This window comes from Sturnira hondurensis, unplaced genomic scaffold (genome assembly GCF_014824575.4).
Source record: "Sturnira hondurensis isolate 20B ecotype Veracruz unplaced genomic scaffold, ASM1482457v3 Scaffold0016184, whole genome shotgun sequence".
NCBI classification, from domain to species: domain Eukaryota; kingdom Metazoa; phylum Chordata; class Mammalia; order Chiroptera; family Phyllostomidae; genus Sturnira; species Sturnira hondurensis.
Window position 1 is genome coordinate 1,155,630 of NW_028088815.1, and position 72,089 is coordinate 1,227,718.

The window sequence follows — 72,089 nt, forward strand, 5'->3', positions numbered from 1 at the left end:
AGACACAAAGTAGAATAGTGGTTGTCTGAGACTAAAGGAGAGGAAATAAAGTTTTGCAAGATGAAAAAGTTCTAGAGATGGATGATGTGATGTTTGGACAATAGTGTGAATGTGCCTAATGACATTTGAACTGTACACTTAAAAATGTTAAGGTGGTAAATTTTATATTTTGTATGTTTTTACCACAATTTAAAAACAAGTAAATGAGTATAAGAGCAAAAAGATACTACTTTACTCCATTTCTATTCTATAGTGACTGTTAAGTTAGTTGACCACAACAAATTATTGCAGGAAAGGGGAGGAAACCTATACAAAGGCAGCAACATGAGTGGACTGTGGTACAGAGTCAGGGTCCCAGGCTCCACTTGCATTAGTTTGGATGTTTTTGATCACACATTACAGAAACTCTGGATCAAGCTGGCTTTAACAAGAAGAACTTTTTTCCCGAACATTTTTTACTAAGTCCAAAGTAAATGCAGCCTACATGGATGACTTAGTCGTTCAACTATGTTGTCAAATTCCATCTTTCATATTTGGCCACATCCCTGTTCTGTCATTTGTGAAGTTGGTAGCAAAGTGCCTACAGCAGTTTCTGGCTCCATAAACAGAAGGAATATCCAGGGCGAGAAATGAGATTGTCTCTTCTTGGGACACTTAGAACCAGGCTCTCCAAAGTCCCCTGAGTATATTGGCCAGAACCATGGCTGATGTTAATTCTGTCACTTGTGAACTATGTTATTAACCTTTGATCAATTTAGTGGAGACTCATTTCTGAATTTGGGGAGTTTAGTCATTTCCTGAAGCACTTGGCTGCCTGAGCTAAGGATAGATACCTAAACAAAATAGGATTTGGTTTGGGAAAGAAGGAATTGTGGTTTGTAGAGAATGAGGTTTGCACACAGATACTAAATTAAATATATATATAATATAAATATATTATATATTGTATATAGTATATTATATATATATTTACTTTGGAGAGTAGAAGTTAACAATTTTAGGGATATATTATATGTCAAATATTATAAGAAAATTTGAACTCTTTATTTAATTCTGAGGAAAATTGTGTTTAAAGTAGAAATTCCTCACCCCCTCTTTCAATAAAAAAAATGGGCTTGCAGTGTTGGTATAAGAATGTATGCAACTTTGACTCCAAACCCTCTTCTGTTTTTACTCTATGGCACTATCTTTGAAAATATAGATAGCTTTTCAATTGAAAAGCATACAGTTTTTTTCACATCCATAATTGTCAGGTATTTTTAATGACCTTTAACGGAGGAGACTGTTAGTTTCAGGGAGTTTAAGCAAATGGTTCATTCATACTACTGGTAAGTGGCAGAGGTAAGATTCAAACCCAGCTTCTCTTACTCTAGGGTAGTTTTTAACTTTGGTACTATTGACATTTTGAACAGGGCAATTTTTTATGTGGGGAGCTTTCCTGAGCATTATATCCATAGATGTGTAGCAGCATCTCTAGCTTTTATCCACTAAGATCTCAGAAGCACCTCTCTCTCCATTGTAACAACCACTAATGTCTCCAGATGTCCTTTAGAGGTAGCAAATGACCCACAGTTGAGAACCACTGGCCTTTCCACTGAGCTACTCTTATTTTCTATCCCTGATTCAAAATCTAGTCAATGGCAGTGGACATATGCAGATATTGTACTGAGAGTCAGGATGGAACCCAGAAAAGTAGAGTCTGGTAGTTTTAAGGGCATAGACCTTCCAGTTAAACTGCCTTGATTCATGAGTCAGATCCAGCAGTCACCCATGGACTAGATAGATATTGATCTTCTGTGCCTCAGTTTCCTATCTATAAAATTTGAATGATAATAATACACAGCACAATGTAATCTCTTAGTGCAAAGTAGACTCTCTGATGTGGCAAGATGCACTGCTTGCTACACAGGGTAGAAAATGGATAGGAAGTGGCTTTCTATTTTGAGCCCACTGCCTGATTTTTATTAGCTCTGCAGCTTTATTTCCATTATACTTGCCCCGAGGGACGGAGCTTATGTTTCTTGATTCATCACAAACAGGAATAGCTGTTTCATAAAGGCATTTTTTTTCTGGATGGAGATTAAACAAATACACCTATGTTGGATTATGCAAGGGTACCAAGGGCTTTTTGCTTTAGCTTGTCCTGAGAGAGTCAGAAAAGCACAGGCATCAGTGTAGGAGTTCGTCGCAATTGCTGATTCTGGTAGTTTCTTTATAGGCAGGAAATGACCAAGATCAGGGAGAATGATGATCTACCTAGGGTTGCAGAGCTAATTTGTAGGAACCCAGGATTGGGCCTGGGCTATTGATTATCAAGATAGTATATTTCTTACTAATTAATTTATTTCCAGGGCAGTATATTTCTTATACAAATTGTCAACGTTTCCTAGGAGAAAGGACTTTTATAGATACATAAGACACATTTGAGAGTGATGATTGGATATCCTGAAGCTAATCGCTATATTCCATATACTAAAAAAACAGCATCAAAGAAGAACCATATTTTTAATGTAACTGTTGATTTCTGAGTAGTTCTTGGATATCCAAGAATAACAATAATTTTTAACAAAAATCATTTTATTATTTTTCTAGAATAGTTACCAATGTTTCTGACTCCTACTCTATTTAAGGGAATAAAGAGCAGATATTCCCTGAGATATTGAGCAGGCTTTTCCTTAGTCACTGGATAGTGATAACTAGAGTAATACTGTCCACTGCTGGCAAATCGGATAATTACACATTCTTCACAACTGTGTGTGAGGAGTAACATTTTACCTTCAACAGGATGCTTTTTAAGGTATGGGTTTTAGGCATAAATCTTGAGAGGACAACACTGTGGTTTAAAAACATATGTCTTTTATTAGTTCAATAATCAGTTGATGATTTTCCTATGTAAATTAAAGAATACAGACAGTGACTAGTTTCAATTTGAGTTAAATTAGCTCTTCTACAGTAAGAGGATAGAAAATATATTTGTATACAAAGATATTTATATTTAGTGTTACCAAATAACAAAATTAATTATCATTTAACGGTGATCCAAATGATTTTTATGATCATTTAAAATAATATTTCACCAAAATAGTTGGGTTTATTCTTTTCAAGGCATTTATCATGAGTGTGGAAGGAGAAGAGTAGAAGACAATTGAAAATAAACATTTTTTCCTAATTTATATAAAATATTTAAAGACAATTCAGTTTGCTAAACCTCTAAAGAAATTTTTGTCATTTAATAATTGAATTTGTTTAACTGGGTAATTGGATAAAAGCCTAACTGGAAATGGCCTATTTTCATAGATTTCTATGTGCTTTAGAAAAGCTTTTGTGTTTCAATGCCAAAACCAGGCAGCAGAGGGCCCAGCAAATTTTAACTATCAGAAGACTTGTTGAAACTGAGGATACATTTTTGTTTTTCTTTAAATTTCTCCATAAATTTGTAGTTGTGGTAAAAGGTAGAGGACTTTTTATTTTTCTATTGGAAAAAATTAGGATGCATAGATAAAATGGTCTTATCATATTGGTATAATTTATGGAAATCAGCAAATAGTAATTTATTTTGGTTATGGAAATCTAGCTTGGATAGTTAAAAGCTAGTATAGAATCTGATTGCTTATTAGCTTTGAGATTGAGTAGTTACAACTATCACAAGGAGCATATGCCCTTGTGATATGTGAGACTATGCATATTGATAAACATTGTTCAATTATATGGAAATGTTGCCACCCTGTTTTTAGTTGTTTTATAATGAATTCCAGTTTTTGAGATTTGAAGCTGTTTATCCATAGCCACCAGGACTGGGTAGGATGATAATATGCATCTCTCCATAATGCTGTTGCTTTCAGTGAACAAAGTTATTTTTCAGGTCACTCTTTTTTAAAACATTTTATTAGATTTATTAACTTCATGTTGAATATGCATTGATGTCTTCACATTTTTAGTTTTGGCTTCTAGGAATATAATATTGTTACAAATATTTTGCAAAGACAACTGCATTACCATTACTTCTTATACTTTTCCTCTCTAATTTTTTCCTCTCTAATTCTTTTTTTCAAATAGTTTTTTAATTTAATTATTGTTCAAGTACAGCTTTCTGTCTTTTACTCCCATCCCAGTCCACCCTCCCAGTGCTCTCCACCTCCCTCCCATTTCCACCCACCTTAGTTTTTGTCCATGTGTCCTTTATACTTGTTCCTGTGAATTCTTCCCCTTTCCCTCTGTGATTCTCTCTCCTCTCCCCTCTGATCCCTGTCAGCCTGTTCTGTATTTCAGTGTATTTGGTCATATTTTGCTTGCTTGTTTGTTTTGTTGTTTAGCTTCCTGTTAAAGGTGAGATCATATGGTATTTGTCTTTCACTGCCTGGCTTATTTCACTCAGCATAATGCTTTCCAGTTCCATCCATGCTGTTACAAAGGGTACTAGCTCCTTCTTTCTTTCTGCTGCATAGAATTCCACTGTGTATATGTACCATAATTTTTTGATCCATTCATTTACTGATGGGCACCCAGGTTGCTTCAGTTTCATAATTTTCAGGTCACTCTTGATCGTGCAGGATCAAGCTCTGTCCCTTCTAGTCTTATAGGTGCCTCCCACTGGCAGCCTTAGATCCCTAAGACTTTATCTGTTCTCACCATAGTTTGTTTCCATTTCCTATCTTTTAGATCTTTCCAAATGAAAATTTCATTTGTTGCATTTCTTACTCATTTATTCATGTATTCATTCAACAAATATTTACTGAATTTGACTCTGTACCAGGGGCTAGGAACAAAGCAATGAATAAGACATATAAGGTCTCTGTTCTCTTTTAGGGAGAAATATCACAAATGCATAGAAACGAATATTAAGATGACCTATCTTACTGAGAAAAGATCTCAGCAGACAAAAAAAGGATGAGACCTAAAGGGTGAAAGTAGTTATTTTTGATTGGATGGACAGGGAAAGTCTCTGAGGCGGTGATACTGGAGTAGAAATGACATGAAAGAGCTGGCCCTACCATGTATTTCAGGTTTGTATAGAAGCCTTAAGGTGAGCATAAGCTTTGTTGGAGGAATAGAAAGTAGGAAACCTATCTCCCTCTACTGTTTTTCATTTAATCTTTGGGAAGAAGAAAGGAGAGGGTAACAGAGAAAATATTTGACTCATTCATCTCTCCCTGGAGAACTATGACTCCATTAAAAAGTTGTGCCTCCCTTCCTCTTTCCCTAACTGCTACCTCCATACATACTTCCAGATCAAGAGGTGATGTTGCTCCACCCTTTCAAACATTCTTTTAAACTATTCTTCTCAATTTAGCCTATACATGAAAGCCTGCTTTTTTAGATATGCTGATTTCTGTGTTTCTGGCTAGCCAACCCAAGGCACAGATAGAACTAGGTATTCACTGCCTAGGGGGATTTTAATCAAGATCATTCAAGGTAAGTCCTTTATTTTGCAGGTCTATTTTTCAGGTCTAGAGAGGTTAAGTGAATTTTTGCCAATTTAAAAAGGAGAAGAACCCAGGAATTCTACATCCCAACCAGAGCTCTTTGAATTACCTTGTTCTGTCTGCTATATTACATCCCCCTGCAATATTGCTTCTCTTTTCCACAATCTTTTCTCCCTCTTCACTTAGATCTTGTGGTTTTCACTTTCTGACACTTCTTTTCATACTATTTTCTTCCAAAGCATGCCAGTCTTTGCCGTATCTCTATTTAATAGGAGTTTTGGTGACCATTGTACCCAACAGCTTTTTTCTCCATGAAGTAGATTGAATACAAATAGTTGAGCCACATACACATTTAGATGTCCTCACATTGAGGCCATTTCAAATGAATAGTGCGATTGTATAAAATTTATTGGCATTGTAGTCTATGAATCAAGAACAAGGAAGAAGATGAAAGTGCATAGTGAGGAGAATTGTACACAGCTTTATTACTCAAGATCCAAATCTAACAGTGGCTAGTTGTGTACTTTAGGTCATGTGTTAACTCCCCAGGCCTTCCTGGACTAATTTTAACTTCTTCACTCATCTTTACTCAAAGTAAGCGTTAGCCCTACAGTCAGAAATAATGTACTGAAAGGAAATGCTTTCACTTTTGGAATCATGGGAATCAGACAAAAATAAAGGTGATGTAGTAAGTTTGTTTAGTAAGCCAGCTACCACTTCAAGATGTTTCTAGCCATCATTCAATATGTATATTGAGGTTGTTAATAACTTTAAAGCTATTTCCAGAAGGACTGGAGAAATTCTGCCACCAATAATTAGAGAAAAAGAGGCTAAAACCAAAATGTCTATGAAATAAACAAAAGTGTATTTCTCTAGAATTGGAGAGAAGGTGAAGGGACATGTATGAAGGACCCACAGACAAAGACAATGGGGGGAAGATTGAATGTGGGAGATGGGAGGTAGATAGGGCATTAGAAAGTAATAGAAGAAAATGGGGACAAATATAATTAAACAATAAAAATAATAATGAGAAAAATGGAAAAAATCAAGATTGATATAGAACCTGAAACTTATCAAACTTCATCCAACATTCATCAAACATTCATTGTTCAATCATTACTTTACTAAGCATTTCTAATACTGAAAATATCCTAGTTCTAAGGCAGGATTGTTCAACCTCAGCACTATTAACATTTTAAGTGCATAAATTGTTGCTGTGGGAAGTAATATGTTTGGCAGAATCCTTGGCCTCTATCTACTAGATGCCAATAGCATCCATCAACTCCCAATTGTAACAACTAAAAATGTCTCTAGACTTTGCCAAATATGTCCTGTGGTGGAGGGTTAAAATCATCCCTGTGGAGAAGAAATTTTCCTTTTTTAGAAGGATAATTCTTATTCATTATTCATGTCCTATCTAATTCCAGAAAAAAAGATTTGAAAAGCTCATGGGGAAAAATCATAGTTTGGCATACTTATTAGTTTTATGACTAAAGATTAAATGACATAAAGTCATTTAGGAAGAGAGATACACCAGAAATCTGGACCAAAGATACCAATTATATTTTAAGAATACATTTAGCTTTGAAATTCTAAGGGGACAAATTTAAAAGGAAAATACATTATATAATTCTTATTGACTGATAAAAAGTAAAGTTTTATTTGAGTAAGATTTTCTTTTTGGCTTTTCTAATTAGTTGAAACATTCCATGATGTTATTTTAGTAGTGATTTCTATTAGGAACTAAATAAATGTTTTTCCTGCGTTCACATCCAATATCAATCAGAGAGATAAGAGTAGAGGGAATAATTGTAAGCATCAATTTCATGAATGCATTCCTTACCAGATGTTCATGCTGACTAATTTTAACAGTTCTTAGTTAAAGAAAATCATTCCTACTAAATACACATGATGGGTCTCTCTCTATGCCCATGAATTTTATTGCTGTGCATTTGATAAGTAGCTGAAAGTGGTCTCTGGCTCGGGGGGGCTGGTGCTTTATGTTTGCAAATGAATGCATTTCCCAAGACCAGACTTTAAAGTCACAAATGAAAACCTATTGAGTTGATTATTCTTATACTCATCAATGTCGACACAGTAATACATTGCTGGCAGAGCCAGTGAAGGATCTGGCCTCAGTGGCACTTTGCAACAAAGTCTGCACAGAGCAATCTCTAGTCTAAGCAGTGTCACCAGTATGAAGGCTGGCCTTTTTGACTACAGAGATTTTTCTTTTAACAGAAGCATACATTTGTGTTCAATTAGTGTGTCAGTTGCCTAGGGTTGCCATACCAAAATAGCATGGACTGGATAGCTTAAACCACAGACAGGTGTCTTCCCATACTTCTGGAAGCCAGGAATCCAATATCAAGATATTAGCAGGTTTGATTTCTTCTGAGACCTCTCTTCTTGGCTTGCATATGTCCAACTTCTCAGTGCTCTCACATGGTCTCCCCTCTGGACAAGCATCACTGGTATCTTTCTGTGTTTCCAAATTTTCTCTCTTTACAAGAACACTGGTCATACTGGATTAAGGTACATGCTAAGAGGCTGATTTTAACATAATCATCTCTTTAAAGACCTAACTTCCAAATACAGTCACATTCTGAGGTACTATGGGTTATGGCTTCAACATATGGTTCTTGGGTGAGCATAATTTCAGTCCATAACAAAGAGTCTGCATGTAAATTACATATAAGTGAGGAATGACTCTAATACATTCATTATCCTCAGTTGGTTCCATCAATCCATTCAAGAAGGTAAGTGCAAAGAGGAAATTTTATCTACATTGACAGAGTTTCAGAGTTTCCCAAATGTCTTCCAGGGCTGAGGCAGGCTTGGAGGTGCTGTGACAAATTTGTTCCATCATTTGTAGCAAGGGAAACTTATATTTCAAATTGTATAAAACAGTCTTCATTCTGTTGGTGTTCAAGGAATCCTCATCTCCACTCTTTAATTTGGCCTTTCTGAGCTTATTAACTCCTCTATACTCACTAATTTTACCTGTCTAGAAAAAAAACATGTTTTTCAAACATCCCTTGGAGGGTAAATTTTGTAGTAACTGATTCAATCATGTGTTCTGGGCATACTCTCGCATTCAATCATCTATTTATTATTCCAACAAATATCATGGACAATTTACTATATATGATAAATAAAGGGAGACTATACTTAGTGGTAAACAAAGAACATGACTCTCTTTGCTCTGACAAATGGGAGAACTACAGGATGAGATAAGTTAAACTCCCCAAGAATAGATTTCCGGTGCTAACTTGGCATGGTGGCTCTGGATTCCTTTAGATCAGACACTCATTAAAACATTTTATTCCATGATTTCCACAAGTAGTTGAAATATACAAGAAATGCTTACATTTGTTATCCACAGTGGTCTGCTTCTTATATTTCCAAGGATGATATTTGGCTTCTGGAAATCATATGACTGCATTGCTCAATGCTTTGTCAGGACATGGCCTGAAACATGGACTTTAGAGATCCTGGAGGCATGTGGAAAGATCAGGGCATTCCTCAAAACTCAACTCTTCTCAGTAAATAACTCCTATAAGTATCCTTCCAAATAAATACACTGTGAAATTCTTTTCATTTCTTAACCACATAAATGCTCGTAGCCTTCATAGTTTGGACAGTTAGTAGCAGCTTTGATCTTGTTTCAGAAGACAACGGATGCTGTGACCCCATAGCACACTTGCTTTCCCCATCTGTTTAATTGAAAGGAATATCTCCTTTGTAAGGTTGTCTCAGGAATTAAAAGAGATAATGTCTGTTCAGGGTCTGATATTGTGGCACTCAGTAAATCTTAGTTTATATGAAATGTTTGAGACTCTGAGTGACCCTTTCCAGAACCACCATTCAGCCTTCAAAATCTCATACATTAACCTGCTACAGGTCTACCAATACCTTATTCTTTCAAGATTAAATATTATGTTTATAAAATGTTTATTAAGAATTAAGATATCTTATTCAAGAAAAAATATATTTAATGCATTTTCAGATTAACTGGTCACAATAGTTAGATTACTGATTAGAAGCCCTGTGGAGAAAAGAGACAATTTCTTGGACAGTCATCTGTTTACATTCTGGATTTTGTGTATGTTGTATGGGTATTGGGGTTCTAGTTGGAGCAGCTAGGGTATCAGGGCCAAAAAGCACACAGATGATCTGTTGGTATAGTATGAAGGTGCAGCTTTACTGATTAGTGCACTCTCAAAAGTGGATATCAGGAGCCCAAGAGGCTGCTGGATGCATTCGTAAAGAATTGGGTTTCACATCAACTCAGTCATAATTTGCCTAAGTCTAATTGTAGAAAGTGATGAGCTTCAGTTATCTTTTCAAGTTTAGTAGAAAATGTTTTATTACAATGTATTCTTTGGAATAACTGACTTTTCTTTTCTTCTCTTTGAGTCCAACATACCATATCTGTAGCTCCAAATACAGTTCTTTGTATGTTCACAAGTCTTAAACAAATCTAGTACTGAGTTTTTGTTGTAAACATTTTGGACTATGGAACTACCCAACCACGTGGCAGTATGTAGCAGAAAGACATCATATTCCTCAAATCTCCACCTACTATCAGAAAGTCTTTGTTGGAAACAATGCAGAAGTGAGGTGAAAATGACTTGGGATGCAATGAGAAAGTTCAGATTATGGGCTAGTATTCAGAAGACAATGTCCATGTACTATAATTGTGCACAGGGCTATAAGTTCATTTGAGTAGATGCTTTTGCTATTACTGTTTTATTCTAATAGTACTTTATTGAAGCATAATGTGTGTGTTATATGCAGTTGAGTCAGTTCTGACTCCTGGTGACCCTATGAGTGATGTCCACAATGTACTGTCCTCAGCTGCCCTGCTCAGCTGTAGACTCATGCTTATGCCTTCTTTTATGGAGTCAGTTGGGCCATATTTGGTCCGATTTTCTTTATGCCTTCTACTTTTCCAAGTATTGCTGTCTTCCAAAGAACTTTGCCTGCTCATGATGTGCCCAAAGTAGGACAGATTCAATTTTGTCATTTTTGCCTCCAGCAATGTTTCAGGCTTTATCTGCTCTAGGACTTGCTTTGTCATCTTTCTGGAAGAGTAAGGTATCTGTAGAGCTCTCCTCTGACACTATCTTTCAAATGAATCATTTTTTTCCTCTCAGCCTTCATCACTGTCTAACTTTCAACTTCATATATAGTAATTGGGAATATGAAGGTGTGGGTGATCTTGACCTTGGTGTCTAATGACACATCTATGCTCTTTGATGATCTTTCCTAATTCTATTGCTACCCTTCCCAATCTCAGCCTTTTGTGGATTCCTTGGTTGAAGTCTCCATTTGAATTAATGACTGAACCAAAGAAAGGACAGTCTTTGACAATTTTAGTGTCTTCATTGTTTGTATTAAAGTTTTGTATTTCTTCTGTTGTCATGTTTTTTGTCTTTTTGATGTTCAGATGAAGTCTTGCTTTGACACTTTCTTCTTTTACTTTCATCAGGTGTCATTTCTATGCATTGCTTCCTTCTTCCAATAAGATTATATAATCTGTCTATCTTCTTACTGATATTTATTCCACCAATTTTCTCTCCTTCTTCTGAGTCTAGCCCAGGTTTTCCATATGACGTGTTCTGTGCACAGATAAAATACACCTTTCTCTGACAATTTTGCTTATAGGAAACCATTCTGTTTCTTTATATTCTGTCCAGAAAGTGGCTTCTTGTCCACAATGCAGGTTATACACAGGAGAATCAAGTTCTGAGGCGCCCCCATTTCTTTTAGAACGATCCATAGTTTTTCATGATCCATGTACTTCAAGGCTTTACTGTAGTCTGTAAAACATAGATTATCCTTCTGAAATTCTTTGGAGAACTCCAGTATCCAGCAAAGGCTCTCAATTAGATCTTGAGTGCCTCTGCCTTTTCTGAACCTAGCTTTAGTAACTGGCTCTCCTTGCTCTATATAACCTAGAACCTTTGTTGCATGTGTGGGATATTAGATCAATGGTTCTATAGTTACTATTCTCCTTAGCATCACCTTTCTTGAAGATTGAAATATATATTGAACATTTCCAATATGTGTATCATTGACTTATTCAAGGCCTACTTCCTTTCCTTGGTAATGAAGCAAATTAAAAGTTTGAAACTAGCAAGTACTTAAAATATTTCTTATCTTTTTTTGGTTATTAGAAAAGTCAAGTTAGATATGAAAGTTTATAGTTTCACTCTTTGCTAGCAGTTATAATCCAAAGTAAATTAGTTGTGAAATTAAAATGTGATTTCCACTTTGAGTCTTACTTGTAAAAAATTAAATTATATATATATATATATATATATATACATATGCATATTTGAGTACATAGAAGCAATAAGAAGACTAATATTTAGTTACTTAAATTGCCAAGATTAGTATAATAATATGTAAAATTAGAATCACAATTCTGTTGTTACCTAAATTTTATTAAGTAAATATATTTGTAGGTAATAACATTAATTCCATCTAGTTCAACAAATATATTCACAAAGGAAACTCTTGTAGTGGACAATTTCTCATTTATTGCTATTATAGCATGGTTCTATGAACAATGGGAAGTTAAAGATAAGAAGATAGTGGGATCTGACAATAAACACATACAAATTGTGTTTTAAGAAAAAATTACTTCAGTAATTTTGGTTAGTTTTAATCTACTTCTTGAACATGTTTTAGGAAATAACACTAATTTAACTCTACTTTCAAAATGGTAATAAGGAAGTATAGAAAATATCACCAATGTTATTAGTTATCAGCCATTTGTATACTGTGAACAATTAGGACAGATAGGGATGAATAGAGTAAACAATTAAGACTAAAAAAGATTGTTTATAAAAAAGGAAAATAAACAGAGATGAGAGAAAAAAGACTTTATGTGTCAGTGTAGCTGATTAGCTGTTTCATCTTTCTCTCAGCCTCTATCTTCTACCTCACCAGAGTTGACCTCAAAGTCATTTTATTGGGGTTTCCATTTCCTCTAAATATGTCCCCTGTGTTAAATACTAAAGCAAAAAAAGTCTTGACTTGGAATTTTAAAACCGGCTTCTTGTCCTTAGAGTTCTTCTGAAGAGCTTTGTTAAAAAAATTAATTCACTATACTTAAAGAAAAAACGAGGCTTAGAAAAAGTAATGGCAACTGACTGACAAATAACTTCATGTATAAAAAATATTTTGAAAACTTATCTGCAGACTAATTCAACTCAACCAGTAGTCACAAGAGATCCAAGAACCAAAGCTTTCCAAAACTATTCTCATGAAATTTTGTAATGGTGTCTATTTTATGTATTTATAATTTTCTTTCCAAAATGTTGAAAAAAACAACACTTTTCTTTTTTTTCATTCTTATTTTGAATTAAATAAGGGCCAGACTAACTTCTATTAAAGGACTTTCTGTATGCTAAGAGAAAAATTACAAAGCAATGCTATGAGATGGCACATGAAAGAAATCATATGTGCCCACAATATCTTTGAATAGCCATACTCTTAATTATAATAGAATATTCTGATTAAGAAGCCAATTATTAGAATTCTGATCATTGACATATCCTAATATTTTGAACTGATCTTGGAGAAATTTTGGAGAAGGTTCTCATAATTAGAACATACCCATCCCAAGAAATTCTTTTTATAAATTGTACTTCTCATGAGCAGAAGCTGTGGAGCTCAACCAGAATAAAATAATAAACTAATCCGTAATAGAAAACGATGTGAAGAAGACAGCATCCAATGTGGAAGTTCAGGATGATTCAATCAAGTTCTTTAACCATTTAGCCCAGCAACAGGTACAAAATATACGCACCCATTGAGATATTTACCCTGTCTGCATCTGCAGTGTTAAATTCTGATCTGAAGGTTTAATATGGCCATCAGAACCCTGCCTGGCTTGCTCAGAGGAAATCAACCTTCCAAAGTCATGCAACAACCAAACAGTAAATCTCTTCTGGGATCAAGGGTGATGCTAAGTAGTGAACAAAATAGACAAGTTCCCTGATATAGTGAAGCTGAAAATCTCCCTTATCTTTCCAACAAGGCAGAGGAAGGTGAGCAGCCAGTCCAAAAGTTTTTAAAAAATTAAGATAAATTCAGCTTTATTTTGAGGTCTCAAAATTTTCATCTAAACAAAACATCAAAATGTGTAGCCTGAGACAACATGAGGGTGGGATGTAAAGATTTAGGAAGGCGAAAGAAGGGAAGAAGAGAAGTCAAGAGTTAAAGGATTCATTTGAATTCTAGAAATAAGCAGAAAATGTCCACAGACAAGCATGAAAAAAACCCTAGGTTTTGTGTGACTTTATTAATAGCTGTCATGGATGGGTCAATGTTATTTAAATGTATTAAAATTAGAGGGACATAAATAAACAGAAGGTGTGTGTTGTAACAAAATACTTAAATACTGTTGTGTGGAAGAGAGAAACATTTTGTTTTAGTGGGCAATGCAAAATCAGGCTTTGGACCCAATCCTGGGAAGAACCTTCTATAATTAGAGCCATCAGAAAAGGGAGAGGGTGACTCTGGACATGTTGGGTCCTGAACCATTGGAGAATTCAAGAGGAAATCAGACATCCTCTTAACATCATTGTTAGTACAAAATAGCACCAGATGAGTACAAAGCCCCTTTCTATGGAAATTCTGAGGAGAAGAGTAAATGTGAATCTAACAATTTAGACTCTGGAATTCTATGTAGAAGCAGTTGTTTTTATTTTCAAATGACAGACCCAGAGGGTTTAGCAATGTTTATTTAGCTGTGTGTAAGTTTTAATCTAGAATGAATGTGTAAGGACTATCACAGTATAAAGTAATTTACTTCTGTGAAGAAAATGAAATTGAACTGTTCATACCAACTAGCTAGGAAAAATGATGGAGGGAACTCTGCAAGTGACTAAGTCTCTCTGATGTTAAAAAAATCTGTGTGATTGCATAACCACACAGAGAGCATCATGAGAACTGAGTATCTCAGTGACAGAGATGTACTGTTGTGATATTCAGTGCACCATTAATAATGGAATATGGGAACATGAGTATATTGTAAATAAAATCAGGTCATTAAACTAGGAGTCAAGGTAAGGCCATGAAGAAAAAAACATTTTATTGCAGAAAATTAATTCTGCTCTTTATTATATCAACCATTTAAATACTCTCAGCCTATAGGTTATATTACCTATACCCTAAAACACCATATTGAAGGTTATCTATAAGATTAGAACCTTGTTTTTTTCCCCAAGGAAAAAGATCTTATTGTTTTTGTTATTATTATTTTATTAGAACAGTAATATTCCATATCTCTTACCATAGAAAGGAAACTGGATATTTTTGATATTTGAGAATTCTAAACACAGCTTTTGATATTGCATAAATAGAATATGCTCTTATGTTAAAAGGTGTAACAGAAGTCTAATCAGCTAATGGACATCCACAGCTAGCTCCTCAGCTAAACAAAGATTTTCTCCTTTATGTATGTGTTTTCCTCTTGTTTCTTCTAAATCAACTTCTCTGTTTTAAAAAATATGCAACCTTTTGTGATTATGAAGATTTCACATACTCCTTGTAAAGGATTGGGAGAAAAGTACAATATGCTTAAAAATATATTACACATATATCATATTTTGTGTACATTTTAACTTAATGATCCTGCTTGTCAGATGAATAAAAAAGCATGGGGAAAAAGCAATGTGGAAATAGTGAGATGATATGAAAATACCCAGGTAAGTTTGTCATGTTGCAAACATAGTTCCATGAATTATTACATAATATTTATTTTCTCTGCTGGTTCTAAAACTGGTGCAAATTCCTCCAAACAGCATATGGTTCCTAATATGGTCACCAGCTGAGGATCTTTGTATTCCTTCCTACACAGATGGAGTGTTTTGGTTGACAAAACTGTTTCCACTTACCTTCACACATTAAACTGTATCTTGACTTGGAGTTTCTCTCATTTGATGTTTTCCCTCTGAAATCCCCTTGACTCACTTGTCTATCTGGTAAATACCTCCCATCTTTTAAATCTTAGTTTGACAAGTTCTTGTTTCCAGGACACCTTTTCTGACCTGTACCAGGTAGAATTGACCCTTCTTTTCACTTCTACACTCCACACCTATAGTAATTATTCCCACATACATATGTAGCAATCACCTGTACTCCGACCTGCTTGAGGGTAGAATCATTTATTGATGTCTGAGTACTGGGTAAAGCATATGGATGAAGAGTTAGTGTTCATTTTTAATTGAATGAATTAATGAATGAAGGTTGGTCATGTAAACTACAATATATGCCTTTATGAAATTTATCTTTTAATAAATATATCAACCAAAATGAACCTATTTTCCAAATGATAGGAGCAATAAATCATACATAACTCAGGTTATATAAAGATAGTCTATATATCTACGTAAGGAAAGAAAAGGGCTGTGCTAAATGAGAAGGGAGAGAGGATAGTTGTATTCCAGAATTGCTCTGGGGACAATATAGTGAACACTCTTCTCCAGTGTAGCCAAGCTCTTCTAAGAAGGTGAGAGGTACAATCAAAAAGTCCTGGCATATGAACTCAGCAGATGTGGGATCCAGGCCTGGAGCTGCTTCCTGTTAGCTTATTAATTAAGTAAATTAACTAACCTTCTGCAGGTTGAGTTTATTGATGAGTAAAACATGATTATTAGATTAGACCATCTTTCTAAATTTTTTTTACTTTATTATTATTTATTTATTTATATTGTTGTTCTAGTACAGTTATTTCCATTTCCCCCCTCACTGCCCCCATCTTAGATTAGACCATCTTTAAAGTTACTTCCTGTTTTAATTTTTAAAGATATAGAATAATGATATAATGTAACAAATTAAGATTTCGCTTGAAATTCATAAACAATTATAACTGAGGAATGAAATATAATTCTTATCTACATATTAGTGATTTTCCTGTTTATTGAGATTAGCCAAAATCAGGGGATCTGAAGACCACCCCCCCCAGTTACAATGTTATCTGGGAAATGGGACCAAAGGGAGGTATATTTTACTGCTGAGTAAAGAATTAGGGAGATCAAAGTCTAGAAACTGAGGCTATTTCTTTCTTATCCTCTTCCCTTTTTCCACAACCACTAATTGAGGACTTACAGTATGTGAGTATGTGCCAGGAGATGGGGTGACTGGGAGTGTTTAGGAGCCAAAGAGCATCCCAGAGGAGCTTGAGAAGCTGGGAGTAGGTGGACATGAATTTACTGAGGGACAGTAGAATGTCCCTTCAAAAGGAAAGTAAAGGAGCACTTCTCAGTCATGAAATGGAAGCTAAAACAGAGGTCTGGGGATCAGGACACCTGGTTTATCTCTGCTTAAGTAGTCAAGAAAAGTAATAAGCAACATTTGAATATCTACTCTGACTATTGTAGGAGGACACCAAAGGCTAAACTTGAAACTTTATAGTAAAAAGATGTGTTGAAGTGCTGTCTCCTGTTTGCATTAAAAAATTCCTTACATAAACTACCTCTGAGACTTGTTCTGTTAGAACTAAATCTCTTGAGAGGGTCGCTAAGCCCATTTTATGGAGAGATGAACACAAGCCTGTGAGTGTGGCCAGAGCTATCCACTCCTTAGCTCAGCTGACTGCATCAATTAGGTATTTGGGAGAGAATAATTCTGTTTGGGCACTTTAGTCCTACTAATGGGGAGAAATCTATGTACTTAAAGATCTTGGTGTTTCAAATTTATATATCTATATAGTCATATATATATATATATACATATATATATATACACACACACACACATACATCTATATCTTTATCTATCCATAAAGTAGAATAACTGCATTCTTGACTCACAGCCAAAGTTTTTTTTGCAACCATTAGGTGCACTCATCTCTGGAAACCAGTTTCAAATCTCTAGAGGGACCCAGAGGAAGGTAAAATAAGTGACAACATGAAAAGAGAAAAGGGCAAATGAGTGAGCAGAGAGAAATTTAGAGCTCAGGGCCCTAAATTTTATGTAAAACTCTTTATGGTGTTCTACCTGAAATTATTATTTTCCTGAGATTCCTCATCCTCTGTTTACATCAAACTCAGTGAAAATGCTTCTGATTCATTTAAAAATATTTGATTTTAATTTTTAGTAAATGTTAAATCTAGAGTTAAGGCAAATTCTTACTTAAGGAGCTAGTCTAAATTTCTAAAAAGGAACAGCAATTATCTACTGTTCCTACAGTTACATAAGAATGAAAATGGAATGGGGGAAAAAAGACTTTCAGAATCTACTTCCTCCATTTGGTGATAGCCCCAGGCATCAAATCTCATCTTGTAGAGAATCACATGTCTAATTTTAGTTTTATTCAGCACAATATTATGGCCCTAAATTTCATGAAATGCACGTGATGCATTTCATGAAATTAAATTCTTCATGGATTTATGTGGGACTCAGAAAATGCATCCTCACGACCCACAGGGGAACAGAATGGCTGTTTCCACGACTACTGAGAATTATGTACATTTCTTTCTGAGAGTTGAAATAATTAAAGTCAAGAAACTTAGGTAAGTAGGTGGTATCAGAGAGACCCAGCCAATAATAAGACATCATTTTGAGCAGGGAGTACAGAAGCAGGAAGTCATCAGAGATTCAACCAAGTAAGCAGCTAATGTTAAAACAATTATATTTGCAGTAAATAGGACTCTAATTTAAAAACTGACATTTTGGAGCAATTATCCTGTCCAAGGTAGTTGGATTGGGTAGGTGATTGTCAAACGCTAAGCAAGGCTCTTTAGATATGGAGTAGATATGGCACACTGTGTTGTAACCCCCCAAAATGTCCAAGTCCTAATTCAAGCAGCCTGTGAATGCCAGTTGACATGGTGAGATCTTGCAGATGTGGTTAAATTAGAGATTTAGAGATAAGGAAATTATCCTGAATTATATGGGTGGATCCAATGTAACCACTAGTGTTCATAAAGGGAAGCAGGAGGATCAGAATCAAAGTAGGAGATGTGAACACAGGAAGGAAAGTGTAGAATGATGCAAGAAAAAGACCATGAGCCAAGGAATGAAGTTGGCCTCTAGAAGGGAAAAAAAATTTAAAAAGCAAGTTGATTTTTTCCTTAGAACTTCCAGAAAGACCCAGCTCTGTAGATATCTTGACTAAAACCCAGTGAGACTTGCTTGAGATTTACTACCTCCAGAATCGAGACAGAATAAATGTATTATTTTAAGCAACTACATTGGTGCTAATTTGTTACAGAAGCAATGGGAAACATCTGGTAGGTTACTGGGGCTCAGGAATAATTAAGGATCTAGTTTTTAGTTCTTACCTAAAAAGTAGGGACTAGGCTCAGTAATATGACATCAATTTATAATACTATTTCTTAAGTTCATTGCACTTTGGAAATTACTTTCACATACATATTTAGAAGTAGATTACAAGATCAGAAACAGGTTAATAGCAAATTTTCCAGAACCCTAAGGCATAAGGTATTTAGCTAGACTTCCTAAACCCTGAACACTGAGACAAAAATTGGTCCCAGGGTTTAGAAAGAAGTGATTTTTGAGTTGTAAAGAGTTTTTTGAGGCATGCACAATACAGTAGTTCCTGATGGGCTTTCAGAAAATACGCTTTAATTAATAGATGGTATTATAAGTTGATGCCATATTCATGAGCCTAGTCCTTACTTTTGTGCATAAAAACTGAAAAATCAGATCCCTAAATTATTCTCCTGAGTCCCAGTAACCTATACTCTTATGCAGTGATGAAAATAGTTTTCTAAGAGTCTCAGAAGTCATTTTCCTTTGAAAATCAGTAATGTTTCACAATAATCTATGCTGGATTCAGGGATTTTGTTACTTTTCGGTGCACGCATGTGTTTGTGTAAATGTGTGCATGGGTGTGCAGATGCATATGTTTATACCCATGTTTAACTCACTTATACTAAACACAAAGAACAATTAATTGCTATAAAACTGGCCATTCTAGTAATCATTGAATAGAAATTGGTCACAATGATAAATATTAATAAAATTATATCATATGTGTGCACAGAATCTTTGCATTGAAGTTACTAATAAACATTCATTTCCCAAATTTTTATAAAAGTTAAGTACACATTTTTATTGAGATGTTCAATAGTTTTTTACAACCAATTCACTGGTATATCATTAAATTGACAGTTACTGTCTCCCCCTACTGAGAAGCACATGAAAATATAAATCAATATTCACAGTTCTGAAATAAATGTTATGCACATTTTGGGTTCATTTTAATAGAGAAGGATGAAAGCCACTGAGAATATTTTTCCAGCATATTAGTTACATTAAAAAATACACTAGATTTGTAAAGCTAAGCCATCTGCTATTATCAATCTGGTATTACTTATATAGGGAAGAATGTTCACAAGTTTTTGGTACCAATAGTTTGCACTTTTTTATTGAATTAAAATATTAAGCAACAATAAAATTTCTTTCAGATTTTTATAAATATCTTAAAATTTGCTCCTAATAGAAATAAATATATTCACCAAAGTTAATTAACAACACTGTTATAGCATTAATACACTCATAACCTAAAAATCTAATTTAAAAGACTATGACATCTATTTATATTGTTCTTTGAATCTAAAGGTCAGTTATACCATCACAGAAAAAATGTACAGTGCTTTTGAATTTGAACTGTAATAAAAATATAATATGATTTGAATTTAGACTGTAAAAATATAATTTTGAGTTTGAATTATGTTTTATTGCTGTTCAGTTACAGATGTCTCCATTTCCCTCTCTCTACTCTCCCCCACCCTACCCAACCCCACCTCCCAAATTCAATCTAGCTGAAATTTTGTCTCAAGTGCAACTTAACATTTCCTTTTGATGTTTCCCCGCATGAATGAAAAATGGAAAGGGACATCAATATAGCCTACATTTCCAGAATTACCTCATCCACTTTACATTCAACCCATTTATCCAGTGAATAAAATTATACAGTGGATAAAAACATAAATGCCAATTATCCTAAAAACCCTACCCTAGTTCATGCCAAATTAGTCTATAAAAATGTCTTGTGAAAAAAAATGTTGGACCCTCATATTTTATCCTTAATTTAAGAAGTGTTTAAAATATGCAAAAGTGATTCACAAATAAGACCATGTGACAAAATGGAGTGAGTCACTCACTGTATTAGGATGATAAAATAAGCAAACAGAAAACATTTGGGCAATATTTCTTTACACTCTATATATCTCTTCAATTTAGAGCCACTGGGAAATAAAGGACTTAACAACAGAACAATGACAGCTACAGAATTAAAGATGTTTTAGCCCTCAGATGCTCTGAGATACAAAATATTTTTAACCAAAAGACGTGAGATGTCTAAGCAAAATAGAGTAAAACTCCCAGAGTTAATAAGAGTACAACTCCCAATCATAGACTTATAAAATCCCATTATACCATATTTCATTATTTTTCAGATGCAAATACATGTTATGTGTAAACATCTCTGAAATAGGTATACATCTCATAATCTATGGTAGGAAATAACTTAATAAAATAATGTGGGGGCAACTTTCCTCACAAGTCCCCTTGTCCACCACGGATGAAAGTAGACATGGCATGACATGATCTGCTTGGGGAAGAGAGGTGGCCAATCCCTCAAGAGAGAAGGGCCATGAGCAGTGGCCAGTTTCTCCAAGGAGAAAGGCCTTGAGCAATGGCCAGTTTCTCAGGGGGAAAAGGCCTTGAACCCCCTCCTCCAGGAGGCTTTCATTGGGTTGTAATACACAAGAATACAGGGCAGCAAAAATCAAACAGTAGATAACATTTCAAAGAAATCTGAGGGCTTAGTCTGACTCAGTGTCTGTCAGGGAGAGAGTTGCAGAAACTTTGGGAGACATACTCATTTCCTCTCAGACCCTTATCATGTGAACAAAAGCATTCTTAGCTGAGCAGATTTAACATGTTTATCAAAAATTCTTTGTGATGCCAGATTTCCCCCTTGGACATGCTCTAGCAAGGCAAGAAGCTGCACCCTCTTCCCATCAGGTATTCAGGCTTAAGGGGAGTAGAGCCAGGGAGCGCTTCTCCCAGAGGACATGGGGACTCAGGCTATGTCACATAACCTGAGGGCACAGGTTTATTGCTCGCTCTTTGTTGCAGTCCCCCACCCCAGTCCTTCCATGATGGCCTCCCAAGTAATGGAGTCTGGCTTAGGCTGCCCATAGGGAGGGATCTTACCCGTCACTGACTTCCGACCAAATTTGGGGGGCAGGGAGAGGAAACTGAGGCAGCATTTGCTACCAGAGACAAGCTTTGTCTCCTGTGGCTTGAATTCCAGAGGTCACTAGCTCATCCTTAGCCATGGGTGGGAGGGGGAGTTAGGGTTATAATTCCTGAAAGCAGGCAGAATGGTCCACAACAAAATAATATTTTGAATTTTTCTTGTTACACCTAAAATAATGGCACATCTTAAATGATTTCTTAGATTTGATGAAGGTCAAATAATTTGATTAAGGTCAAATAATGCCTGTGGCACTGGCAGAAATGAAAGAAAATAGGAAGATTGTTGTTTTGTGAAAAATAAGAAGTGATAGCATTTAATATAAACATTAATGTTGCAAAATATGTTCTTTGGACTTTTTGTTCATTTGAAGTTGCAATAAACACAAAATTATATACTTGTTTTTGGTAAGCCATATAGAAACTTATCTATTTGGAACTTAAGTGACCTATGCAACAAAATCCACTAGAGCATAACAAAAGCTAAAAAGGCAATGGGAAAAGGCTTCTTTAAAAACTAAATTAATATCAATAAGGCTGAATTTGTTTATATGCTCTTTTCCCTTAGATTTCAGTTACTTTTATATATATAGAAAATTCTAATGAATATAGTCATCAATTCCTAAATTATGTTAGATTCAATGTAACAAATTGGAAAAGGGGCATACTGTCAAATGGTAACCTGAAAGCAAGGGAGAAAGAGGATGTGGAGGGATGAGTCACAAAAGTCAGTAGTATAGTCCTGTCTAATTGAGGTAGAATAAGTTTCGTATCTTTCAGTAAGCCCCTAGGGCAATGATTTTCCACCAATGTGCTTCAAGAATTTTTAAAAGATACATTACCTTACTAATTAGTCATGGGTACTGACCTCTTTTACCTTAGATTGTCAAATAAAAAATGACAGCAGCCAACATAACAATAGTTGTCCAGTATGTATGAATCAAAATTATACCTATTTTTGTCAGTTCAGCAAAAAATATAATACACTTTTTGGTGTGCTACAGAATTTTAGTAATTAGTTTATTTGTCCCAAGAGATGAAAAAGGTTGAAAATTGCTGCCCTGGGCCCCGGAATTCAGAAATCAATTGTATGTCACATTAGGATGAGCCCAAGTCATCAAGCAAAGGCTAAAGTATTCACTGTATACCCTATTGATAGGGTTGAGATTGTATACAATCCAAACAGAATTTTAGATTTCTTAGTGTTTAAAGAGATCAAGTAGCATAGGGTAATTTGTCCTTGAAAGACTTGGCTAAGAAGGCCTTTCTGTTCTTATTTGGTGTTAACGGTTTTTATGTCTACATATACAACTTAATGCTATCAATGAACAAATAATATTTATTTAGTAGCTATTTTGCTTGACACCATTTTAAGTACTGGATATGTGGCAGTAGAAATGGGCTTATATGTTAAGAAAGCAAGGTAGTCCAAATAAGTAAAGGAAATGCACAGAATTTTAAAAAGTTTGAAGTGCTAAGTAAAACCAGGAATCAAGGAAAGAAGAAGAGATTGACTGTGTTTGGAGGTTGTGATTTTAAATAGATTATTTTAGAGAAGGTCTCAAGTGAGAAGATAATATATGAGTAAAGAACTGAAGAAGGTGAGAGAATCTACTGGAAGATCAAGTATAAATGTTCTGTCACTGGAGCATGGCAGGTGGTTTGAGGAATAGCAACTGGTGAATAAAGAGAAAGAAGTAGAGATACTAGATACCAAATAAAGGCACATGTGAAATAAAAATTATATTGAGCATTGTATGCACTGTGAGGTCTTAGGCTTCTACTGAGGTGCAGGATTTTATTATCTTCTGGAGGGCAAGTCCCTTGTAGTAAAAGCTTCCCCCAGAAAAGTGTTCTAGGGGCCTGTTTGTATCAGTGTGTCAGCTGGGATTGTTGTGAGAGGCTCCATTTGGCTTCAGTAAAAATTTTTTGAAGATTCTTTTAATGTGTTTGCCCATTTTATCATGAGCGATTTATTAGTACACAGGCCCCCACGATGCTGAAGTATTCAGTAGTTTTTGATCAAAAATGGCATGACCCTCATTACCACCCTCCCTGGTGATCTCGCCCCAAGTGACTTTTTTATTTGTTTGTTTCCCTGAAGAGAAAAGTCCTCACAGGGAAACATTTTGCCAACGTGGAAGAGGTAAAACAAACAACAACAACAAAAGCAGAAGCCCTAAAAAGAATCAAAATCAATTAGTTCAAACACTGTTTTGAGTAGTAGCAAACATGTCTTAATAGATGTATTAGATCAAGTGGAGAGTACTTTGAAGGCGACTGAAGTTTAACATGTAAGACTAAAATAAAAATTTTTAAATGAATTTTGAGGTTTTTGGGAGGCCTCTCATAATCTGATTTATACCTTCCACTGTGTTAGCCACAGTGTTGAGAGAATATCAAAGAAAAGCAATGTTGGATCACAAGAGACCAATCAAGTAGCTATTGTAATAGTTCAAATGATGACAGTGGTAGATAATGAGAAACAATCATATTTTAAATTTATTGTGAAGATAGAGTGAATAGATTTGGCTGAAAAGTTACATATGGAATATTAAAGAAAGAAAGAAATTAGTATGTTTTCAAAGTGGTAGGCTTGAGGGTCAAGAAGAATGGTGGTGTTGTTCCACAGATGGGGAAAAGTAAAGAGCCCAGGTTTGACAAAGAAGAATGAGAGTTTAATCTTCCCATGTTAAGCATGAGACACTCACTAGGTAGTTTCAGATATCTTCACTGAGCTATCAATAAAGAACTTGGTCATTGAAAAAATGAAGACCTGAGTTAGGAGGAGTTAAGTGATTACCAGTAGCTATCATTTATTGAATTAGCACTATGAGACAGGCACTGCTTTAGGTGTTTTACATAAATGTTCTCATTTAATCATGATAACAGCTTTATATTATAATGATGGTTTTACAGAAGAGGAAGTTGAGACTTAGGTTTAAATGAGTCAGTCAAAGAAATACAGTCAAGCCTATGTTTACCTTATTCCAATTATGGTTTTAGCTAATTTTATATTACCAAGAGGAGCATATACATGGGGCAATAAAAATTTCCAGGCAGAGAGAACAACATATGCAAAATAGAGGGGCCAATGGGAACGTGATATCCTCAGGAAACCTGAAAGCATAGCGAAGTAGCCAAATAATCAGCTCCCAGTGAACTAATGTTGTTATGGTACCTTACAGTTTAGACCTCCTTTCTCATATGTACACAATATTAATCTCTGTAAGGAAGAAAATGCTTTTTAAAAAATTAATAATCCTCACCTGAGGACATGCTAATTGATTTTTAAAATACATTATTTATTTATTTTTAGAGAGGGGGGAGGGAGAGAAAAAGAGAGTGAGAGAAACATCAATGTGTAGTTGTCTCTTACATGCCCCCTACTGGAGACCTGATCTGGCCCACAGCGCAAGTATGTGCCATGGCTGGGAATCAAACCAGTGACACTGTGGTTCCTAGGCCAGGAGTTTAATCCACTGAGCCACACCAGGCAGGGCAACATGCTAATTGATTTTAAAAGAGGGCAAGACAGAGGGAGAGAAACATTGATCCACTGATAGCCTCTCAAATGCACTAGGACCAGAACTGAACCTAGACCTGCGGCCTGATTGGGAATTGAACCTACAACTTTTCAGTTTATTGAATAACACTTTATACCAATTGAGCCACACAGGCCAGATCAAGAAGGAAAATGTTTTTTATTATCAGTATTCCATGAGTAGGGAAATAGACATATAGAGCTGAATTCACAAATTTAGTCAATTAAAAACTAAGGTTTGAACTTAGACTTCTTTCACTGAAACTTAAAATATTTTTTTAATATTTCTTATTGTAAATTTTGCCAAAGTACCCATTTGGGAGCTGAGGAAATATACATGAGAATACATATATTTTTGATATTGAAAAAATAAATTTGAAAAAGTGTTTACAAGGTAGATGTGAGAGATCTGAAAGATAATGAAAATAATAGCTGTCATTTTTGATCTCCTATGATGTGCCAGACACTACTAAGACTTCTACATTGATTTACTAAATTTGATCTCATGAGAGTTGAAAAGGATATTCTATTAGGATCTCGATTTTAGGATGAGAACATTGAAGCTGAAAGAGAATAAGACATTTGCTGGAGTTGTTTTATTGTATAGCCAAGCAGTGTCAAAATCAAGACATCAACCAAAACTGAAGTAAGAGTTCAACAGGAGTAGAGTAAAACCCTTAACATGTTGGTCAGGAGCCACTCTACCTGGGCAGTGCTTAATTTTTTGTTCGTCTATTTTATAAACTCACAGATGAAATTAACAACTGCAAAGAACTTCTCGTGACTGAGAAATTATTTTCTAAATAGCAATAAAGTGTGGACTTGTGTTCACAGGCCCTGAACGGCTTTTCACTCCACTTTTGCACACGCTTTTTATCACAGTTTAAAACAGCAGATGGCTCTCTTGCGTTTTCGTTAGCTTACCTCTATCCAGAAACAACTAAACGCCGTTTTGGGAAGGGAAAAGGGAAACACAGGGATTAAGCTAAATGACCTTGATTATCTCAATGCTGCCTCCATCCCACTCTCCCTTACAAACAGGAAACCAAAACAGGAAACCACATCAAGTAGATACAACCGTTCAAGGCTTGTGAAATTCACAGTGTGAATGAAAGCCCTGAGACTGAGTCAGTCGCCTGTTGTTTCAGGCGCTGCGCCAGGTGTAGGAATTCCTCAAGAAAGAGTATTTATCCGTTTTCACAAAGCTGAAAAGATTTATGCTCCGAGGTGTGTGTTATTAATGTCAGTAGAAGCTGTGGGAATTAATTTTCTTTCCACCTTGAAGAAGAGGGGAGAAATGTAGAAACCTTTCGGACACTCACAGAGCACGCTCCTACACTCAGGTGAATTTGCTTCAGCTCTAAGAGCAGTGGCTAAGGCTCTATCCCTGTCCGTGGTGCTGAATCCCAGCCTTGTCTGTAGGTTGCCGAACAAAGGAGCCAAAAAACCGACCTCCCCAATTTTTCAAACCAAAGAATTGGGGAAAAGATTGCAGTATAATAAATACCTGTTTAATCTCACTGTGTTCAAGTTAATATAACAGAGACATATAAGGACAAAAAGGAAAAAAAAACTTGCAAAGCAAACTAGGATATGTTGATTGAGGAAGTTGTACCATATTCCCTTGAAAAACCCACTAGTAGCTTTAGATAAATATATTTGATTTTATTGTAAAGCCATTTGGATATTCCAAGCTATACTACCTGAAATGTTGAAACAGCCTGTCTTCAATATGGGAAGGCAGGAGTAGCTATTCTCATGTTCAATGGGACTTATTTTGGTGAATTTTTAAAAGACACACTCTAATAGCCTTTTCTTAGATGTATCTATCTCTGCAGATGGGCTTCTCTTTTAAGCACGATCATGCCAACACAACATAAAACAAAAACAGGTAAAACTGAAAATAAAGTGTTAGAGATAGAGAGCAAAATAGTTAACACACCTCTTTTCCTTACTATTATTATCTCATGGGTGATTAGAGATTGTACATTTCTGGCAAAATTACTCCTACCTATTCTTTTTAATAATTTTGATTATTTTGTAGATATAGCATAACAAGATAGGGAAAATAAGCCAACAGATTATGTCCTTTATGGTTAAATATGATGTACATTGTTCTAACCGTTTCGAACTCAAATCTGCACATTCCCGTTACATTAAATTCTCTTCCACATGGGAGATTTGTTAGCATAAAGAGTGAATAGAATAAATATCAGCCTAGAAGTAATTGCTTATATGGAGAGATTGTGGAGAAAGTTCTGTAGAACAGAAAGTGCCTAGCTTTCTGCTAGGCAGAAAGCCCTTGGCTGAACTTCTTTCACCAGCCTGGTTGCAAGTCTTTACAGTCCTTTACTGATTATTCCTGAGACAAAGAGAAAGTGTATGTTGGTTCAGAAATGTTTCCATGGTTGCTTTTAGAGTGTCTTTCTTCTCTCCAGCTGTAAAACAGTCACTGGAGGAGTGATTGTTACAAGTCTGATAACCAAATGAGTCTAGTTTCAGCATTTCTTTTCTTTACTTCCCTGTAATGATAAGCAAAGCAGCTGAAAGAAAAAGAAAAAAGGTAAGAAACCAAATTAGCAAAACCTATACTCAGTCTGCCACTCACACTGTATCCTAGAAACCACTGATCTATATCATCCAAGCGTGAAGTGTTTTTTTCCCCCCAACCTCCTTTCTTTGGTTGCCCTCCACTTGATCCCTTCCTCTTGGACCTTCATATTTTCATTTATCTAAGTCAGAACACTATTGGGGCACAGATAGGAAATCAAGGAGAGGAGACAGCACTGTTGTACTGGAATTTCAAGTACAGTATATGTGGCTTTTCCCTCTGACAAAGCTTTTTCAGCCAAGGAAGCCAAAATCAGTAATTCAGTTTAGACTCTTCCTCAGTCTGACTGCCTTTTGTTGTCACTGAAATACTATGGCACCCTCCTCCAACCTTAATAGTTCTGCTGCGACTTCTTCAAAATGCCATTGGGCTTTTACCCTATCCTGATGCTGTTTGGTAGCAGCTACAGCTTCTGTTTCTCCTCCTCCAAGTGCAAGAGAGCAAATGTTGGAAGGGGTCTTTCCAAGTCACTTTGCCACATTTTGTCATCTTCCCTTCCTCCTTCAGTTTTGCTCCATGCTGCGGGTTCAGAATAACAACTCTGCCCTTCCTGGCAGCAGAAGGGAGAGTCCGGCAACTCTAAGTGCAGTAGGTAGGGACTGGAGACGCCTCCTTCCTCAGGACACACTCTCCCCCCTCTAGGCCTCCCACTTTCCTCTTTCCCCCTTCTCCTTCCCTGGGTGGGGTAACTTTGGTGCCTAAGGGATTAGCGAGGAGAGTGGAAACCACCTCACCCTCCAGCTGCACCATAGAGTTTCTGTGGACCCAGAGAAACGTTCAGACCCAGAAGCCCTAGTTAGGCCATGGACACCTTGGAAGCCTACCAGTTTCATCTAACAGAAAGCGCAGCGATATTCCTTCAATTCTATCTGCTTTGGCTCAACCTCTTAGCCCTCGCTGCCTCACCCCCTGTACTCTATTTTAGCTGTCTTTATTATTAATAGTAATATTTTAAAATATTATTACATGTACATACATTTTTTTTTCTTTCTGAAGGGAGACAGAGGAGGGGGACGTGAGGGCAGTGTAGTGGGATGGAACGAAGCGCTTTGATTAGAGATCTCCAAGGAGAAGATTGCTCTCTCCAGATGCTGATTTCCAAAGCACTTGACAATCACCGGCAAAACGCAAGAGCAGGCGGCGGTGGCAGGACAGCTCCAGCCAGGTGCTGAGTCCTGCCCAGCATTCACTATTCAGACAGAGGCGCCAGGTCCAGGCCAGGACCTGCCCTCCACCCAGTGCCCTGGAAGACGGCAGCCAGCTCTACCAACTGCTGCGAAAGCAGGTAGGGCAAAAAGGCAGCGTGAGTGGCGGCGGCGGTCCGCGACTGGGTTCAGGCGTCGCGTGGTGACCGGCAGAGCTCGCACCCCCAACCCCATTTCAGGCTCCAACTCGACTGGAAGGCAGCTGATACAACCTAGGGTTCCCGGGCTTGCCCCCTGCGACCAAAGGTCCTTTGGAGCCACGCCTGGACCTGCGATCCGCGGAGAAGACGATGGATCCCACTAGGGACTAAGCGCCCCTACCCGTCTCCCCAGCCCCTCCAGCTTCCTTGGTCTGCTTCCCCGAAGGCAAGCCGCAGTCTGCACCGCCTTTTCCCTCTCCCGCGCCCAGAGCTCCTCTTTCCTCTCTCCCCACCTCCTCCGGACCCATTCCGGGACCACCATGGCCGCAGCCATCGCCAGCGGCTTGATCCGCCAGAAGCGGCAGGCGCGGGAACAGCACTGGGACAGACCGTCAGCCAGCCGGAGGCGGAGCAGCCCCAGCAAGAACCGCGGGCTCTGCAACGGCAACCTGGTGGATATCTTCTCCAAAGTGCGCATCTTCGGTCTCAAGAAGCGCAGGTTGCGGCGTCAAGGTCTGTGTGGGTCACTGTTGGGAGGTGCACCCTCGGATCTCCCCATCTTCTCGCCTGCCTGGGCCTCTTCGGGCTCCCCCTTTCCTTCCTCGGTCTTCCAGTATCCACCTCCCGCCCCAAGCCTCTCTTACTAGCGCTCCGAGCTCCTGCAGACCGCGGGAGCTGGGAACCTGCACTCAGGCAACCTGTAGCCCCTGAAAACTCAACCTTGCCAGAAGCTGGCAAGTTGGCCCATTCTCGCCGGCTTCCTCTGGGCTCTTGAGTTTCAAGTGCGCTGGGTTCCAGGAAAAAATCTTTCTACTCAAAGGGTCTTAGCTCCTCATGGGGATAAAGTCTGACACCAAAATACTGGGGAAAGATCTCCTATGCAACACCTCGGGGTCGCGATGGCAGCTTTCGCTCTAACTGGAGGTGTCAGGAATTTCTTTGTGTCTGATCTCACCTGGAGGCCTCCCAGGTCTTCCGGAGACCTCCTTGGCTCCTGGACTTTGGTGAAATGTGGTGATCCCCACAGTGCCTTTCAGCAGAGTATAAGATGTGTGTGGAGGGTGTGTATCTGTGAGTTAATGGCTAGTTCGATTGAGATTTGGGGAAAGCTGTTTAGCATGTAGCATCAAGCACTCCGAAGCCCTTGGGTCACATCTTCAAATACACAGAAGGGCACAGACGACGGAAGAATGAGTCTTAATGGGGGGTTTGGCGAAGTATATATCCCCAGTATGGATCAGTTTTAGTTCAAGGACTCAGGAGCTACATGAGGCAAACCAAGCAGCTACCACATACGGATGAGTAGAGTAGCTGCCTTACTATACTTTTTTTTTTCATTCTCTTTTCTTCTCCTCCTCCTTCTTCTTCTTTTTCCTCTTCCTCTTCCTCCTCCTCCTCTTCTTCTTTTTTAAAGCAAACAACTGGTGCCAAGCATGACCTTCTTTTCCTGCCTTTAAAATGTCAGGGTCTGAGAAAGCAACCCGCTAAGGAGCCAGAGCCTAGTGGCTTTTGTTCATCTCTGTTTGTCTCCACATCCAGTTGCCAAGGACAGTTGCTTTGTGGGGTGTTCTGTGGGAAAATGGGGATTGCTAGCTTTTTGTAACTATGTGTGCTTGTCAGGAAACATGAAAGGATGTATTTATGTTAATAGCAGTATATGTTTGCCCAGCACATTGTATTTTCAGTGCCCAGCTGTATTTGTTTTAAGTGTCCTGTTGTTCCAAAGACAGGAGAGAGAAGCATATGCTACACATGTGAATCTATGTGAGTGTTCCAAACATTTACAGATTTAAGACCAAAAGTTTTAATGCTCATTTTTAAAAAAGCTAATGCTAAATATTTTAAAGGAAAATAGCTAGTTGTGTCACATTTAGACATTGTTCTTAGAATCAAGCTTAAAAGGAAAACATGAGAAAAATCAGAGTAGCTGTTTTAAGGGAGATTAAATTATGTTAATACATAATTATATACATGTGCTTTTTGTTGAAGTATTTGGCGGCAAGGATATTTTCAGAACAGTGTAGAAGCTATTAAGAAAAGTGGATTTTAATTTTCACTTTAGCCTATAGCTTTATTCAGCAAAACTCTATATTAGTAGAGACCAACCTGACTGTTTTAAATATACTTGATTCATAGAAGTTCATATTATCATGGCTTAAAGTCTTTGCTTCTCCCTTTATTTCATCATGTTATCTCTAGAACACAGTTCTCAACAGGTAGAGCTACAAATTTTCCATCTACTTGAAGTAAATAAACTTATTCCCTTCTAAATAAGATAATTATTTTACTATAAACAATTACTAATTTTTAATGTTTTCTTTAAAGACACAAACAATAGGTTATTTTATGAATATGTGTAATAAATTTTTGTATCATATTGGGTGATGAAGGAGGGTTTGATTTACACTTTTGAGTTTTAAGATGAAGTTATACTTTTACTTAGATATAAATAGACATATGAGCTCCCTAATAGTCTCTTTCACCACTTCAACCCTGACTGCTTTCTTGGTATTCATGAATTCAAAGTGACATGCATGCCTCAATGATCCCTAAGAAAACTGTATTTGAGAAAACTGTACTTGAACAAGAATTAAATTAAAAATAATAAAAAAATAACAGTCTGCTGAAAAAAAAAAAGAAAACTGTATTTGAGGTTACTCTTGCTCCCTTACTTTTTTTTAAAGATTTTATTTATTTTATCTTTAGAGGGGAAGGGAAGGAGAGAGGGAGAGAAACATCAATGTATGGTTGCCTCTCGTGAGTCCCCTTCTGGGAACTGACCTGCAACCCAGGCCTGTGCCCTGACTGGGAATCGAACCACGATTTTGTGGTTCGAAGGCCCGAGCTCAAACCATTGAGCTACACCAGCCAGGGCTTGCTCCCTTACTTTTGATGAGAGGATGAAAAAAAAGATAGGCTAGAGGGAAATTTCATCAGAATATCTTCTTTTATTCTCCATATATTTCTTACATATAAAGAAATATATTCTTTAGTGAAGAAAAATATAGATCTATCTCAAGTATCAGAAAAAATACTTTATTATGATTAATTTAAGCAAATAAATACTAAAATTTAGTATGTAAATTATGTATTAATATAATTGTATGAATTTATTATATATAATTCTATATAATTATTTCAATATTTTATTAAATACTCTTTTAGGAAATTTTTAATGCATATTTACCTTTTTCTTCAATATTCATTCTTTGCCTAGGAATGACCCTCAGGAACTTTAAAAATTCCATTTTGCATATTTAAATATGAAATTTTTAGGCATGACAACTCTATATGACTTCATATTTGAAAATTATTAATTTGAATAATAGTTATTAAATCTTTTTAATATGCCAGATTCTGTTTCAGGTATTATATAGAACCGATGATGTTCCTGACATCATGGAGCTTACAAACATGGAGTAGAAAGTCACTGCGCATGGAAAGGAAGAAATTATAGAACTCAAAATCCTGTAAAGTATAAAAGCATTAGGAGGCTGAGGTGGAGATTCATGGGGAGAGGGACTTAATTAGATTAGGTAGTTAGGGTGGGCCACACTGAGAACTACAGTCTGAGGGCTGACCTCGGATAAGGATACAAAGATTAGAAGAATAATGTGTGTGTATGCGTGTGTGTATGAAGACCTTGACATGGGAAAAGTTATAGCCCATAGGAGAAGCAAAGAAGGTGTATGTTTTACAACATGGTCTATTTTGGCCGAAGTTTACATTTTGCCACATAAATACAAATACACTTGACATGTTGGCAAACTTAATAAAGAACATTTTTATATTTTGTAGGTTTGAGAATGGTAATATACATGTCTTAAATGTAGAGGGTTTTTTCTTTTTAATGTTTTCTTAAGTAATAATTAATTTAATGTGAAGAATATGACATATTTACTTATGCCCTTTTGTGTAGTCCCATTGCTCATTCTGATCACCTTCAATGCCTAAAGAAAAGTGATTTTTGCACCAGTTCAGTACCAGTTGTACCATTTGTCTTCTGTTAAAGGACAGAATTTTGCAAGATGGTCTTTTGTAGTTGGGTGGGCACCATGACTCTATCCTATCCTGAACTATTCATTTCCCTCTGTCCTTTTCCTACCTCCATAGACTACAAGTTCCATTTAGAGTCACCCAGATTAACCACATGCTTTCAAATCCCTGCATTTTTGTTTTTCCTTTATTCTTTGCATAGCATCCTCTGTCTTCCATCTTCACTTGTTGAAGTTATCCACATTTCTTAAAGCTTGGAGAAAATGCCATCTCCTCTGAGAAGCATTTCCTCATCAAAGATAAGTGAAAATAATACTTCTGTGGTATTTTATACCTCACAGTGTTATGTAATCCAGTACACAAGGAGCAAAGTCTATGTTTTCCGTACTTTATAGAATCTCAAATATTGATAGAGTGTCTTCTATGCTCTAGGTATTCATCATTGACCTGGAATTGGAGTGAAATAAATAAGGTCAACAGTTCTAAAGCTAAAAAAATGTACTTGAACTACAGTGCTCTAACTGGACCATTTTAGAAATATACTTTTTAAACTTTTATATCTTTTTACTTTTCATAAATATATACATATAATTTATACCTCATTATTAAAGAATTAGTAAGTTATTACACATTTGAGAGTTATTCTCAAAGATGCAAGAATATAACCAACCTTATTTTAAGGCTTAATTAATTCATAATAATGGATATTTAGATATCTTCTAATTTAGCTAAAGAAAGAAGGCCCAAAGCAGTAAACATTGTGCAAATAGTTTTATTGTTTGAATCTTAACAAAAAGTGAAAACTAAAATAGAAACTGTATGCAGTGATGTATGATGAACATGTTTTCCTAAAAACATTACATTTTTACTAGGAGTTTTAAAACCAAACAAGGACCTTGATTGCCTATAGGATAATAACATTTTAAAGTCTTCCTTATGGCTAAGTCAATTGCTTTTGCAATGTACCTTTTTTGGGGGGGTGGCTACTGTCATAGGAACCATGGTATCATGTGCCATGTATGTTCAATCAGTAATTGCATAGGTTACCATAGTAGGTTAGGTATACAAATAAGGTTAAATAAGATGATTTGTTTTGGGTTAAGATATATTCATAGACTGAATTGAGTCTACATATTTTGAGAAAACAGTATTGTTAGCTGGTGAAAATGTCCTTTGTTATTTCCTAATATAAAATTTTAGAAGCACCAACTCTCCCAAGTCATCCCCCCTGGTTACCAGTATTAGTTACAAAATTCATTTTATATTTTAAATTATTGGAATTATTAATAAAGTTTTATGTTTAGCCCCCCAATTCTGTTTTTCTATTAATAACTTTATTCTGTATAATGTTAACATAAGAAATTATTTTCAAATAAACATGAATCTCCCTCTCTTCAATGTAAAATTATATCTTCTAAATTTTATTTACTTAATTTAAAAATAGCACAGACAATTACAGGATAATGTAGATGCAGTGTTTTTCAGACCTATTTATCTATTTAATTCTGGAAATCTAGATTTATTTCTAGGTATATTTTATATTAATTTTCCCCCAAATGATGAGGAACTTCAGCTGAAAGTGACTATGTATTTTTATAATACTAGTTGTATGGGATATTTTACGTATTGTCATTTTAGCACTTAAGAACTAAAAAAGAAAAAGAAAAACAAAAATATAATGATAAACTTAAATGCATAAGAGACCATTTTCAGGGGGTTGATGCAATTTAGTAAGTTACACTTGTTGGCATGACTAGGGAATATAGCTAATTTAGTGATTTTATTTATAGTGATTCCAATGTTCATTTTAAGACAGGTTACATGCAAGTCACAATTTACTGTTTACTGGGAGTGAGAAGATAGCAGTAGGAAGTGTTAGCAGGAATCTAGATACTTAAAAAACATTTTATGGTAGTTACTACTTGTCATTTAGGGGAAAGACTCTTTTTATGAAGCTATATTGTCTGAAATTTGTGTGTGTGTTGAATATGTTTCACCCTATGCATTTATAGTTCTCTGATATCAAGTTTAATAGGGAGCCATATAATATGATGATGGTGGAAAACTATTTAAAAGTCAGTATCTCACCTGTATATGGAATATAATTAACACTCCATAAGTATTATTTGGCAAAGAAAAATTCTGTATTTCTCAGGATTTATATGTAGATGTGGTATGGAGTGACACGTGAAATAAGTGTGCACGTTGCAATGGCTATGATTGACTGAGTATGTATTAATATGTTTAATGACTAATTTATACGACTGTGTGCCAGACTGTACCACTGAGTACTCTTTTATCCTCACAGCAAACATAAGTAGTAGGTATACTATAGAATCCATCCATTGATACATTAAATTAACCATTAATGGGTGATACACTAATATTAGGCATACATCCACTGTATAAATGAAGAATCTGAAACTAACAACTACAAAAACCAATTAAATAAATTGTCCAAACCCATAGAACTTTAAAAGGGTGGGGCTGGAATTAAAACACAATTGCCAGGCTGGCTCTAGAGTTTCTGCTCTTAACCAAAACCCCTTCTAATTTATTGCCACATATGTTTTAGTTCAGAATAAATCTCAGTTAGTTGAGATTTATTCCCATTTCACAGCAAAGGAAAATAAGGCTCAACAAATTTATGTTTTCCCAGAATACTTAAACCTAGCATATTACACCACCAGAGTTCAACAATCTGTGCTTAAATTCTCTATTCTTTATACTCTTTATATTCTCACTACTTTATACTCTTTCATTTTTTTATGTCATTGTGAACTCATCATTAATAGAAGACATTACTTCAAGACAAGTGCATGTTCAACATAGATCTGTTGATTAGATGCATGCAATAGTGTATTATTTTTTTAAATTGAAGCTATGAGAACAAAGCCTTGTTTTTGTGAAATTTGAGAGAAGACACACAAAAAGTGCTAGATTTTATCAAGCCTTTTTTGACATAGGAATGCTGCCTGGGGTTTACAATTGTTGGCAGGTGACACATGTTGATATTACTTCCTAAATGAATTGCAACATTGACCCAAAAATCTGAAAATAATTTAGTGTGTTTTCATTAGCATGTAATGAATTTCATGTTAAGTCTTTCATTAATTTTTTAATTTTTATGTAGATTTATTTATTTATTTATCTTTAGTGTGAAAGGGAAGGAGAGAGGGAGAGAATATCAGTGTATGTTTGCCTCTCATGGGTCCCCTGCTGGGATCTGGCCTGCAGCCCAGGCATGTGCCCTGACTGGGAATCGAACCGCAATACTCTGGTTTGCAGGCCCACACTCAATCCACTGAGCTACACCAGCCCGGTAGTCTTTCATTAATTTTTTAAGAATAGGTATTTTAGACATTTCTCATTTATAATCAGATACCTTATTTGTTACATTTGATATTGGGTATATTGTACAAACCATCAATGTTATGCATTAATTACAAGAACTACAGACTGTTAGAAATCTAGATACTGTGCATTGAATGCTGCTTTTGAATTAGCACATTGTTTCAGAGTTCTTTTCTAATAAGTTACTAGATCTTGTTCTTAGTATTGATATCAGAAGAACATAATATAGTCAAATCTAAGTGGTTTGTAAATTGTCTTGTACACTTTGTAGAAATTGACACATGTGGATATTTAATTCTGGGAGAGCCTTACAAATCTAGTTATATGTAATTAGAATATTTTATTGACTTACATAGCTTTTATATTCTTGTTACCTTGCATAGTAAAGCTAATTGGTTAATCCAACTCTCAACCTACTTTGTGCCTTCATCTACGAAGCTGATTTTGACTGAAGAAAAAGCACACATATACATGAATTGGTTCTATTTTAAATTTGTATTCAATAACATCAAGTGGACCATTGGTATATGAAGTCTGTCTGGAAAAAGTCCAATCATTGTTAATATAACGAGAAGAGCTTATGTGACATTGATGTAACCTGGCAGCTAAGGAGAGTGGACTGGAATGTGCAGATGTGAATGACAACTTCACTGTACTAGACAGAGGGGACAGTAGGTGCCACTGACTGAGCATGTGTACTCTATGGCTGTGGTATTCAAACTGACTGAGTAGAGCAATTAATCTGCATTAAATTTTGTGTTAAGCTTGAACATTCCTCTGTGGAAGCTATTTGGATGATTCAGAAGGCTTTTGGGGATGATGCAATGAGTGCAGCACAAATAAAAGTGTGGCACAAACACATCAAAGATGGCCAAGAATCTGTTGAAAGAGATCCACATTCTGGAAGGCCTCCAACAAGCAGAACACATGAGAATGTTGGACATGTATGGGCTGCAATCAACAGAGACTGGTGACTGACAGTGAAAGCACTAGAAGCTAGTCTGAGCAGTGCAGAAACTATATGTCTGAGATTTTGACAAAGATTTTGGCAAAGCATGAAACAGTGTCGTGGCAAAACTAGTACCACAGCTTCTGTTATGAGAGCAGAAGGAACATAGTGCAGCAGTTGCTAATGAGTTGGTTCAAATGACTACCAACGAACCAAATTTCCTCAGGAAGGTCATAACTGGAAATGAATCATGGGTCTGTGGCTGATTCAGAAACAAAGGCCCAGTCTTCCCATTGTAAGTCACCTTGTTCTTCACACCTGAAATGCTGCGAAGTCATAGTAAGATTAAGCGCATGTTAACTGTGGTTTTGATTGGGAAGGTGTTGTTCATCACAAATACTCCCCCTCAGGTCAAATAATTAATAAAGGGTACTATGTCAATGTTTTTCCATTGAGAAATGGAATATGATGAAAATGGCCACAACTACGGACAACTGGTGATCGGCAGCTTCATCACAGCAACATACCCACTCATGTATCATGTCTTATGCAGAGTCTTTTGGTGAAACATCAAATCACCCAGGTCACTCAGCCCCTCTAAAGCCCAGATTTGGTGCCTTGTGACTTCTGACTTTTCCCAAAGCTAAAATCACTTTTGAAAGGGAGGAGATTTCAGACCATCGAGGATCAGGAAAATACAAAGAAACAGTGGTGGTGATTTCACCAAAGGATTTCACAGAGTGTTTAGAACAGTAAGGAAGATGCTGGGAGAACTGACTGATGTTCCAAGGTGCCTGCTTTGGAGGGGACTGAGGCATCCTTGTCCCATGTACAATGTTTCTTGTATCTTCTTCAGTAAATGTATCTATTTGTCATATTGCCTAGTTGTATACTTTCTGAATAGGCCTCAGAGGTACCTGATAATGAACTCTGGTAACACAGTTAACCTTTTTACATTTGACTTTTGTTTTCTTTAAATATCCTAAACTTCTGAGGATTGACAAATGGTGAAGCACTAGCGATTCAAGTTTAGGAATAAATGTAGAGATAGGTCTATTATCTCCTGGTTCCGTTCTCCAGAGTGATAGGTAACCTCATGGTTCAGTGGCTAATCCATGAGTATGGTCTTTTTTCTCAGGGAACTCTTGAATTTTTGGTGGGCAATTATTTGTTTTCTTAATATCCAATAAATTTCTTCCTTATGAAAAGTTCTTTAAAATAGCCAGAATCTTATTGCTTAATGTGTTTTTATTCTGTCACATGACTAATTTTATCTCTTTAAATCTCTGTAAATAATTCCTGCCTAGCCCTTGTTACATTATGCCCTTTAAATATTTGTTCATGGATTTTTACCCTCCTTATCATGTGGCCACCTTAAAATTGTTTAACTCTATTAATCTTTCTGTGTAAGTAAAGGTCGCCAGCACCTTAATCATTTCTGTAGCTTAGATTGTTCAATAATTACCTCATCTTTATTTATCAAATGAGATGACTGCTGTTTTCATGAAGAAAATTTTATGCTGAGGCCAACGTTGGTGTAGAGGACTGAATGCATGAATTGTATCCCTCCTCTCTGGGGGTGGGCACGGACTTGCAAGGAGGGATGAGGAAATTGTGCAAGACTATGCAATGCAGAAGTATGTGTCTTGGCTTCATGCCTAAAAAATAACAGAAAAATCTAAGGAAAGTAAGTAAACAACTTCTAGGATTAGGCACATTATATGTTATGTCTCTTACCTCTCTCAACCACAGGAAATAGGTGGTATTATTTTCATTTTAATAGATGAAAAGTGATTTACTCTTGGCAAAAATAGTATTTGATTGCCGGTCTAACTGATACTGGGTGTACATTTTTAGAATTAACTAAGTGGAACCTAAGTAATAACAAAATCAAATATTCCAATGTCTTTCTAGGTTCATTTCTGAGGTGGGCTAGACTATTGGCTACATTTACCTCTGTTCACTCTTGCAGCCTCTGTATGAGATAAAAGGGTGCTTCAGCAGCCACTGTGACCAGCAATGTTGCACACATGAACCATCTCACATAGAAGTGATGTCAATGGCTATGCATACACTTCACAATTTCTTTCTTTTTATTGACACCAGCTCAACAAGCTCTATGGAATGGCAGAACCCAGCCCCAATCATTCCATAATCTCTTGGATTTATTTTTGGAGGAAGTCATCACAGAGCATGTGGCAATGTTGAAGTTCATGTAAGACTTGAAGTATTTCATGTTTGTGGAACTTTTATTTCTTCAGCCTAAGGCCATTACATTTTGGAAAATTATAAAAGTATTAAAATTGCTGAAGTTTTAAGAATATAGCAATAAAAAGCAAACATCTTTTCTTCCCATGTTACTGCTGCTGACTTAATGCAATTTTTATCATTAGAAATGTCCCTGGTACCCAAATGATCCCAAGACTGTTATAATTTTTTAGTTTTTTGATGTTTTTTTGGGGGTATAGTCAAGTAAAACTGAGACCCACAGTACCATAATAAGCACTTAGCAACTTCTACACCAACAAATCAACCTAAAGGTAAAATTTTCATATCTGTGTGGGTTTTTCTTTTGTCAAATGATAGTAGTAGCAAGAGATTATTTCATCACAATCTTTCTATGCATATTCATTTATAACATAGATATTCTTATTGGTGCACTTTTATAAAAGGAAACAACAGCATTTTGCATCTTTTTATATTACTGCTTTTTAACATTAACTAAAATACCATTATAGCTGGCTTTTCTTACTGCTGTTCCTTTTTTTCAATTTTTTCCCTTACAAATGTCCATTGTCTTTAAGTAGATCTTGTTGATTATTTTTTTTCCCTTAAAATGTGAGTGAAGGGAAATACTCAAATATTGCCTGCACTGCCTCTCTTGTACGCTTCCATCACTACTATATACCACTATCCTTGTACAGCCCAACACTCCACAAGCAACACCAGCCCTCCATGATCCACTTGTGTAATGGTGAGAGTGTAGATTCAGACATGAGAAACCCTAGGCCTCACTGGCTTCTTACTGGCTGAGTTCTTACTGGCTGAGTAAACTCTAGCATGTCTGTTAACAAGTGGAGACTTCTATGCCATGTGCAGGTTGGATAAGATGGTTTGAAAGACACATTTTAGTTTTAAATTATTTTTTTCACTTGTTTAGAAGCCCACATGGGCTAGACCTCAGATAAACCAAGACAGAGGTACATTTCTTTGCCTCAGAGATTACATTTAAATTATAAAGCTAACCATCTATCGAGAGAAATGTCCTCTCAATGGTCTGTTCTCAGTGTCTGTCTCCCTGTCCCTCTGCTCCAAAATCCCATCTCCTAATGCTTCCTGTGCTTTTGGATTTGCTTTCATTTTATGCTTCCTATTGGCTGCTCACTAAATAAAGCCTTGAAAGTAAGTGGTTAATTATTCCTGTATATCCTATTTATTCTACTACTTAAGAATTTTAATCAAATAATTACAATCTTGATTGTTGGTCAAGTTTGAGACAATATCAACTAAAGGTGTTTCTCTGTGTATCTGTGTGTGGGGAAAATGGTATGTGTATATAAACAAAACAATATGATGAATGCTATGTGTTTCAGATACAATATGAGGCATAAAAACAAATTACTAAATAAGTATCTTCAATTTAACATTTATATATGGATAAATTTAATATATATATTCAAATATGTATATAAATTTTAAATATGCATATATTTAAAATTGGTGTACTCAGCTCCCAATTTCCCATACCTGTTATTATTCCACTTCATCTTTATGCAGATAAAAGCTACAACTCCCCTATATTCACAGATGTGAATTTTGAGGCAGAAAATAGAAAAGAAGTTACTCAGGTCTCTACTAAAATTCAGTTTATCACTCACAGTGCTTCTAGAACTCAATGCATTTAGACACCTCTGGGTTTTTTTGTTGTTGTTGTTGTTGTTGTTGTTGTTTTACCTTAACGAACTGCATTGTATTTTTCTGGGGTTGACATCTGTACAGAATTATCTTAAAAAATTAGTCTTGATGCACATGACCCAGTCATATTAGGTACTAAGTTAAAAGCCATATGAAATGAATAAAGCTTTAATGAGGGAATATGAAAACAATGACATGCCTAGAAAGGTATACCTAAAATGGATGACTACACACATGCACAGCCCACAATCATCTGCAACTTAAATGAATGTCAAGGTGCCATAGAAATATCAATCTTAAGTTTTAATTTCTGTTAAGTAGTATTGAACACATTCATCAATAATAGCATACCATGCCCAATAGCAACTAGAATGCATTTTAAGGGAATGAAAAATAAAATAAAACAGAAAAGTGGGAAGACTATTCTAATGACAGCATTTGAAGGAATAGAAAAATAAGATCATTGGGATATTAATCAGTTAAACAAGGGCAGGAAACTTTTTTTTCTTTTCAAAGAGAGGGAGAGGCATTAAAAATGACGTTCTCAATTTTAAAAAGTTGAATTAATCAAACATAGGCCTAAAACTATCAGACTTGTATCAAAAGTGCTTTAAAAGTAGGCCACACAAATGTGCTTCTAATTAATGATCAGCTAGTGAAAATTTAGATTCTCAAAAAGCACCCTCAGAAACAGGGTTTGGAACATGAAAAGTATCTTTGGTAAAAATCTCAGTAAATATTAATTTTCTTAATGAAGAATATAATTATAAGAGGATTCCTTTATGTTTTAGGGATGTGGTTATTCTGTAGTTATAAATACATCCAAGGTGATTCCACTTAAAGAGTTTATTAGACACAAATAGTTGGATTAAACATTTTTGCTTAATGTTCTATATTAATATTGGCTGAAATCACCTTGTTTCATGAGGAAAAATGTGGATGATCCATATAGTGCATATCCTAATATGGGATTTCAAGTTGCAGTTAAGAAACTATATTACACAAAGAGGAATTTTTGATGTTTGCTTATTGGGTTTATTCTTAGGAAAAAATGTAAGCCGCTTTTATTTATATATCTCTGAATTTGCTCCAACCACTCCCCCCCAAAAAACAACTTAAATTGAAACACCATTAGGAAGCTAAAAATAGGACCAAATAAAAGGATAAAAATTATATATGTGTATATATAAACATATATTATATATTGTATATACACACACATAGATGCATGTAAAGGATAGAAAGTGTGGTCCAGCAAGCAGAATTCTAAAGGTTGGAATGTTGTATGGTCTTTTATGTAAGTCTCACATGTGTTGCCCTGTCCAAGTGTCTATATTATCTTGTCCTCTTTAAGCATTTGTTGGCCTTGAATAACCTAAGGGAGTTGCTAAACTGATAATCCTGAGTTAGTCTCATTGTTGCAAGTAAATATAAGACAACAAATACCCTAGCTAATTAAATTTTAGTGTTATCTGCACTGAACCTCATAAAGACTCTTTAAAGTAGACAATATTATGGCTATTTTTCATTAAAAAATGAAACTTATGGATATTATTAATTTTTTCTGGGTCATTTAGTCCAGACCAGAGGAGTAGTAGGATTACCAATTTTGCATTTTTAGATTTCTAGTGTGAGAGCTGCTCTCATATAATACAATACCTTGTTGCCTGAAGTATTCTTGATAATGAAAAAGAAAAAGATGCAGAGAACATTCTTTCCAGTCAGGATTGGAAGTCCCCCCTTGGTAAATTGGAGAGATGATAAGAAGTATAGCTCTAGTTCACCTTCTCCCACCTCTTCTTTCTCTTATGTGCCTCTATATAATTGTGAACAATCCACTCTATTTTTTTGGAAAGACTTTTTATAATTTTCATTAAATTTGCAACACTATAAAATACAAGAGACAAGCTAACATAATAAATATTCTTCCCTAACTTTTGGGAAACATTATAATTTTTCCTTTTGTCCATCCTTAGTTTTCATTTTTTTTAAGGGTTTGTTTTTCTGTGGATTAGAAAATTCTCTGAGTATTTCTCAAGCAATACTATACTTGAAGATGTAAAAAGTTCCTAGAGTGAAACACTTCAGAAGGTTTACTAAATGACCTATAAATTGAAGATGATATGTATGTCATCTAAGACTATGACATCTGCCCAGAAAAGTACAGCCACTGTGAATATAATGGGAACAGTCTGTATGACATTGATGTTACCTGGAATTCAAGGAGAGTGCACTGGAATGTGCATGCATGAACAACAATGACCTCCCTGTACTAGTCAGTGCGGGTGATAGATACCATTGAGCAAGCAAATGTAGTTGTCGCATTCAAAATGAACAATGAATCTGCATCACATTTTGCTTTAAGCTTGAACATTCTTTAGTGGAAACTATTTGGATGATTCAGAAGGCTTTCGGGGATGAAGAAATGAGTGTAGCGCAAATAAAAGTACAGCACAAACACTTGGAACAACTGTAATTGAACAACAATAAAAAAAAAGAAAAGATGGTTGAGAATCTGTTGAAAGTGACCCATGTTCTGGAAGGCCTCCAACAAGCAGAACACCTGAAATGTTGAATGTGTATGGGCTGCAATCAACAAAGATCAGTGACTGACTGTGTAAGGACTACAAATTGGTCTGGGCAGTGCAAAATCTACCATGTCTGAGATTTTGACCATTGTTGGGATTCAGGGAAACACAAATAAGTGGTGCTGTGCTATATTATTGGTGCTGAGCCTCCAAATTATTCTGATAGTGATTTTCGTTTAGTAAAATGTTTTCTAATCCCCATTTTGATTCCTTCTTTCACTCATGATTATTTAAAAGTGCTTGTTTAATTTTCATATATTTATAGACTATATACTGGTATTTATTATTTTATAAAAATAAATCACTAAATGTCTAGGTTAAATCTAATGTAACTAGATAACAAAGAAATATGTGAAATGGCAACAAACTTTTTTTCAGTTGTCAGGTGCAACATTTTATGTACATTAATTACATCATATTTGTTAATTGTGTAGTTCAAATTTTCTCTTTTATAAACTTATTTTCATTTCTCTTCTTTTGTCATTTAGATTGATAGCTGTGTTAAAAATCCCCAATATGATTGGGAATTTTTCCATGTCTCCTTCAGTTCTGTCAGCTTTTCACCATAGGTTATTTTGAAATTATATCTTACTGGTAAATATGCCCTTTTATCATAATACCTTGCTTTTTGCTTTGATGTTTATTTTGTTTGCTTTCAGTATAACTACACCAGTTTTGCATGGTGATTATTTTTCATGATTTTAACTTTTCTATAATTTTAAACAAGGCAGACATCATGTAAGTAGGAATTTACTTGGTTTTGTTTTACTTTTTGTTTTAAACACCATCTGACAATCTATGAGTTTTAATTGGAAATTTAGTCTATTTACATATTTTAAATTCTAATTTATTTTTTACTCTCAATATTTTATTGTATTTTTTCTATTACCATTTAGTCCCCTCACACTCTCCTCCTACAATCACCACACTGTTGTCTATGTCCATGAGTCCTTTTTCCTTTTAGCTCAATCACTCCACTTTTTATCCTCCACTCTCTTAGCTGTTGCCCTGCTCTATCTATAAGCCTATCTCTACTTTGCTAGTTAGTTCAGTTTGTTTATTAGATTCCACATATGAGTGAAATCATATGGTATTTGTATTTATCTGACTGGATTATTTTACTCAGTAGCATGTTCTGAAGTCCACCCATGCTGTTGCAAAGGTTAATTTTTTTCTTTTTTTACAGCAAAGTAGTATTCTATTGTGTAAATGTCCCATCTACTAATGGACACCTGGGCTGCTTTCATATCTCGGAGATTGTAAATAATGCTGCAATGAACACAGCAGTGCTTTTGTTCTTTCGAAGTGTGTTAGATTCCTTTGGATATATTCTTAGAAGTGGAACTGCTAGGTCAAGAGGCAGACCCATTTTTAATTTTTTGAGGTATCCCCATGCTACTTTCCACTGTGGCTACACCAATCTGCATTCCCACCAACAGTGCAAAAGTGTTCCCTTTTCTTCACATCCACCTCAGCACTTGTTTGTTGATTTATAGTCTTTTTGCCTTTAATAATATTATTTTTGGATGATAATATTTCATTTATTTATTTATCTTTTTATATAATATTTAATTTTTATTTCTATTTTTACTGTATTTTAACATTTTTTATTTTTCAATTACATTGATGTACAATATTATATTACTTTCAACTCTATATCTAGTGATTAGACTTTTATATAACTTACAAAGTTATCACCGTGATAAATCTAGTCCCCTTCTAATACCACCCACAGTTATTATAATATTATTGTCTTGATTCTGCTATATTTTACAACTCTATAACTATTCTATAATCATCAATTTGTATTTCTTTTTTTTTGCACAGCCATTTTTAAATTTTTTTTTAATTTATTTAATTATTTTTCAGGTACAGTTTTCTGTCTATTACTCCCATCCCAGCTCACTCCCCTGTGTTCCCCACCTCCCTTTCATTTCCATCCCCCCCTTAGTTGTTGTCCATGTGTTTTTTATACCAGTTCCTCTAAATCCCTCCCCTTTTTCCCTGAAATTCCCTCCCCTCTCCCCTCTGGTCGCTGTTCCCCTGTTCTCTATTTCAGTGTCTTTGTTTTTATTTTGATTGCTTGTTTGTTTAGCTTCCTGTTAAAGGTGAGATCATATGGTATTTGTCTATTGATACAATTGGTTTAATTATATTGCTTAACATTTGTTTTCTATTTGTCTAACCTATTCTATGTGCTTTTTTGTTTTCTTGTATTCTTTTAACGTGTCAAAAATATTTTTATACCCCACTATCCATTATTATTATCCTGAGGCTTATAAATCAATTGTAATACATTTTAGTAACTATCCTGGATACTGCCACATTTAATGTTTACTTAATAGAATCTAATATAAATTTGTATACTTACTACTTTTAATACTTTTAATATAATTTGTATACTTACTACTTTTACTGTCATTTACCCTAATTTTTTCTTATTGTCATGCTTTGTCATGCTCCTCCCTGTGTTTTATTTATATGTATGTTTGAATCTTATATAAGTTAATATTATTGCTTAATACTCAAAATTTATTAAGATATTTTCCTTTTAATTGCTCTCGAATTCCTTCTACCTTTTGTGTTTTTATATGCATTTTTTCTTCTGCGTAATTGTCTCTTATTTTTATTTCTATTATTTACTACTATTATTTTAGCGCAGTCTACTTGTTATGAATTCTATGAGTTTTGTTTGCACATAAATGTATCTTGTTTTTATCTTTGAATGGTATTGTTACTGGGCCTATAATTCTACAATAGCTTGAAAATTATTTTCTTTCATCATTTTAATGATGCCATTCTATTGTCTTCTGGCTGTTTTTTTCTATTGAAAATTCAGCTATCATTTTATCAGTTCTCATTTGAAGGGGATATGCAATATTTTTTTCTGGGTGCCCTTAAAATTTTTCTCTTGTCTTTTAGTTCATTAGTTTTTATCATGATATGCCTAACTGTCATTTTATTTGTATTTATCTTGGATGTATCTTGGATGAGGTTTGCAGAATATTCTGAAATTTTGGATATAAGGTTTAGTGTCAGTTTCAGATTTTAAAAAATTGTATTTAAATATTATTCACCCTTCTCTCACTTCTATCTTTCTAGGACTTCAATTACTTTTATTATAGTTCTTTTCATTATGTCCCAAATGTTCTTACTCTCTTTTCTAGATGTTATACATTATTATGCTCTGTTTAGACTTCAGTTGATTTCTGTTTAGACTTCATTTGATTACTTCAGTTCTCTGGTTAGAAATTCATAATTGATTCTATTTTCTTAAACGTATCAGTCATAGTTATTTTAAATTCTGTTTCTATTAACTGATTCTAACCAGAAGGGAGGTGGGAGGGGATAATGAAGGGGAAACTGATACTAACCAGAGGGCAGGTGGGAGGGGATAATGGAGGGAAAAAGGTTTTCAGGTACATGTATAAAGGACACATGGACAAAACCAAAGGGGGTAGGATCAAGGGTGGGGATAGCTGGGATGAGGGGGAGTATGGATCTAATATTTGATCCGCCTAAACATCTGTTTTAGTTTTTGTTTTCCCTTGAATCTTTTTGTATTTTCTTTAGTAATTTTGATAATTTTTACTTAGTGTTGAATATTTTAGATAGAAAACTATGGAGTCTATCTATGAAATTATCTTTCTTATAAAAAATTGGAGAAGCAGAAACCTCCAGATTATTCTAATGTGAAATGTATTTGAAGATTATTTTTAAATATGTGTGTGTTAACTTGTGTATTTCTAGTTTTTTTCCCTAAAGCAAATGAGGCTGCATGTGAAGGCCTAGATATTTATACTACTACTCATTGGCAAACATGAGCTTTAATTTTTGGCTACTTTACCTTGTGGACTGCCAAAACCTTTGCTTTGATTTTTAGCCTTTTTCTTCTACCAATTCCACAACAGCAAATTCTTGGGAGACACAGTAATTTACAATTCTATGCACACCTCCCTGTGTTTTTATTTTCTTTGGAATGTTTGCTTCTAAAGTCTAAGTTGCCTGGGAAACTCACTAGGGCCTTCAAATCATTCAATCTCCTTTATTCTTTGTTTTTTTAACATCTAGCTTTCATATTTGGTAGGCGAGCTGATATTCCACTGTATTTACAAGTAGCAGTGATATTACTTTTTCAATTTTAAATTCTAACTTTCAGAGAAACTGGCAATTATAAATTATTATCTCTCATTTTGGTTTCTATTTCCTGAATATAGAAAGAAAATTAGTATCATGAGACAAATTGAGAGTATCTGTGATTAATAAGTATAATCAACTTTTCAGTGCCAAATTTTCTTGTAAGTCATTTGGATTTGTTGAAAAAAGTATTTTTTATTGTTGTTCAAATACAGTTGTATTCATTATCTGCCCACAACTCCCCCCCATCCCAGCTATCCCCACCCTTGATCCCACCCCCTTTGGTTTTCTCCATGTGTCCTTTATACATGTTCCTGAAAACACTTTTCCCTCCTTTATCCCCTCCCACCTGCCCTCTGGTTAGTATCAGTTTCCCCTCCATGATCCCCTCCCACCTTCCTTCTGGTTAGAATCAGTTTTTTCTTAATTTCACTGTCTCTGGTTATATTTTGCTTGCTTGCTTATTTTGTTGATTAGGTTCCACTTACAGGTGAGATCATATGGTATGTGTCTTTCACAACCTGGCTTACTTCACTTAGCATAATGCTCTGCAGTTCCATCCATGCTGTAACAAAGGATAGGAACTCATTCCTTTTTGTGTGCTGTGTAGTATTCTGTCGTGTAAATATACCATAGTTTTTTGATTCCTTCATTTACTAATGGGCACTTAGGTTGCTTCCAGAACTTGGATATTGTAAATTGGGTTGCTATGAACATTGGAGTTCATAGGTTCTTTTGAAGTGGTGTTTCAGGGTTCTTAGGGTACATTCCCAACAGAGGAATTGCCAGGTCAAAAGGCAGTTCAATTTTTAGTTTTCTGAGAAAATTCCATACTGTTTTCCACAGTGGTTGCACCAGTCTGCATTCCCATCAACAGTGCACTAGAGTTCTCTTTTCTCCACATCCTCTCAAACACTTGTTTGTTGATTTGTTTATGACGGCCATTATGACTGGTATGAAGTGGTATCTCATTGTGGTTTTAATTTGCATTTCTCTGATAGCTAGTGATGCTGAACATATTTTCATATGTATTCGAGCCTTTTGTATGTCCTCCTTGGAAAAGTGTCTGTTCAAGTCCTTTGCCAATTTTTTAATTGTGGTTGGAGATCTGAACAGCTACACGCAAGGAAAGGAAACTCCATCACCAACTTACACCATATAAAAAAAAATTCAAGGTGGATAAAAGCCTTAAGTCCTAGAGGAAAACATAGGCAGGAAAATCTCAGATATCTCACACAGCAAGATTTTCACCAATATGTCCCCTCAAGCAAGGGACATAAAGGAAAGAATAAAAAAAATGGGATCTCATTGAAATAAAAAGCTTCTGCATGGCATAAGAAAACAACATTAAAATAAGAAGAGAACCAACAGTATCGGAAACCATATTTGACAATGACACCTCAGACAAGAGTTTGAAAAGAAAATCTTGACTTTTTAAAAAGTTTATTTAATCTTTTAAAATATTACTAAATGAATTCAGTTTCAGTTCTATTTTCTAACAAAATATGAGGCTAAGATGGACATTTTTGTCAATAATTGTTCTTGGATATACATCTTTTATACATTATATCTGCCATGCTACTTTACTAATAGTGTTAGATGGAGTCATTTTAAAGCTTTATTGTTTTATTGTGAAAACTGTGTTATTCTTTCATTCTCTGAATTTATTCCCTGACAGTTGCGTATAGCAAAAAAAACCTGTAGATTATCAAACCATCTTCCAGAATGTAAAAACACACAAAAAAACCAAAAGCAACTTGTATTTTTACTTCATAAAGAGTAATGAAAAGATTTGTGGGTGTTCTAAACTGTAAGCATAAATACAGAAAGTATAAAAGGGCAAAACCCATGCTCCAGGCTGTTAAAAATACTCTGGGCAACAGGTTTATTCTTACTCACAAATACTCTGGAGAAATGGTGCTCCTGACAAAAATCTGAGCATTCCTACTTGAATTATATGGCACATTTTGGTGCTGGTGTTAGTTCTGGCCCCACCCCAAACTGGCTTGGTCTTTCAGATTAGAGTCAATGTATTCTTTCCTCTACATTTTAATTTGCTTAAGTTACTTCTCTTCTACATCTGTGTTTGTACCTTTGTGCCTCTTTCAATGAGAGTAATTATTTTTTAGCAGACTTTAAAAGATTCCACAAAATTGAATGATTCTTTGCCAAAAATGAAAAACTGTGTTATATTTATGACCATAACAAAAACAAGGCATTTGCATTTCATGAAACCAGATTTGAATGTATGAACAGGGGAGAAAATAAAGGGGAAATGGAGAATAAATGCATAAAATGTTTCACCTAATAGAATAAAATACTAAAAGTTATGAGCCTACTTTGTATTTGTATAGGACTCAAGGCACTTGAAAGTAATTTATCAAACCTCGAAATGTTAAAAATCCAATGGATTTTAAAAAAACGACCATGTTATTTGAACTAAAGAAAAACAATTGTATATTACATCCTCCTCCAGCAGTCATTAGAAGATTAATGGCATAAGATCTCTGAAACCTATATTCACATAAAAATTATGACAAAATGAAGTACATTTAGTCCTTGATTTAAGGAAATCCAAAGGTAGATATTAATATTAACTCAGCCCTGAAAGTTGAATTATTAAAGATATATTAAGGAAATAATTTATTTTAAAAGTTCAGATTTAATGATTTCAGAAAAAATCTATAAAGGATGAATAAATACTCTCCGTATCCCTGAAAAGGGAAAAATAAATTTTATCATCTATTTTACTTTGTCATCTGAGGTTACAATACAGTTAATATTTTTCCTTTTTCCATAATAGCCTCTCAATGATACAGATGCAAATTGTGTTAAAATGCAAAATTAAAAGGTGACTAGTACTAGAATAAAGAAACACAAATATATTGGACAGTCTAGTTTAATGGTGCCATTATTATTGAGTAGAATTATTCCTCATTTTCCTACCTTCTTTTTAAAAAATTTTAATGTGCAGAAAAAATTTATTCAATATCCAAAACCATTTGAGGAAGTTTGAGAAGCTCAGTTTCACAACTGATACCCACTCTAAGTTAGTTAATAATAGATTTTGTCAATAGGTATCTGTGAGCAATTTGATGTGACATAAAAAACTTTTGGCATATGTAGCAAATAAGAATAAACATTTCTTACAGCTTCATAGTAGTAGCTCTGGGTGTGGGGAAGGTCTTTGTTTCTCTCCCTACTCCCTTGTACTTTAGACAAAGATCGGTATCAGTTCTTATGAAAACTGTGAGATTCACTGCATGACGATATAATTCCTACTATATTGTCTACTATGACTATTTTATCTCAATTGCCCACACAGGTGGTGTTTCTTCAATTAGCAGTACCAGCAAACAAAACAAATTATCATTACAATGATCACACAAGAGAAAATTTAAAGTTACTCTCATGCAGCATTTGCACTGTTCTTCATTCTCTTTTACATCTATACATTATTTTAATTATAATGTGAATACTCCAATTTTAGCTAGAGTTAGCAAACCTCAATTGATTTAAGGTGTATAAAAGCAGCTTTAAAACTCTATAAGGCCATTCCAAATGAGGAGGGAACCTGTTATTATTAACACTCTTTTTTATATATCTTTGCATATTTCTATAAGGACAGGGCAGGAAAGATGGGAGAAGCTGTGGTATTCAGTGAAAATGCTTTCACAAGCCACAGGGCCTACCCATGTGATGCCTCTGGAAGGCAAAGATATAGTTCCTCCCCTTGAGATACTAACATTGCAGTGCAAGATTTAGTATTAATTTCTTACTGTTACTGTAACAAATTAGCACAAATTCAGTGACTTAAAACACCACAAATATGTTATTGTATGGTTTTGTATGTTAAAGTTCTGACAGCTCTCTCTGGGCTAAAATCAAGGTGTCAGTAGGGCTGCATTTCTTTCTGGAAACTCTAGAGGAGAATCCATTTATTTTCCTTTTGAAACTTCTAGAGGCCATCTGGATTCTTTGGATTTATAAGGTAACATATTCACAGGTTTCAGGGAGTAGGATATGGACATCTTTGGGGAACCATTATCCTGTTGACCACAGCAACACAGTCCCCAAAACAGATAATCACAATGCAAGTCAGTGCAATCTAAGCATTTGGCCATAAGGTATTGGTACATAATGTGAGCTGACTTCATGAAGTTCTCAGTGTTGGGGTAAGGAAATACCTGGGAAAGGAGGTAATAGATGGAGAGGTGATGACTGAATGCATAAGAAAATAGCCATTTCAAAAATGCCAAGACTGACTTTAAACAGCAGGCAGCCACTACAGAGAAAGGGCCTCCTTTAAAACTCATCTTATCATTTCTAACTCCTACATAGCTCTCATACCTGTGCATTCACCCCCATTCCACTGCTCATGCCTCCAAGGAAGGCCCTGCCATCTATAGCATGGTCACAGGGATAGTATTTTAACTACATGCATCATATCCAACAGTTCAGTGAGTAGATAATGCTTAAGCATCCCCTTATCAATTGACTGCTTAATTTATCGACCTACCATAGTCTTAAGATAATTAATTCTTTTGACATAATTAACCAGACCTCTTAAGATTTGGGCAGTTAGTTACACACAATTTCAGCCTCATTCCTTGGTTTTTGCTCCTCACTACCTTGAAATAAAGTATGAAATTGGTTAGCCAAGTATTTCTGTCTACTTTACAGAGACATTTGGGAGACTATTACCGACTTCAAACCACATAGTCAACAAATGGATGATGCCCCAATGTTCTTACCAAGAATGGGGTAAAGCCAGTCTATGGTCAAACTGCAAGATTTTGTTCCTGAGAAGTTCAGGGATTTGGGGACAAACTGCCTCACTGTTTTCTGCAAATTCATTTTCCCTTAAACCAGATAACATTGGAATTGGGGTTTTTCAGTGTAGTGAGTCATAACAAGTTTAAATTCTTTTACTTCACATGTTCAATGGCCCACATAATTGCAAAGCATAGGCACTTTCTCTCTGCTGTTAAGAGAATTATCCAGTTAAGAATGTCTTGATCTTAATTAGCTTTTACTAAGCCTTTTCTGGTGCCCAAATAATATATGTGGCTAACTGGTAAACAATTAGAGTGAGGACAGTTTTCCATTATTTCTAAAGCACTCTTTAAAGAATTTACAAAGATAACTTATATAGAATGGAAATCTTCATATCAAAAATCTTTATGTAATATATGGCACTTAAAGAAAAATTATGAGTTTTAACAAGGCACACATTTTTTGGAAGCAAAGAAATGTACAAAGGAACCTGTTTTTTTTTTCATCATTGTATTGAGTATGAGTTGTCTATTTCCTTATGATTTTCTTTTCTCTGCTATGTAAACTCTAGATATCTTAAACTTTAACCCTTGATACTATTAACAATTATGCTGTATGTCATATGAAATAATTGGCTAATTTTCCCTTTCTTTATCTATATTTTAGTCTCTTTATCTCTGACTTACATACTCTTGGGTTCTGCACTTACACATATAGCTATCATCCTGCATCTTTTTCCCCTATTTCTAATATAATTTATCAGAAACATTAATTAGAAGATTTCTCTATAACTGATAGAATAAATGAAAACCCCATAATTATTTTCTACTACATTCAGCAGCTTTGAAAACATGGATCAAAGCCTACACTTACAATTTCTTATGTGTAAACATTGTCAAATTATTTATTTGCTTAAATCTCAAATACATATTTAAATAAGTAATCCTAGAGTAATAACAATTGATCTTTATGGTTTTCTAAGGATTATATCAAATAATGTTTATAAAGTTCTTAGTAGTGTGCTTGATACATACTGAAAAGTGACTAAATGATGGCTGTCTTAATTTTTATTATTACTATTAGCATTACCACGGCTATTACTTTTGGAAGACATGGAACAAAACATGAGAACTGTTCTCTCTGTGTGGATCATAGAGGAATGAGGAGAAAGAAAGAAATATGCTGCAATTTCTTGACCTGAATGCTTTTTGGAAGTAGGCTGTTATGACCTGTTCTTCTGGGATGCTCTTCTCTGAATGCTGGGAGACAAAGGGACCCATTTAGTGCTTTATAGGAGTAACTAGAATAGGGTTATTTTTCACACAGCTGGGCAGAGGGGTGGGTGAGGGCTTTGTGAGGGTCCAGGTGTCTATACTGTGGTGAACAGAGAGAGGGGATCTTGTAGGGGAAGAGGCACAGACAGAGACTAGAGGGTCTCCCATACAAAGTACCCACCTCACTGTATTATTCTTTTCAATTTCCCCCAAGATTTGGAGATTATGGATTCTAACTTAAATTCCCGTAAAGGAAGCACTGAAAATAATTGGTAGATAGTGGGGAATTTTACCTCTGCTTAGCTTCTCCTAAATGTGAGGCATAGTCCTTAAGCCAGCACATATGTGATCTCATTTGTAGTATTGCCTTGATGCGTAGACATTACTCCACTTGTCTTCCTACAGATGCAAAAATAGGCTCTGAAATGTTGAGCAATAAAGCAAACTGTAGAGACAGTACCTCAGTCTGCCCACCTTTGCCCCCAATCCAGGCATTTTTCCCTCCACCCCAAATCCCATTTTTCTAGAATGAGACCTGCACGTGTTTGAGCAGAGGGCAAGAAAAGGGCAGGCAGAGGGGTATGGATTTCTCCCATACTGTGTAAGGTATGGCCAAGAACGTGCTCAGTTCCAGACTCCCCCATTGCTTTGGTCTGCTTTCATGAATGTACAGAGGCATAAACTCTGGTCTCTGACTGGGAAACATTTTGTTCCTGCTTGGCATCTGTGTGGAATTAGAGCATTGTTGTTATGACTCGTATTGTTATAACCTATTTTCCTCTGTCCTCTCTGAGATTTGAGGGTTTTTTTTCTAGCTCTGATTTTATTTAAAGCTTTGCCTTCTGAGATGACCTTATGAAGTACAGATCTCATTTGAATGGGGAAACTTACATGAGCAGCAGTCACCAAATACCTCTCCCTGACACACTGCCAGGGAGAGCAAAGCAAAGCAGATGTAAAGGTTTCATAAAGGAGCCCTGAGAAATCAACATGGAATCCATTCAAAAGATCAATGTTTTCTCAGATGAGCTAGGAAATGCTTTTTTCAAATGAAACTTATTGGTATTCCACAGATTTGAACTGATCAGGATAGAAACAAAGTCATTGTACAAGAATGTCCCAAACATCCTCCCAATAAAGTCACTGAAATCTGCGCATAAACCTTCTTACCTTGTGTTCAGGCCTGGGCAGAAGTCAAGGTTTATATCAATACAACCATAATATTTTTCACTATGGAAAAGTTTTGTTTTTGGTTTTGTTTTGTATCGTCTAAATAAATTAAGCTTTAAAATTCAACAAAGATAGTTTAGTAAAATATATGATCAAGAAAACAAAGATTAATTCCCTACAGGGTGAGTAAAAGTACCTTTCATAGACAGTAGGTTATGTAAGTAAGCCTTGATGTAGGGCAGTATTTCAATAGGTGTAAAGGTAAAGGAAATAGTTTGAATAAGGATGCATGTAATAAATGTGAGTATGTGTAGACAAAGCAGCACCACAAAGCAAAGGCACTCTCAGAGCCCAAAACATGCTGCCCTTAGAATCAGCTCTCTCTCACATTAACTGGGCAACAATAGGCGTGATATATGTTCTCAGAGGAAAGTTTCATTTGTGTATACATGGGTTGTGCTAAAGATTGAAGTAGGTAGTATTTATTAAATGTTCCTAGGTCAAATAAACATAGACCAAAGCTCTATTTTACTTTCTTTTAATGTAATGAAATATCAACTTGACATTTTTGAACTATAGTTTGTAATTTACTTCCCAACATGGAAATGGATAGATTTCTATAAGTGTAGCTTTATAAACATGTTAACTTGTGTCTCTTTTATTTAGTTATGCATCCATGATTAAGTTTGGGCACATAAGATAACTCTATAATTCCTTTAAACTTTAAACTCTAGAAAATGTGTTGTATTTCTGATGTTGAGACAAAATTTACATCAAGTTCATTTCTTCAAATATGTTAGTACATGAAAAAAGATAACAGTTCTACAGAGAGGTGGAAATTGTAGCTCAGGTTTTTCTCATCTCTTTCTACACTAAGTCAATAATCATGGTAGTTAAACTTTATTTTTTAATTGGTACTCCCTTTGAAGCTTTCACAGTATTGTACATAAATAAGAAAAATAAATCTCTTAAGAAATGTTACTCTAAAAATAAAAGGCATTTCAAAGTGAGAGGCAATAAGCATTTATTTGAGACTAAAAAGAATAGCTGTGTGGAAGCAATGATTCAGCTAGAAGCCCAATAGTATTCTAATTAGGAGACAAAGGCAAGGTATGTTAATGAGAAAGGGAAGGGGACCAATTAAATCAATAGAAGGAATACATTTCTATTGTGTAGATAGCGTAACATAGTGGTGTTTATTTTAAAGTATATTTCTAATTTTCTGTCTGCTAGCCATCAGTCCAGTAGTCAAAATGACTGCTTTTTCATCATCTTTGCAAATAGTTCTTTGAGACACAATGCTGCTTTAGGTGCAGTCCAAAGGTTATTTTGCTGTTTTTGACATTCCAAAAGTTTGAGGCATGCAATGTGCAAGGCAGTTCTTCTAGGATGGCAGCTCCAAACTCCATTTAAAGTGGTTCTGTTTATAACATTTTTTACAGAAGTATCTTTTGGTTCTTCTTTTACATCAGAAGGTAATCTCAAAAAGTAGACATGGTCTTTTAAAGTTGTCATCTTTAAAGTTTGATTATGGAGATATTAATTTGTTTAGCTGCATGAGTACATTTCAGAAAAATCTTGATAAAACTTTTTCTTTCTCTCAATGATCTTGTTACATACCCTCTCTTCATAAAACAACAGAGTAAGCTTCCTTACTGTTATTTAAATTAATCCATGGTAGAAATGGCAGTAGGAATAATCTTGCATCATGTGAAGTCACAGCATTTAAAAAGCCTTCCAATACTAGACTACATTCTGTTGTTAAATTTCATCACCACACACACACACACCACTACTAAAATTCTCCATGGCAAAACTTAGAGTTTTGGATTTGGAAATTCAGAAATATAAATGAATTTCTAAGGTTAAATTTTTAAAATTTGTTTTTGACAGCATTCATCTTCTGTGGAGTAATAGTTCGGAGTTGATGGTGTTCTCTAAAATGCCACAACATCAGACCACTTTTCAACTGAGAAAAAAAAGCCTGATAAAACATACTTTTTTTATTCTACTGTTTAAGGTACTAAACTCCTTAGCTTGAATTTCATGTATGCCTTAAGCTACCTACAGGCTGCCTTCAGCCTTATCTACCAAACCCTAAATCCTGGAACCCATTCTGTTAGTCAAAATGACTTCAGGAGCTACCTCCCCCATGAAGACATCTCCCTTACCTGAAACATAGTTCCTCATTCTATTATCCTCATCCCGACTGTCTGTAACTTGGCCGACATCATCTTTTCTCTGTGAGGCCTTCCATTAACCCCCTGGATTAGAATGATTAGCTATTTCTATGCCTTTGTATCTATACCATGCATTTCTCAATTAGTTGTGAAGAATGTCCATCTTTTCGGGCTAGTGGCATTCTACACATTCATGAATGTTTAAGTGTTTTATAATTGTTGATGTGTTTTTTTATCTAATCCAATTTGAAGGTTGCATCAAACTAAATTTCTTAAGGAAGAAAACACCTTAAACTTCCTGATAAATTTGGACCTTAACACTGTATTTTGTGCACAGTTGGAATTAAAATAAGTTTTTAAATTTTTGTACACATGTGCTGAAGGACTGAACTGGGATTTTTAAATTGGTAAAAATATTGGAATTTCTATGACTTACCAAATTATATTATAAAAGAAAAGAAAAGACTGGTATGGAAATGTACTTAGTTAAGTGATGTTTCTTAATGCAGTGTTTTAAAGTTTTGCTTTTCCCTTCTCTCTTGCCATTTTTTGTTCTTTAAAACCAAGCTCACTGAGGTGTGACTGCAAACCTTCCTGATCTTTCTCTCTTCAGTGACTTCAGGCTACCCTGGCCCCTCTGGTTCATTTCCAGGACACTGTGATATTTTTTCCAGTCCTAGATCAGCTACAGGTCAGAAAGGCTTTTGAATCAAGAACTTAATGCACTGAACAGAGCTGGAGGGTGGGTGACAGCATAGAACCTATGGGGATAAGGAATAAGCACTTCTCTTTGCCATTTCTAAAGGAGTGTGCCCAAATGTGACCTTTGCATAATGCTTTTCCTAGGATCTTTATTTCTTTTGTAGAAATGAAAGGTATGGATCAGATGCCAAAGCCACAAACCACAATTCCAATTTGAGTAAAGGAAATAGAGATTAAGGACATAAGTGTACATTCAGAAGAGACTGGGTAAGGCAGAAGGACAATTTTCTTCTCCATCAGCTTCCTGACTTCTCTTCTTCTCACCAGTCTGCACCCTGAAAATACGTCTGAACAGCAAAATTTCTTGTTAAATTAGCACTCTGTGTTTGCATAACTGTATTTATGAAACAAGGAAGTAAAATTAAGGAAATAGAAGTAGAAAAAATGAATACATAGTCCACAGCAAGTTTTCTCCTAAACTTGAGAAGATATTGCTCCTTTTAAAATATGTCTTGCAAAAAATAAAAAATAAAATAAAATAAAATACGCCTTGCTTATGTACAGCTCCACACCCCACAGTTTGCTTTATAAGGAATGGAAACTTCTCAATCTTTCAATTGCTATAGATTTCCTCTTTCTAAACCTTTGTCTTACTAAGCAAGCTCTGTGTGTTTTCCTTTAACAAATTAATGAGAAGTAGGTTCTCTTTCTCCTCCTGGCTCCAACAATTCTGCTCACCCTTCTTCACTCCTAATTGTTCAAGGCCTAACCACAGTGAGAGGAAAGGGTAGTACTTGCCACACTTCACTGTATGAGAGGGGAGGGGCAGTTGACTCTTTGTGAAATTTGTGAAAAATTATCATTGGAAATTTTTTTTCAGAACAAACCTGAAATTAGAGCAAAAAGCAGCAATTACTTTCATAGTTCTCTTAATAAATAGCCATCTAACCTCTTCTTGAACACTTTCAATGGGAGGGGATCATGACTTTGTGGGAAATTTGGCCTTTTTTTCCCCACTGGACAGCTCAGAGGGTTGGAAATTTATCTGTCTTTATTAATTCATGTATTCACATATTAATCATTTATGTATTGAACACCTGGACTATGACAGGCACTGTTCTAGGCACCTGGAATATAGCAGTGGCCAAATAGGTGACAGTCATTTCCCTTGTTCATATTTAGTACTGGTGTCGTCACTTTAGTTTTTTGTTCTATTTCTGTATTTCAAAGTAAAATTAAATACTTTGACTCTATTTTTATGACAGCTTCACAAATATTGGGGAATGAATACACTTCACCTTTAGATTAAACATTCTCTAACAAGATTTTTCCAGGTCCCATTGTGTCAATTACACTTCTCTAATCTGTTGGTGTCTCCTCATTGTATACTTTTAATGAGTCATGGTGACCTCTGTGGTCTGAGTACACTGGGGGCCTCAATCAGAGCCTGGTTAACACAAGCTCCATCATTTCCTTTTTTGTGTTACTTTGGACAGGTAACATACCACTCTGTGCCTCAGTTTCTTCATCTGTAAAGAGGAAATAATGCCACTTACCTCAAAAATCACTCTAGGATTAAATGAGTTAAAATAGATAAAGAACTTTCTCTTACTGTTTGAGTAGTTTCTAGTCCAAAGTATATGCCTAAGATATGACAGTTATTCTTACTGTTGTTATAATTAGTATTGGATACTACTTTTCTGTTTATGCAAGTCTCCTTGTCTTAGGACCCACTGGTGGTGGGAATAATGGAGAACAATCTGATTTAGCTATAAATTGCTCTCAGTTCTTAGAAAGGAGCCTGGGACAAAGTACATGCTTAGGAAATGCTTGCTAAATAAGCAAGTTGAGTATCTTAGTTTTTAAAAATGCTTTTAAGTATTTTCCTCTTATTTTCTGAAGTAAAATGATCTATTCTTCTAGCTATATTGTTGAATTTTTGTGATTAAATTGCCATTAAGAAATTTTTGAGGAAATTGTTATGATCAACCATTCATTTTAAACCTTAAATAAAAATGATGGAAAGGCACCATTTTTTGGTGATAAAGTATACAGAAGGTTTGGGATCTCAATGTACACATACCTGGTCAAAACTGAGCTATGAATTAGAGACTAAATTGTACATTGTCCTTTATGGAACTTCTACATCAATATCCATTTTTTCATAACATCTCATATACATGTATTTCCTTCTAGTTGGAATTGTCCATGTCTGCTGTGACAAATAGGTATTCCTGAATGCCTTCCTCTTCCTTCTCCCTTACGCTGTTGCTCTGGAGGTTTTGGATGAGAGGCATTGGTCATGACTCTTGTCTTTTCCTAGAAGAATTTGAAAGAAAAGTATTTGAGACAGAAACTTAGAAGGAACAGTCATTAGATATTTGCACCTTCTTTAATGAAAGTAGCCTTTAAAAATTTGTCAGAACCACTTCCAACTATTTATAAAGCCAACTCTGCCCATTGGGTGGAGGTCTCTGTGCAGTTCTAGATCTGAACAGGAAATGCCAGTTTTATACTTGCTCTGAAAAATACTGTTACTCAAATGTGTGAGCCTCAACTCTGGAGAATATTGATTATTGTGACATGCAATTATTTTCTTAATTTTAGGCACTATCTAGATGATTTTCTTATACTACCTCTAGGGAAATGCTCCCTGATCCTAAAGCAAATTGAAAATACTTTTTTTTCAATGGGAGAATCAGCATTACCTGTAGGATCTTATTTGGAATTGACGTTTCTTTTTTTTCAAGTTTTTAAAAATTTATTTAATTATTTTTCAAGTACAGTTTTCTGTCTACTACTCCCATCCCACCCCACCCCCCGTGCTCCCCACTCCCTCCCATTTCCACCCTTCTCAGTTGTTGTCCATGTGTCCTTTATATATGTTCCTCTAAATCCCTCCCCTATTTCCCCTGAAATTCCCTCTTTATTGTAAGTTTTTTCCTGTTCATTTTTAAATTTTATTTTGATGGAAAGAAAAGGTGATACTCAGTTTTAAACACTAAAAGTGTACAAGTTACTTTGTTACAATACAGTTAAATATATATATACACACACACCCAAAGAAAATATTCTTTTTCTTATGTAAGGTACCAGTATACTGCTCTATAATTTCTGTTACAAAAACATATAAAAATACACATTTAGCATAATTCATTTTCTCTTGGATAATGCAGTATGATATATACTGATTACAATACCATTTCCACTGAAAGACCTTTGACACTGGATTTTATTAAACAATATTGCACTTTAATTTCAACAGATGCCCTAGATTCTTTAGCTTCATACTATTTGTCATGGTAATCCTCAATTTCAAATAATATATTTACAGCTGGAGAGCAAATTAACATGGCCTGCTGTAGATGTTACTGGCTGTGGAAATTCTGTGAATGACTTAATAGTAGTTGTTTTTCAGATTCCTCAAATGTACGGAATCCAATTTCTAGTTTCTGAAAGAAGAAATGAATCACACTTTGTAGTTCTTTAACTGAATATGTTAAGTTTAACACATGCAATATAACACTCCAAGTCTTAGGCATTTTTCTATATCCTAATTTTCTATTGTTATATAATTATTTGAGAAGAGATTTGCAATATCTAGTTGTAATTTTAGATTTTTTTATTTATCCCTGAAGTTCTATCAGTTTTTGCTTTGTGTATTTGAAGCTATGTCACAGACGTATGAACATCTGGGATTGTTATGTATCCTTAATTAAACTGACTCCTCTACCATTATGAAATGATTCTTCTTTATTCTACTTAAGATACTCTATCCAGAAATCTGTTTTCTATTTTATTAATATTATTATTAACATTGTTTATTGCTACCTATCCCTTCTAATTTTAAGAGCTCTACTAAGGTATAATTATGATGGTATATTCTGCACATATTTAAAGTGTACAATTTTATGAATTTTGACATAAGAAACCATCATTACCATCAGTGTTTGTTTTCTTCTTATTGAATTTTAAGTCTTAACATATTTGTGGAGCCTTTAATCGGGTATAAAATGAACAAATATTTACACCTAGTCTGTGACTTGTCCTTTTATGCTCTCAACAATTTCTTTTGGAAATAAGTTTTATATTTTTATGAAGTTCAGTTTATCAAATTTTTCTTCTGTGTATCATGCTGCCCTGTTTAAGAATAGGACCAAGTATACAAAAATCCAGAAGACCAAGGTAAAATGAAAATTTAAAGCCTAGTTTTGAAAAATTATTAAGAGTCTCACACCCTAGCCCATGTGGCTCAGTTGGTTGGGCATCATTCAGCAAAGCAAAATGTTGCCAGTTCAATTCCCAGTCAGGGCACATGTCTAGATTGTGGGCTCAGCTCCTTGTCAGAATGTGAATGAGAGACAATTGATTGATGTTTCTCACATCAATGTTTCTCTCTACCTTTATCCTGCCCTTCCCCCTCTAAAATAGATAAAAAGTAATAAAGTTTAAAAAAGAATTTCAAGATAGTGTCTACAGAGCATTAAACAAAGTATGTGGTCTTTCTAATAGCATATCTAATATATATTTGAGTACATATAAAATCTATCTGAAAAATGTCCAACCATTTTTAATATAATGAGAATAATTTGTGCAATATCAGTGTAACCTTGCAGCCAAGGAGAATAAACTAGGATGAGCATTCATGAATGATGACTTCACTGTACTAGTCAGTGGGGGTGGTAGATGAGCATGTGTACTATGTGGCCATCCCATTCAAAATGACTGAGCCAGTAGAGCAATGTATTTGCATGAAATTTTGTGTTAAGCTTGAACATTCCTCCATGGAAACTACTGGGGTGATTCAGAAGGCTGCAGCTATGGGAAACTGGTGGTCAGCAGCTTCATTATGACAATTACCATGATGTGCCTGCTTATGCATCACATCTCATGTAGAGTTTTTTTGGCAAAACATTAAATAACTTAGGTGAGTCGGCCCTGCTACAGCCTAGATTTGGTACCCTGTGACTTCTTGCTTTTTCTATAACTGAAATCACCTTTGAAAGGGAAGACATTTCAGACCATCAGTGAGATTCAGGAAAATATATGGCATAGCTGATGCAGATTGGGAGAACTGTATGAGGTCCCAAGATGCCTACTTTGAAGGGGACTGAGGTGTCATTGTCCTATGTACAATGTTTCTTGTGTTTTGTATCCTCAATAAATGTACATAATTGTCAGAGTACATGGCTGGATATTTTCACGACAGACTCATATAATATTCCATTTATCCCCTTCTATTTTTATATTATTGTTGTCAGACATTTTGTTTTAATGTTTTATGAAATCCACATTATATAGTTATTATTTTTGTTTATTCAGTCAATTGTTTTTAAAGATATGTATATAACAAGAAAAATATGTATGTATTGACTTGTGTATTTACCACCTCCAGGATTCTTTGTTCCTTGGTTTAGACCCATATTTTTTATATGGTATAATTTTCTTTGTTCTCAAAGGTCTTCCTTTAAAATTTAGTGAAGGTCAACTGATGATATTCTATCTGTATGTCTTTAAACACGTATTTTAGCTTTGTTTTTGGATGGCATGTTCACTTTTTTTAGAATTTGGGGACATTTTTTTTTCAGTATGTTGATGATGTAACTTCATTGTTTTCTTACTTTGATTGGTACAAACAAGATATCTGCTGTACTAACTTTTTTCCTGTGTATATACTGTAACTTTCCAATTGTGGAGGAAAGAAGAGATTGTCTCTTTATCACTGGTTTTGAGTATTTTCAGTATGATGTGTCTTGGTATAGTTTTCTTTATGTTCCCTTTATATGGAGTTTGTTAACCTATTTGGATATTCGGTGTTATAGTTTTTACTAATTTGGAAATTATTCAGCCATTTAAAATGTTTTTCTTGTCATCTCAATACTCTCTCTGGAGACTCCAATTATATATATATATATGTATATGTATATATATATACATACATACATACATGCATACATATATATGGTCACTTAAAGTTATTCCACAGCTTCCTGCGATTCTGTTAATTTTTTAAATATTTTATTTATTTATCTTTAGAGGGGAAGGGAAAGAGAGAGGAAGAGAAACATCAATGTATGGTTGCTTCTTGTGCATCCCCTGCTGGGAACTGGCTCCTGCTGGGAACTGGCCCCTGCCAGGAACTGGCCTGCAACCCAGAAATGTGCCCTGACTGGGAATCGAACCGTGATTGTCTGGTTCACAGGCCCGTGCTCAATCCACTGAGCTACACCAGCCAGGGCCCGATTCTGTTAATTTTTTAAATTCTTTTTTCTCTGTGGGTTTCATTTAGAACCAATTGTATTGCTGTATTTTTAAGTTTACTACTTACATTTTTCAATTTCTAATAAAAAATCTCTTATTCACATTATATTTTTCATTTGGCAAGCTGTGATTTTCATGTATAGAAGTTGATTTTGGGTCTTTTTATATTTACTATGTCTGTACTTAATGTTTTGAATGCGTGGAATACAGTTATTATGACTGTTTGCCTGTCCTTGTCTAATATTTCTTAAAGTTCTTTGGCTACTCTGTTTTCCATTCTGTATTTTACATCCCCATGGTTATTCTGTAACTCCTTGTTTGTGCTTCTTAATCCCCTCACCTCTTCATCCATTCCTCCACAATCCCCTTCATTTGGCAACCATCAAAATGGTCTCTGTATCCATGATTCTGTCTCTGTTCTTATTAGTTTAGTTTGTTTTTTAGATTCAATTGTTGATAGATATAAAGTTATTGCCACTTTATTGTTCATAGTTTTGATCTTTTCATTTTTCTTAAATAAGTTCCTTTAACTTTCCATATAATAATGGCTTAGTGATGATGAATTCCTTTAGTTTTTTTGTCTGGGAAGCTCTTTATCTGCCCTTCAATTCTAAATGACAGCTCTGCTGAGTATAATAATCTTGGCTGTACATCCCCACTTTTCATGACTCTGAATATTTCTTGCCAGTTCCTTATAGCCTGCAAAGTTTCTTTTGAGAAATCAGGTAACTATCTTATGGTCACTCTCCTGTAGGTAACTAACTTTTCTCTTGCTGCTTTTAATGTTTTCACTTTATCTTTAAACTTTAGTATTTTGATTTTGATGTGTTTTGTAGTGGGCCTCTTTGCATCCATCTTGTTAGGAACTCTGTGTGCTTCCTGGACTTGCATATCTACTTTCACCAATTAGGGAAGTTTTCTTTCATTATTTTTCCAAATAAATTTCAATTTCTTGATTTTTCTCTTCTCCTTTTGGCACCCCTATGATGCAAATGTTGGACTTCTTCAAGTTGTCCCAGAGGCTGCTTATACTCTCTTAATTTTTTGGACTCTTTTTTCTTCTTCTTGTTCTGATTGGTTGCTGTTTGCTTCCTTATGTTACAAATCACTTATCTGATTCTTGGCTTCATCTACTCTACTGTCGTTTCCCTGTAAATTGTTCTTTATTTCAATTAGTGTATCCTTCACTTATGACTGGATATTTTTTATGCTGCTGAGGTCCTCACTATGTTCCTTGAGCATTCTTATAACCAGTGTTTTGAGTTCTGCATCTGATAGATTGCTTATCTCCATTTTGTTTAGCTCTTTATCTGGAACTTTGATCTGTTCTTTCATTTGGGCCATGTATCTTTGTCTCCTCATTTTGGCAGCCTCCCTGTGTTTGTTTCGGCATATTAGATAGATCTGCCTTGACTCCATGTCTTCCTAGCATGGCCTAATGCAGTAGGTATACTGTCAGGTCCAGTGGCACAGCCCCCACACTATCACCCAAGTTGCGTACTCTAGGTACACTGTGTGGGCTGAGTATACCCTCCTCCTGTACTTGAGCCTTGTATGCTACTGGCAGATCAATGGGAGGGATTTACTCAGGCCAGTCAGCTGCAAGTATTGGCTGCAACTCTTACCATCAATTTCCAGCCTCTTTTGGAGGATCAACTGTGCAGGGACAGGGTGGTGGTGCTCCAACTTGGTCCGTAGCTGTCCACTGGGTGTGTTGGGTCAAGTTTGACTCATTGATTCTTCAACTTGGTTCAGTTTACATCTCGCTGTTCCTTTTTTTTTAAAAAAAAAAAAAGATTTTATTTATTTATTTTTAGAGGGGAAGGGAAGGAGAGAGGGAGAGAAATATCAATGTATGGTTGCCTCTCATGCATCCCCCCTGGGAACTGGCCCACAACCCAGGCATGTGCCCTGACTGGGAATTGAACCACGATACTCTGGTTCGCAGTCCCATGCTCAATCCACTGAGCCACACCAGCCAGGGCGTCACTGTTCCTTTTATATGCTTAGTAATTATTTATTATTTATTGAATTTTACTTTGTTTGGTGCCTGGTATTTTTCTATTCCTATAAATATTCTTGAGCTTATTCTGGGATGTGGTTAAATACTTGGAAACAGTACATGTACTATTTTTAGTAATTCTTTCAGAATTTCTTAGGTGAGAGTGAATTAGTGATCATACTAAGGCTAATTATTCCCCACTTGATGCAAGACCCTTATTTATACTCTGTTCTATTTCCCATGAAGTATGAATATTTTTCTTTATGTGTGAATAGGTACTATTTCAAGTCCTATGTGTATTTGAAGAAGTGCCACCTATAAACTCTAATTCTCTCAGATGGTTTTTGTCAGCCTGGAATAGTTTCCTCACATAAAATTGCTAATCAGTACACAGCTGAATGCCCAAGGGAATCTTCTGCAGATCCTAGATGTTCTCTATCTCTATAGTTTTCTCTTCTCAAGTACTTTGTATAGTGTCTACCTTGGTCTCCTGGGAGTCTCCACTCCATCTTCTCAATTTACAGAGTCCATTGGGGTTTCCTCCTTCATCGTGTCCTGGTATCTGTGTCAAGGCTTTAAACTCAGGCAATAGTAAGACTCACATTTTGTCCCTGCTTCTCAGAGACCACTGTCCTTCATTTTCTGATGGCTACTGTCCTAAAAATTCAATTTGTCAATTATATATTTTATTTTATCAGGGGGGGCCTGTCTGGTCTCTGTTACTCCATCTTGAAAGTCTGCACAATTATTGACCTCTTTTAGATTATGGTGTACTACTCTTATGGTTACTACTCCTGTAACTTTCATACTCTTTTTCACTCATGGTTCCAGCATTGAAATTTGTTTGTTTTGGTAGTATGCAACTACAAAATATTAGCAAATAGTAATAATACTCTTGGCCCCTTATTCCTCACACCATTCAGTTATATTTGATTAGCTTCATACTTTATGAAGAAAATTATGAGAATAATGTTTATAATATGAAGTTATATATCACCATAATGTTATCTGTGTTTTGAGTTTTGCTTGCTTTTCTTATTTCTTCATTTGTTGATTTCTTCAGTTCTGTATTCCATATGTAAGTGAAATCATATGGTTCTTAACTTTTTCTGTCTGACTTATTTCGCTTAGCATGATATTCTCAAGGTCCACCCATGTTGTTACAAATGGCAGAATTTCACCTTATGTCTGAGTAGTAAACCATCATATATGTGCAAGATTGTCTATTAAATTTAAATAATGTAATTTTGGTCACTTGTATGGCAAAATAAATACTTTGTCTTCATCTTTGCTATTTGTTGGTTATACATGCATACATGTGTGTGTGTTTCTTTGTTGTGACAAGATATCACAAGTTACACATAGAACTTGTGAGTGCTTTGATATGGTGCAATTTTTTTATAGAATCAGTTATTCCAAAGGCATTGCACAGTAGTTATTGCCATAGTGGTTTTCTTAGTAATAAAAAAATCTGTGGTAGGCAGTAGAAAGAAGATTGTTAGCTAAACATGTATAGAATGTCTGAATAAACATGGAATATTCTGATAATTTAATATTTAATTATGTGTATGTATTGCAAGTATATTGCTAAGATTTTGAATCTTCTTTTTTAGTTTCTTACCTAAAAACAGCACTAAGAACACAAATGCCAAAAATTATATCCAGAGTTAAATATAATAATATCCAATTACATTAATGTATCTCAGAGTCTACTCTTTCTATGCTAGTAGCATTTGAAAATTTAAGTAAAATGCTTACCTATTTGCTTAGTAGTCTAAGAAATATTATGCACTTTGCCATCTGGCACCATAGTCTTTCCTGATATTTATGCTAATATGAAGAAGATATAAAATATCTTCAAACTAATACTGTTTCTTTTTAATAGTTGATGCCATTGACATATTAATGAGGAATATGAACATTAATAATGTTCTCATATTGTAAGTGCAACAGTTGCCATGAGAGTGACATATCTGCACACTGAATGAGACAGAGCATAGCACTTCTTTGTAAATGCACTTATGTGTTCTGTCATGGAGCAAATAAAGTCATTCATAAATTAAGAATCTCTGACAGTATATTATCAGGAAAGCTTTTTCTGGATGTAATAACAACAATTAATTGACTTGGATACCAAATGTTGTCATTAAAGAACACATTTTTCTTAATTATTTACAAGAATTTTATATATGACCTTTATAATTATATAATTAACATAACTTCATTTTTAAATATTTATTTAAAATCTAGATGGGATATATTAATGGATTGAAGCACACAGTGTTTTATGATATAATTATTCATCTTTGTAAGTGATGAACAAGTAAGTTAGAACAATAGATTTTCACCATATTGTTGTCCAATTCTGGATCAGATCATGTAGAGAAAGGAGGAACTCTAAAGTGTCTTAAATATGTTAGAATCTTAATTAGAGAAACTGTTTGGAAAGTGTTATTGAAAAGATGTTCTTTTCTAACTGAACTCCAAATATTTGTTTCCATTTGTAGACTGCTGATCTTGAATATATATTCATAAAACTAGCGAAGAGTTCAACCCAGTGCTAGGAATCCCAAGATGTCACTGTTAGGTCTGCCCGTTCCTTGGAACTTATGGCAGTAATTAAGCAAGATCTTTACTGCCTGCCTTCCTTTTACTGATGTTCTCAAACATTTTCCACAAGAAGGGGCTTTGCTTGCTTTTGTTTTCTTAATACTTTACCTAGAAGGAATTTTGGGGAGGCCAAAAGAGAAAATTTTTTTTTTAAGGATTGGTGTTTCCATTTCAAAACCCACATTTATCTTTATTTTAAGTATCCTTAACGTCTCCAATTCTTAAATAAGATATTTAAACATGCATTTTTGACTTGAATGTCTTTTAAGGCTTATATGTAGACTCTTTTAAAATATAAAATAAAATGAATATAGTTCAATAGATATTTGTTGAGCATCTGCTCTGTGCAAAGCATAGTAATAAGTTACTTTGAATAATATGTGATGCAGATTATCAAGGGAATAATAATGTATTTGAAGGGAGGAAGATGTGTAAAACCAAAAAATTAACACATGATTAATTGTCATGAAGCAATACCATAGGTTTTCCCAATCTCTCTTCAATAGAGAGCAAGGCATTTGAGGGCAAGAACTGTTTTTATTTTTTTAAGACAAGATTTTATTCTTAGTGCCTATAGACATAGGATTCTGATAGTCAAAGGTGTAGAGACTGCTCTAGGCTGTAGAATCAGCAATTAACATTTAATATGCATGATAATGTGTTGGATTGAAGTGGTAGGTTGGGCAAAGATTTTGAAGTGACCAAACCAATGTTCCTAGACATACGGGGCTTTCAAGGGAGCTTGGGGTCAATCCCTGTGAAAACTAAATGGCATCCTAAGGAATTTAAGAAAAGAAGATATAGCAAATTTTTACATTCTTTTAGTTTTATTTATCATTTTCCTTAGCTCTCCAACTAACCCTTTTTCTTGGCCCTTTGGAAGAGTTCCTGGGCATGGTTTATTTTTATGATTGAATAATATGATAATTTATCACTTTGAGTAAATTATTCATATACTATTTTATGTAACTAGGAGTGCCAAAATGTATTTAGATCAACCACAAAAATGTATATTCCAAAAGTTGCCTTTTACCCTGTAAAAAACACGTAATTTTCCATAGGAAACAGAAGTGACATCAAGAACCTACAATGACAACTGATTAGTATTTAGATTTGTATGTAAATAAACATACTATATGGGTATGTGTATATTTATACATTTACTATTGAAACATGCATATTGTACACTTTTCAATTGATTAAATAATGATTAAAATATATATATCATCCTCTAGATTATCCTGATTTCTCTTTTTTTGTCAGTATTACACATTGGGTGAAAACAATTTGTGATAGTGATTGATTTAAATGAACCCACTTCTGAGAGAGTGATTGTGTTAATTAAAAATGTGGAGTATTTTTCCCTGTATCTGAAGGCAGTTGCACTGATTTGCATTTATTTCAGTTCTGAGTGTTAAGGCTAATATATTATGAAATATTTTTCTCAGTTTATGAGCACATTAGTTTTCATTATTTCAGTTTTAATTAATATCAGAGAGTATAGAACAGAATTTCACAGAAACACTATTTACAAAATATTTTTAGAAAAATGTTCAAGCACAAGAAATAGAAAATAAAAGAATAATAGAAGAGAAAATTGAGTTCCAGCATTCAAAGTTTTCTTATTTTATTTTTAAAATATATTTTATTGATTATGCTGTTACAGTTGTCCCAAATTGTCTCCCTTTGCTTCTTTCCACCTGGGATCACCTTTCCTTCCAGTAGTCCCCCAATTAGTTCATGTCCATGGGTGGTGCATACGAGGTGGTGCATATAAGTTCTTTGGTTTCTCCATTTACTATACTATTCTTAACATTGCCCTGTCTATTTTGTACCTACCAATTATGCTTTTTAATCCCTGTACCTTTTCCCCCATTTTCCCCCTTCCCTCTCCCAGATGTAACCTTCCAAATGATCTCCATATCTATGATTCTATTCTTGTTCTGCTTGTTTTCTTAGTTTGTTTTTTTAGATTCAGTTGTTGATAGTGTGAATGTGTTGCCATTTTAATAGTCACAGTTTTGATCTTCTTTTTCTTAAATAAATCCCTTTAACATTTCATGTAATAATGGCTTGGTGATGATGAAGTTCTCTAGCTTTACCTTGTCTAGGAAGCACTTTATCTGTCCTTCCATTCTAAATGATAGCTTTGCTGGATAGCGTAATCTAGGTTGTGGGCCCTTTTTGTTTGTTTTCCCCCAGCCTGTAGATTTTGTTTTTATTTATTTATTTTTTATTTAATTCTTATTCAAGTAAAGTTTTCTGTTTTATATTCCCTGCCCTGCCCTGCGCCTCCCCTCCCCCAGCCCAGTGGGTTCTTTCTTTTCATCACTTTGAATATTTCTTGCCAGTCTCTTCTTGCCTAAAGTTTCTTTTGAGAAATAAACTGATAGTCCTGTGGAAACTCCTTTGTAGGTAACTCTCTGCTTTTCTCTTGCTGCTTTTAAGATTCTCTCTTTATCTTTAACCTTTGGCATTTTATTATGATGTGGCTTTGTGTGGTCTTTTTGGGGTCAACTTCTTTGGGACTCTCTGTGCTTCCTGGACTTGTATGTCTATTTTCTTTTTTAAAAAAATTTTATAATTTTTTAATTTAATTCTTGTTCAAGTACAGCTTTCTGTCTTATATTCCCAACCCTGCCCGCCCCCCGCCCCGTGCTCCCCACCTCCCTCCCATTTCTGCCCCCCACCCTTAGTTGTTGTCCATGAGTCCTTTATACTTGTTCATATGAGTCTATCCCCTTTTCCCCTATGATTGTCTCCCCTCTCCCCTCTGGACCCTGTCAGCCTGTTCCATATTTGAGTGTCATTGGTCATATTTTCTTCACTAAATTGGGGAAGTTTTCTTTTATTACTTTTTCAAATCAGGTTTCAGTTTCTTGGTCTTCCTCTTCTCCTCCTGGCATCCCTATGATTTGGATGTTGGTACACTTGGTGATGTTCTGGAGGTTTCTTTTATTATCCACATTTTTTTGAATTCCTGTTTTTCTTGCTGTTCTGG

General features: G+C 35.2%; 1 long non-coding RNA gene across 1 annotated transcript; it reads left to right on the forward strand.

Annotated features, from left to right (window-relative positions):
- Window positions 1–22,490: 22,490 nt before the first annotated feature.
- LOC119000690 (uncharacterized) lies at window positions 22,491–39,535 on the forward strand. Its single transcript, XR_005069377.1, has 3 exons — window positions 22,491–22,595; window positions 38,999–39,004; window positions 39,525–39,535. It is a non-coding gene; the product is annotated as an uncharacterized LOC119000690 (long non-coding RNA).
- The last annotated feature ends 32,554 nt before the right edge of the window (window positions 39,536–72,089 follow it).